At 35.7% G+C, this 72,089-nt stretch overlaps 2 protein-coding genes and 1 long non-coding RNA gene across 4 annotated transcripts; 2 read left to right on the top strand and 1 right to left on the bottom strand.

The window, feature by feature from the left end:
* Positions 1-32,488: 32,488 nt before the first annotated feature.
* LOC138895171 (uncharacterized) lies at positions 32,489-33,576 on the top strand. The gene is made up of 2 exons (XR_011409392.1): positions 32,489-33,319; positions 33,435-33,576. It is a non-coding gene; the product is annotated as an uncharacterized lncRNA (long non-coding RNA).
* Positions 33,577-55,891: 22,315 nt separating this feature from the next.
* LOC104101048 (metallothionein-like protein type 2) lies at positions 55,892-57,516 on the top strand. Its single transcript, XM_009608450.4, has 2 exons — positions 55,892-56,051; positions 57,031-57,516. The coding sequence occupies exons 1-2, from the start codon at positions 55,987-55,989 to the stop codon at positions 57,209-57,211; spliced, it is 246 nt and encodes an 81-aa protein (XP_009606745.1). The 5' UTR covers positions 55,892-55,986; the 3' UTR covers positions 57,212-57,516.
* Positions 57,517-58,144: 628 nt separating this feature from the next.
* On the bottom strand, positions 58,145-66,986 carry LOC104101047 (kinesin-like protein KIN-10B). Of its 2 annotated transcripts, none has more exons than XM_009608449.4 (14): positions 66,720-66,986; positions 62,722-62,979; positions 62,425-62,593; positions 61,697-62,087; positions 61,396-61,601; positions 60,998-61,308; positions 60,832-60,895; positions 60,242-60,329; positions 59,164-59,345; positions 59,036-59,082; positions 58,922-58,943; positions 58,772-58,834; positions 58,647-58,685; positions 58,145-58,467 (listed from the first exon to the last, which is right to left on the bottom strand). In XM_009608449.4, the coding sequence occupies exons 2-14, from the start codon at positions 62,955-62,957 to the stop codon at positions 58,423-58,425; spliced, it is 1,863 nt and encodes a 620-aa protein (XP_009606744.1). In that variant the 5' UTR covers positions 62,958-62,979; positions 66,720-66,986; the 3' UTR covers positions 58,145-58,422. The 2 variants fall into 2 exon arrangements, with proteins under 2 accessions (XP_009606744.1, XP_009606743.1); XM_009608448.4 differs by lacking the exon at positions 66,720-66,986 and adding an exon at positions 63,860-65,893.
* Between the last annotated feature and the right edge of the window lie 5,103 nt (positions 66,987-72,089).

Here is a 72,089-nt window from a genome sequence, read left to right as displayed (position 1 = left end):
GGTGTTGGACTATCCATCCAACGTCATATTTTTCAGGTGAAATCAATTTTCATTGCGTATTTTTCATTTGGCCAATCATTTATCTGTCCAAATTTTATGGCAGATTTGAGCTCAAGATCCTCGTCAATATTAATAATATTGAGTGCTACATTATATTAACAATATCGTCGACGATCATTTTATATCGGTTCTACTATTACCCAATAAAGACATAACTTATTGAGATCTCTTTATCTTATTATTTTTAGGTACCTGAGCCTCTCCCATGAGGTCTTATGAAGTGTTATGTCGTGGTGCTCTTCTAGAGCACTTGCCTCCTTATTATGACCATCTTGAACATTTGCTCATGTCCTTCTTCAAGGAGTTTTATCTTTGGAACCGATTAATCTATTATGCTTCATGCATGCCATAGACTCTATTCATTATTAACTTTATTTTATTTGGAGCATTAACAGCTGAATATGACATTTAGCTTTGGGTCAGCAAATATGACTGGCAATATTTTACAAATGAATTATCACTTGAACTTCAAGTTTATATTTTCTCGTACGAGGATCTAGATATACTCATAATAATTCATTACATGCATTACTTTTTCAGCTGCCCATTTTCTTCCCCTATTGTTGGAATCACCAACACATATTCCTAACCTTATTTGGGGACCATCTTTGTGCATTGTGATGGAAAAATTAAATCATATAGCAGATTCATATTTCTAGATAGAAATTATTTGGTTCCTGACCCTGAACCGATTGTGATAGGGAGAACTTATCATAACTTGGCTAGATGCGTACAAGTGTTGTTGTATATTAAATAATATATCACATACCAAATTTTATTTTGGCAGTTTTATTCTCATAACCAATAGTTTAGATATAATTGGAGGCATACAATTTCTGCTAAACCAACTTGGATTTAAACCAGTATTATCAAGATAAATCATCATAATTTATATTCTGGAATTGTGCTCTAATAATTTGAGCAATTAATCTTGCAAAAGCCAAACTGCAAGTTGATAACAAATGCACATGTGACCATAGAATAGATGCATCTATTAAAATCATATAATAATAAACGGTCCACGTGGAAGGTGACTGGGCCCATATATTTATCACCTTTTATTCGTTCCAGAAATCAAGGGATTCAATCCTAACCTTAACTGGTATATTATGAGAATAAGCAGCACAAGAAAATTCTTGAAGAATCTTATATTTCTTCAATATATGCGAATATAATTCTCAATTAATTTTCCGCATAATAATTGAACCGAGATGATCAACCGGTCATGCCAACTAATATTTGTTTCAGTAAACCTCTAGTTTATTTGTTACATATGATTCCATCATCATGCTTATATTTATGTAGTATAAATAGAAAGAAAATTGGGTAATCTTTCATATTTACCCGTTATGATTATAGAAATATGAAGATATTCAATATTCTTTTCATTTATAGTCTCAATATGCAAACCACTTTGACTTATACATTTGAAACTCAAAAAGTTTCTTTTGTGACTTTACAATATCAATGTCGTGAATAATTTTATTCATCTGAGTAGTAACAAATTAATTTTTCCGGAGCTCTTAATAACTTTTGTACTACAAGATCTTTTATCATACCATTCATATGGTAAATGTCTCCTTCACGGAGAAAATTATATTATAACAAATTTTCATGGTCATAATCATCATAAGCAAAATTATTTCTTGCTTTTATTTTGCCTTTAATAACCTTTTATAAGGCACACCAAAATATATTTTGGCGTATCACATGTATGCGACCAATGACATATTCATATAACCACACAATAATATTTATTCTCTTTATTTTACTCAAACCTCCCTTAGAGGTGAGTTGTGTGGTATTCATCTAATCATGCATCGTATGTCTTTATTCATTAGTTTTATCACATATTGCCACATTCACCTTTAGGAATGGGTCTACATTCTCAATACTTATCACAAGTCACATTCTCTTCAAGGAATGGATCATAATCAGCGGCGTGCTTTATTATTTTTCATATCAATTTGATGGTAAACATTGCCTTCACATTTTGAAGGACTATTTTGAGAACCCTTATTGTTCTCCTTTTATAATCATAGTGATGATTATTATTATTTTGATCTTTGGAACGCCCACGTTCATTATTCAACCACTTGTCTTCATTTAGACTTATTATGCGCCGCTACCACGTTCACTTCAAGAATGGAGCAAATAAAGTGGGGCAATATTCATGCCTTTTCATAAAAAATATATTATTTTTCTTTAGTCATCATTATATCATCAATATGGTATAGTGGGACTCCAACCCAATATCTTACCAATATAAAGGCATGTTAGGCCATAATGAATTGGGACTCAAACTCAACTCTTATCATCATGGAGCATCAAGTCCTGATGTCTTACCCTCATGGTGCATTGGGACTTGAACTCATTGAAGTTGATATCATTAATAGCAAAGGACAAAAATAATTTCAAATACGAAAAAATGCTTACCTCTTGAGTTAAACTCTTCATAATGTCATTTAGATATAATTCTCAACAATAGACTTTCGTTTACTCAAATCAGCTAAGTAATTAGTGTCAAAGAGATATATGAAAATAAAAAATAATATTGAAAATTCACATGTGGTCTTTGCTGCAATAAGCGTACTTTAAGATGAAAGTGATATGACCAAAACATTAAAGAAAAATAATGTATCAAATAGAATAATATAGTACTACTAGTTACCATGCACTTTTGTGAAAACTAAGTATTATGCTCTCTAGAAAAACAAAAGAGATATAGCAGAACCTTTAGGTTAATCAGAGAATCAAAAATAAATTAGGGGACAATTCTCTGTCTATGTCTATTATCTACTACTATATGCTTTCCATATAGAAATGATTCAACATGTTAATTTGATAAGAACTATCATCAATGAAAAAATTGGTGTAGTACATACTTCTTGTACTAATATTTTATCTTATTAAAATAAAATAGTTACGAGTATTATTATTATTATATTATTATATTTGACAGTAAGCTAATATATAATCATTATACTAGGCACACTAAAATCGTATTATAAGGTAAAACCATAAGCATACATAATAAAGTATAATTTTAATTTTGTAGATTATTTAGTATACCGCATGCCACCTATTATTTAGTTCATGAAAATTTAACGAGGTGACATCCTTAGCAGCCACATAAATACTAATTTTTTAATAACCGGACCATTACTTATTCCAAATATTGGTATAAACTTATATGGTTTAAAGTTCAAACTTGTTGCTGTAAGCAGAAAGACGTATCTGTAACACAAAAGTGGAATTCAACCTTGAGGTTAGAGAATTCGTGTTGATAACGTGTTATAAATATAACTCAAAGTAACAATATAGAATAAGAAAAAAAACAAGCTAAGAGATATAGAGAGAAAGAGATGAGAGATTTTTATTTCTTCTTCAATTGTGTGTATTTTTCTATCTATTACAAGCCCTTTATATAGGCATGAAAAGTGAAGAAAAATATGTCATTGAATATGTCATTAAGTATAGAAATATGTCGTTGAATATGTCATTAAGCATTTGAGAAGATCACGGAGGAAGAGTAGACATTCACCATAATTTAATTTTTCTTATAACAAATAAGACTAATTAGCAAAAAAACAAAAAAGATCCTGTTGTATGAAGAAGGAAAAATGGAAAAAGAGAAAGTACTACCATATGGTGGGTGTCATAACCGAAATATGGAATTTGTTATAGGTAATTGGCTCCTATATATTATGCCCCTATAATCTAAGACTAGAAATATTGAAATCACAAATACTCCTTTAATATAAATGATATATTAGTGAATATAAGAGTTGAACATGATCTCCCAATGGAGAGCTTCTTTCTTTAATGGCTTTAATCTGCGTGAATCTTGATCAGTCATGTCAATGAATATCGAATACAATGTGAAAATGATCGACATCATTATAAATCATGAAGTGTTGTTTATGCATAGGAGCAGCGTCAGTTTTCTATTCTAATCAGAAATTCCGAGAAGGGTGTTCAAAATTTCCGATAATTTTTGACGTATATATACAACATAAGTTTCTATATACACTGTATAATTTTTCGATGAAAAGTGTTCGATTAACCACCCTTCAATGTATGTGGCTATGCCACCGAATACAAGTACTTTTGATTTGATCATTTTTTTTTAATTACAATAATTTGTATATTCTATTATACTCAAATATTACTTATAGCCTGTTTGGCCAAGCTGCAAAAATCAGCTTATTTTGATAAGTATTTTTTCTCAAAAGTATTTTTTTCAAAAGTACTTTTGGTGAGAAGGAGTTTGTGTTTGGCTAATTTATTTGAAAAATTCGCTTGTGATTTGGTTTGATTTAGTTTGGTATTGGGAAAAAAATCCGATCATAATTGGTTTGGTTTTAACTAAAAAAAGTCAAACCGAAACCAAACCAACCCGATATATATTTATACAATTTTTAAAAATATTTTATACTTATAATATTTATTGTAATGTAATTTATAAATATTTGTTAATTTATTTTATAGTTTTATATTTTAACGTATTATTTCAAATTTGAACTTAACATTCTTGAATGATAAATAAATTTTATAGCTCATAAATGTAGTAACTCAAACAAAGTTCAAATCAATACTAATGCTAACAAAAATAATTCAACTCAACACTAGGAATGACGATAGTATTGGATATCTATTTTTTAGCTTTACATTGGTTTATAATAAAATGCATAACTTAGTTTATCTTTTTCTTTAGTGCTTAGTTATGTAATTAATAGCACTTATTAGCTATACTTATTTTGCATGACCTATATAGTATTTTTAGATTATGTTAATTTTCATTATGGCTTATTAATTAGCAATCTTTATGTAATTTTATTATCTTTGTTATTGAATATTTTAGTATAATGCTTTACTTATAATCTCATATTATTGTGTTATTTTCTTGAAAAATACGTTATATAGTTGTATCTTACTAGGACTAAAGAAATATTTGGAGCACAAATTACATTTTATGTGCTATGAAAACTTCACCCGAAAAAATCCGAAAAAAATCCGAAAACCCAAGAAAAACCGAGATTGAAAAACCTGACTTTGTTGGTTTGATTTGGTTTATAGATTTAAAAATCCGACACCATTGGTTTGGTTTGGTAATTGAAAAATCCGAACCAACCCGACCTATGTACACCCCTAATCTCAAGTCTCAAGTGGAGCTAGAATTTGAAGTTTATGGGTTTTAAACTTATCATCACTAAACTCTTTGCTCGTCTAAGTTACTAGATTAGTAATTAAATATTTATACATATTTAATAAATTTAAAATATAAATAGAATCTAAGTAGAAGCAATTAGATTTTTTCAAATCCGTAACTAGGGGTTGCTAACCGGCAGATATGGGCGGATCAAAAACGGGTAATGCAAAATAAATAAATTATCCGACCCGATACAGATAAAAAATATGTTAATCACTTTTAGGAGAATTCCTAGTCTCCTAAATTTGAAGAACCCCCAATTTGAGGCTTTACAAATGTAAAAGTTAAACTCATTGGTTATCCATTTTCTAAATGAATAATATGATTCTTATTCATATTTGACTCATTTTTAAAAAGTTCATTATCCAACCCACTTTTTAATGAATAATATGGATGGATAACTATTTTGTTTAACTATTTTGCCGCCACTATACGTAACTAATACTCTAACTTCATGCCTGAGAAGTGATAAGCACGACAGCTGAAAATCAATGCAACATGCGTGCCCATAATTTGTTCCAACACAAGAAAGCCAAGTTTTGGGTAGGCAAAAAGTCACTATCAATGGAGTAACTTAGACCCTTCAAAATAAACCCCCACAACTTTCATTTTCAATTATTCACCCCATATTTGGTTATTAGTATTAGTTAAAATCGATACATATTCGTGGTATTATTTATGCCATATAGAATGCGAAATTATAATCTCACTATATCCTTCTTTTCCCCTTTATATCTTAATGATTCATGATTTGGACTAAATTAGTTTTATGTTTGAACGAAACGACCCCTTGAGAGATTTATCAACCAAATTCTTTGTTCATTTAACAGATTTGTTCTTGTCTCATTAATTTGAGTATGACTTTGATTTATGAACATGATCCTACCATCGCTCGATAGAAATTGTATTTCAAGGTGGTTATTATATTCCCTTTATCGATCGCGATGACTAAGCCAACGACATATGTCTTTGGGCCAAAGACCCCTATTACGTGTCGGCAAGCAAAAGAACGAGCATGCGTCGCTTCTAGTCCAAATTCTGACTTAAAACGTTCAATTATAATCAAAGTACATTAACTTTGCACCATTAGTTTTTCAACCAAGCGCGATGACGAACTCCGGACTCGACCCATACTTATCTAGCCTTGTTTTCATCGTAATCTTTGATGTCAATTTTCTTGGCGAGATTTGAGGACACAAGATTGCATTCTGCAGCACCAATAATTGAGGAGAAGATAAAATAATTGAGAACATTTATATCGGAGAATATAAAAGTAGAAAACGGAATCAAGAACTTGTCATCCTCATCTTAATTGTTATCTTCTCAGGTACTGCGCGAAAACCAATTCAAAACAAACATAATTAAACATAAAGAAGAAGAAAAATACTTATAATATCATAAACTATTAAAATACGAGAAAATTTTCCATATGCGTAACTAAACTTTGTGTTTAAAAGTTGTCAACAGGGTTTAGAGGTAAATAATGAGTTACTTTTATTAAGTTTTATATGTAATATATAAGTAACCCCAGCCTAATTGTTATGCATTTACATTTATTTATCATAAACGGGCTAGCTATGACGTGTTGGAATATGAGAGATCGAGTCAACATGTCTAATTCTAAATGTTCACCCGTAAAACGATAGAGTTGAATTTGTAACGTGGTTTATACACATATGAATTAATTTGGTCCAAGAATATAAAATAACTAAGGACAGAAATAAGATTGTTAAAATAACTTATAAGCCCGCTTGTGAACTTAGCTTCTCCGGAAGCAGTAATAAGAGCAATATTAAGAACCAAAGAAAGAATAATTTGATAGAATATGAGCGGATTTTAGCTTTTGCGTACATAATCTTTTATGTCCTAAAATAAATACAAATTCTCTTATTTATAGCTCTACTCATGGGACAAGATCCCCAAACCAAGCTCTTCTTTAATATGAATAAAACACTTCTTGATGGTTGCATAATGGTTGAGCATTAATACAAAAAAAAATTTGTAACGGCCGCTCATTGAATGTTGTCTTTTCCAACCGATGTCTTCCTTTCAAATCTTCGTTCTCGGTTCCAATGCCTTCGGAACTTACTCAGCACTGGTCATATATTTGTGTCCGGTGCCAACTATTTGTTAACTCATACCTTACCTATTTTTTACTTCCATGTATCAACTCGTTGAGTATCCACCTGTTGTTTATCAATTTTACCCAATACAAATAGTCCCCTTACTTTCCGGTGATAAAACTCTATGTTACCGGAAAGTAGATTAACCCCTTTTCTTGGCGGAAAAGTTCCTGAACGGTTTCTGACACTTGAAAGGACGCACGTCTCCTTGCATTTAATGGGTCGAACACGTGTTATCCCTTGACTCGGAAAATATTTTTTTCAGATTTTAAGGTAACCATGACCATGAATTTTTCCGTCTATAAACTTCTACACTACTCATCACTTTTACCTTTCACTTTTACAAACTCTTCTTCTTCTTCGAATTTCCTTAGAACCCTACTGCATAACCCTTCTTTCTCAGTAAAATCTCATTACTCAAATTTCTTATCACCATGCCTTCTACTATCGTTGTTTCCGAAACTCTGGTCTTCTCAACGGTAATGACCCTAAAAAGAATAAAACCAATGAAGTTGATGTCGAAGCCGAACCTCCTGCCATCAATACAATCATACCTTCTCAAATTCATTCTGAGTTGGACCTTCAAGTATAGAAAGAAAAAATTAACCCCAAAAATGATAGAAGTTGGCTTGTCCGCAGATATCCTTCTTTCATTCGCCCTATCAGCATTCCCATTGTAAAAGAAGATTGCAACTGAAATAACATCAAAATCTTTTCCCCCAATGAGGTGGAAAGGGTCATCTTTAGCGAACCAGGGTTCATGTATGTTTATACATACCCTTTTACTTTATAATTGGGCCAAGAAATTGATCCCATAATTTTAGAATTTTGCTACTACTACCAAATCTGCTTGACTCAAGTGAGTCCATTAATATGGCATACTGTGGCTTCTCTTTGAAAATTATGCTCCAAGGCCCGGAAACCCTTACTCTCACACATTTGATCAACCTCTACTCCCGAAGAACTTCCATGGAGGTGTGATTCAACTCAGCAAATGTGGCCACTATGCCATCGTTACCAGCATCAACGATGATAACGATCGTGGATAGATGGAGCAGTTCGTTAAGCAATAGCCCCTTCCATTTCTGAATCTTGGAATTTTGCTCGTAAGTCTTCAGATATCTTTTTCTTATCGCGTTTAAAAAGAATCTCCTCATTTGCTAACTTTTATTTTCTTTATTTTAGTTGCTCATTGGGATCCACCATTGGTTAACAACCTGACCCAATGGGTACAGAAAATTCTAGACGTTTCCATACCGGACTCTCAAAGGTGGAAAGAAATTGCGCCCAGATTTAATTGGAAAGCCAAAACCACGGCAAAAGCTTCCCCTTTTCCCTTTCAACCTTTAACATGATTTAGAACCAATTCACTGATTTCTTTTCGTAATACATAGGCCTTCCGAATGGGTCTTCCATTTGCCCCGTAGTTGATGTCTCTGATGAGCCAGAGGAGGCTCAACGATAATAGCAAGATCTCCTTAACCGAAAGAGGACTCGTGAAGACGTTCTTGCTTTAGGTGAAGGTGCCTCCTCGCGGAGTCCCCATCCCAAGGATAAGAAACCAAAGAGAAGACGTACCTATACAGCTGGGACTCGGGAGAAGACTTCAACAAAAGAAGCTCCAACTAGACCAGCCACAATGGTCTTTAATGAATAAGAAACTGATGATGAAACAGTTTCTCTCCAAAGAAGAAAAAGATCTTCATCAGCTCAACCGGATGTTCAGCCGGGAGAACTTCAAGCGCTCTTCACGGAAATGGATACAATTGAAAACATTGAATCTCGCTTTTGGGCTCTCGTTTCTGCTTTTAGTCAGAGGAATTTTACCCCGGATGCTCTTCCAACTTCAACCTCTACACCAACCATAAATGCAACACCTTCTATACCAACTGCTACCTCTCCACCTGCCCCAACCGAACACACAAAAGATGTTCGTTCCCCACGGTCATCCGATAGTGGAAAGCATAGTTTTATTCTTATGGTTTTGAATGAATGCCACTTACTTTCCAAACCGGCAGAGGTCGCCAACTACTTGAAACCCCTGTATACAAATAAAGATTGGAGAAAGATAGATTCTCTTTCTGTTGAGTGTCTAATTAATAACAGCATACATTGTTCATCTCATGGAATTCAGGCAAAACTTTGTTCTCATTACTTTAATTTTTAACCCTTTTAAGCTAATCTCCTTGCCTCTGAGGGTCTACAAAAGCTAATCTTGGACAAAGAGGAGCTCACTGCTAAACGAAATCAACTTGCTACCGAACGGAACCAGCTTTGCCGAGCGCCTCTCAGCTTTGAAAGCAAAAAATGCTCAAATGGGCGAGCTCGAAGCCCGATTAGAGCAATTCGAGAAAGATAAAATGGCTCACAATCAAGAGGCTGCTCAATTACATAATGAGCTTAAGGATTTAAAGGCCAAGTGGGCTGAGCTGCAGGATGTTATAACTGTCGCGGCCAAATATGAGTCTGCTGCTTCCATGGAACGAATCAACAACCTGGAAGTAAACTTATATTCCAAAATCGAGGAGGCTATTGCTGCCGAAGAGAAGAGAGCCAGAATGGAAGAAAGGTTCAAATAAAGTAAAATCGCGAACATGCAAGAACCAATACTAACCTTGACGGATCCTATGGCATTATGAGGGCTGAAAAATTATCAGCTACGATAAAAAATCGAGAAGCTCCAAGCTATACTCTAGGATCAAGAAGAATATTTCCTCCTTGAGAAACCTTATGCCATTTACCATATGAGGAGGAAGAATTTAGAGGAGGCCAAAGAAGGCATTGCAAGCATAAATGATTGCATTTTCAAAGCTCGTGAATTGGAGATAACTATCCTCGACAACATTCCTACTAGGCCCATCGCTTCAAGTTCTTCGAACACTAGCTTTGAGTATTCGCGAATCAAAGAAGAAATTGAAGAAGAAAAAAAAAAGGATAAGGATGAAGGCCTCTGACAGGATGCGGAACAACCTTCACCTGCAAAAGAAGCAGAAGACACTTCTCTTCCTTCAGACTCCGCAGGCAAAAATAATTGATGTATTTGTTTTACTTTTCCTCTGTAACTATGCCAAAACTTCTTTATTGAGTTTGGAATTTTAAGTAATAAAAGAATTTACTTAATTATTATGCAAAAAATATTCTTTTTATTTAACTAATAAAGCTCGGGAATTTTTTGTGCAAAAAATATTCTTTTTATTTAACTAATAAAGCTCGGAAATTTGTTTTGCATCTGATAACGTTAATTCAGGGCATTCATACTTCCGGTATCTACCCTTTGACTATGAGAGTTTCATAACAGAGGTTCCTTATGTTTACAGTGTTATTGAAGAGGACGTCTCATATTCATTCCAGCACAAGTATTTGAAGTTTATAACTTTCAAACGAAAAATAATTTAACTTACCATTTGGGCAAGAAATATGATAAAAAGGACTTTGATTTATTCTTTTCATCTTTAAAAGTACAATATATATATATATATATATATATATATATATATATATATATATATATATATATATATATATATATATATATTCGTTTGCTTAAGTAAATAAAGCTGCCAATACATGTGGCTAACTTGTACAATTTATTTCTACGAGGTTGATCATGCAGTTCCCGGTCCTGATAAGATATAGACCCCGATTCTAGCAGTCCCTAGTCTTCGTGACACTTTTAGCGCTCTAATATGCAATATTTCTCCTCCCAGTGTTCAGATTCTAAGTATGAGAATTCGAACACTGAAATTCTTGTATCTTTGATGATCCTTCCTCGTAGTATGCTTTATTTTGCTACCTCATTAAAAACCTTGCCAGAAAAATCCAATTGGGAGAAAAACTAGACGAATGGAAAAAGAGTGCAGCACATACTTTCAGTATCAATAAGGATATTCAGCAATATTACCTTTTGAGGAGAGACATATTCCAATTATTTGGTAATTTTACTCCATCTTGATTTTTCAATTGATATGAACCTTTGCCGATTATAGCTGAAACCCCGTAAGATCCTTCCCACATTGGTCCTAGCTTCCAAGCATTAACCGCTTAGGTATTTTTAGTTACTTTTCTCAAAACCAAATCTCCAACTTTGAAATACCAAAGATTTGCTCTGCGGTTATAATATCTTTCTGTCCTTTGCTTTTGTGCCACTATCCTCACATAAGTTAGATTTCAATATTCTTCAAGCAAATCCAAATTAATTAACATTACTTCATTATTCGCCTCCTCATTTGCTCGGGATACCTTATGGTCAGCTCCCCAATATCCACCGGGATCAAAGCTTCCGCACCATACATAAGTAAAAATGGTGTTTCTCCCATGCTTGACTTCACTGTTGTTCTATGTGCTCATAACACTCACGGTAACTCTTTTGGCCAATTACCTTTTTCATCCTCTAATTTCTTTTTGAGGTTTTGGATTATAACTTTGTTAGTTGACTACACTTGTCCGTTAGCACTTGGATGATATGAAAAAGATGTAATCCCTTTGATCTTCAATCCTTCTAAAAACTTTGTGACTTTGAAACCTATAAATTTTGGCCCATTGTCATAAGCAATTTCCTTTGGTAATCTAAACTGACAAATGATGTGATTCCATATGAATCAATCACTTCTCGCTCTCCAATCTTTTTTGAGCACCTGCTTTAACCCATTTAGTGAAATAATCAGTTAAAAATAAAAGAAATTTTACCTGCCCGGGCCCTTGTGGTAGGGGACCAACTATGTCCATTCCCCATTTCATGAATAGCCACGGTGACACCACCGAATGAAAAAGCGCTGCCGGTTGATGCACTAACTGCGTATGACGCTAACACTTATCATATTTTTGTACAAATACCTTAGCGTCTAGTTCCATTCACGGACAATTATAGCCAACTCTTATCAATTTGAGAACCAACGAGTTTGCTTTCCATTCGGGGCTAATTATAGCCAGCCCTTATCAATTTGAGAACCAACAAGTCTGCACCAGAGTGATTTCCACATATTCCTTCATGAACTTCCTTCATCATATAGTCAACCTTTGATTTCCTTAAACATCGAACCAATAGTCCTTGAATAGACCTTCTCTATAATTGACCATCAGCAAGGCAATAACGAACAACTTTCGTTCGTAAAGCCCTGGAAGATTTAGGATCTTCAGGCAATTTTTCATGCCTTAAATACTCTATAAACTCATTTCTCCAACCCAAAGTAGGTTAGTTGAGTTAACTTCACAATATTCGTCCACATCCAATACCGAGTGCAACAGTTGAATGACCGCATCAGAATCAGTTCCTTTTATTTTCGTGGATGACCCCAAATTAGCCAATGCGTCTTGCCTCCACATTTTCTTCCGTTGGAATGTGGATGATTGACCATTCCCTGAACCGTAAAAGTAAAACTTGAACCTTATTCAATAACAGTTGCATGCGCTCCTCCTTCGTATCGAAAATTCCATATACTTAATTCACTACCAGCTGGGAGTCACACTTTATTTAGAATTCCTCGGAGCCTAGTCCCCGAACTAACTCAAGTTCTACAACCAAAACCTTGTACTCGACTTCATTGTTAGTTAAATGTACAATTCTAATGGCCTGTCTCAGGGTTTATCCCGAGGGAGCGATTAATATTATCCCAAGGCTAGACCCTTTTACGTTGGAAGCCCAATCCGTAAAAAAGGTCCAAACACCGGAGACAGTTTCTGACACCAGAACTGCTTCTTTAGCAACTAAAGGCATTATTCCCGGACTAAGTCAGCCACGAAGTCGGCCAAAATTTGTGACTTGATTGCTGTAACGACCCGGCTGGTCGTTTCAAGTATTACAACCCTGTTTCCCCATTTACTTCTCAAATTATACTTTACAATTATTGTTTGAATTGCCAGGGCAATTGGTTCGTGTCCAGTGAGATTTTGGAATGAATTGGAACATCTAGTTCCAAGGTTTAAAGCTTAAGTTAAAATAGTGACCGGATGTCGACTTATGTGTAAACAACCCCGGAATGGAGTTTCGATGATTCCAATAGCTCCGTATGGTAATTTTGGACTTAGGAGCGTGTCCGGAAAAATTATTTGGAGGTCCGTAGTGGAATTAAGCTTGAAATGCCGAAAGTTGAATTTTTGGGAAGGTTGACCGGGGTTTCACTTTTTGATATCGAGGTCAGAATCATATTTTTGAAATTGGAACAGCTTTGTTATTCCATTTATGACTTGTACGCAAAATTTGAGTTCATTCCGGATTGACTTGCTATGTTTCGGCATCGAACCTAGAATGCTCGATGTCGATTCTTCAAGAATATGTGGTATCACATTAAGCAAATGAGATCCAAATTCAGTTTTGATTGAAGTATTAAATCCGTATTGAAATTATGGAGCCATAACAAAAAGAATCGTTGAATTCGGACATCGTATGAGAGAGTTATGCCTATTTTTGTGTCTAGAACGATTTTTCGTCACCGCGAGTGCCCAGGGTAGCGTGGGGTGCTAGCCCTAGCGCTGGAAATTTTGGGATGCTGGAAACTGTGCCACAGGCAGCGCCCCACACTACCTGTGACGCTCAAAACAGCTGAGGGTCTATAAAACGGGGTTCTTGCTATTTTTACTCATTTTTGAGTTTATGGAGCTCGGTTTAGGCGATTTTCACAGAAAAATATTGGGGTAAGTGTTCCTTATCCTATATTGATTATATTTTATGATTCCATATTCATTTACATCATGAATCCGTGAATTTATGAAAAAAAATCAGATTTTTATAAAATCTTCCAAAAAATATATAATGAAGATTTGAAGGTCAATCCGATGTCGAAATTTGATCATTTTTGTATGGTTGAACTCGTATTGGAACGGGTATTCGGATTTTATAATTTTTTTTCGGGTTCCGATACGTGAGCCCCACAGGCAATTTTTGAGCTAAATTTTTGATTTTTATAGAAAAATAGTATTTTCATATGGAATTGATTCCTATACCTCGTGTTGATTGTATCGAATTATTTTGACTAAGATTTGAGGCGTTCAAAGGCCGAATCACGAGGAAAAGGTTTATTGGAATAAAGAATTTGCTTGGATTGAGGTAAGTAACTCTTCTAATCTTGGAGTTGAGGGTATGAATCCTTAATATATATATTTTGTGAATTGTTGGGAGGTGACGCACATGCTAGGTGACGGGCGTGTGGGCGTGCACTATAGAAATTGTGACATAATTGTTTATGTGGAATTTTATAGTTAAATAACCTTGGTATTTTCCATGCGGTTTTATGTGTTAAAGAAATTGAGCTGAAAAGCATATTACAAATCATGTTGAGGCTATGTGCCAGTATTATTGGGACCCACAGAGGTCATATTGCTGTGAATTATTGTGTTAAATTAAAAAGTCATACTTAGTCATATTCATTTCATTGCATATCATAACTCAGTTTTATGACTCTATTTTGATGCATAAAAATGTTTTGGACCGAATGCCCTGTTTTACTGAGATACCCGAGTGGCTTGAGAGGTTTATGACTGAGTGAGGCCGAGGGCCTGATTTATGTTTCATATTCATGGGATCGGTCTGCACGCCGCAGCATGTTGCATATTTATGGGATCGGGCTGCACGCCGTAGCATGTTGCATATTTATGGGATCGGGTTGCACGCCGTAGCATGTTTGATATCGGCCGAGGGCCTAATTATGAGGATGAGTGTGGATCGGGGCTGCCCGCCTGCAGCATACTTTATTATTATCGCACGTGAATTGTCCGTACAGATTATAGCACTTGGGATGAAGGATCCTCTCCGGAGTCTGTACACACCCCCAGTGAGCGCTGGTACCTACTGAGAGCGAGTGCCGAGTGTTGAGTGACTGGGAGGCATGAGTGATTGTGAGGTATGCCCGAGTGGCAAGAGTGATTGTGAGGTATGCCCGAGTGGCAAGAGTGATTATGAGGTATGCCCGAGTGGCACAAGTGACTGTGAGGTTTGCCCGAGGGGCTGTATATGAGTGATGTTCTGCCCGAGGGGCTGTTTATGATTTTATCATTGAGTTGCATCGCATTAGCACGCACACATGACATACATGCATAGAGATGTATTTTTCCTCATGCTGTACAACATCACATCATTCATGATTTCTCACATATTTTTGACAGATGGGCATAGTGATGCATTTGTTTTACACGGGTTATCCGGAAGGAAAATGAAACATCTTATTTATTATTGACAAGATTTTGGGAGATATTTATTGTTTTCAAACTATTTATATAATTGGAAACTTCGGCAAACGATTTGGGTTTTTACTGAGATATTTGAAAGGAAGAACTATAATTTTTGAAATCATTATTTGGCTGAGTATTTTATCCCTGAGTTATTTCTGGTATTATTTGCTTTATGTTGTTATGGATTGTTGTGTACTATTAGTTATGGACCCGACCTTGGTAGAAGCTCGTCACTACTTTCAACCTACGGCTAGGTTTGTTACTTACTCAGTACATGGGGTCGGTTGTACTGATACTACACTTCTGCACATTACGTGTAGATGTTGGCTGTTGTTGTTGCTGTGCTCGCTGGTTGCGGGACTTGAAGATGTACCTGCGTTCCTGTTGTAGCAGCCTCTTGTTCAGGGTAGCCTTAGATTTATAAAAGCTCTGTTTATGTATTATTCAAACAGACTATGTATTTATTTCATTTCCGCTTTGTATACTTTATTCTTAGAAGCTCATGATTTGTACTATCAGTTCTTGGGGAGATGTATCGGTTTTAGATATTTTCTTTTAGTTAATTTTATTGGAATTGGATAGTTGGAAATTGGCTTACCTAACAGATTGGGTTAGGTGCCATCACGACTAGTGAGATTTTTGGGTCGTGACAAGGTGGTATTAGAGCTCTAGGTTCATAGGTTTACAAGTCATGAGCAAGTATCTAGTAGAGTCTCGCGGATCGGTATGATGACGTCCATACTTATCTTCGAGAGGCTACAAGGCATTTAGGATAATTTCCCATCTTTCTTTCCTTATCGTGCGGAATTGATTCAGCTTGAAATATAACTCTTTGAATTCCTTCCACGTATTCGTATGCGCACATGAGCGCTCGGTATCAGCTGCGCATCGCCGGTTTGTGATTCTCTGAATAAGGTTCAAGATGTGTATTCTATGTTTTGGTGATGGGCCAGTCTACAGGACTTGAAGCCAGGTTTAGACCGCAGTTTAAGCTCGGTAGCTTCAGTTATAACTTATACAATTGGGCTCATATGTATGATAAGAACCCTGCAGTGGAATTTGTTGCTCGATGAGCGGTGAAATGGCGGTATGATGGGTATGTTGTGACCGCGGGATGTGTTAAAACGATTTTTAACGAGAAGTGTTTCCTTCATATGTAAAGGAAAGGTCATTGGGTGATTGATTTTTTTTTCTATGTGGCGTACAGTCCCGAGTATGAATGTTTTGAAGGATCTTTCACATTGTTAAATTTTGGGGTAAAACTAAATTCTCACGTCTGGTTAAATGAGTTTGGACTCAGATAGACTAAGTGATTGCATAGTTATTCGAAAGGGTATAACAAGATACCAGATTGAGGCTAAGCAGGTGGATTATCCCCTGCGGAGTAATCTACGTAGGAGCATTCCTTATGATGTGAGTAGAGAGTTTCTTTTCTACCGACGGGGTGTATGGGTAGAGATTTGAATCTGAAACTGGTTGAGAAAGTTGACTTGTGTGTTAAGAGGATGAATTCGAGCTTAGCGGATGATTGAGGTAGTTTTATGGTTGGCGTTGTATGAACTTGGGAAGAAGTTTCATTGGACTGACTGTGGCATTATGGTAGTAAGAGAGTGTTGGTATTGTGATTTATGGAATTTTTTAATCTATGGCTTTGAGCCAAGTGGGGGAGTCTACTATTGAAAATTTAATTTCATAGTTAAGTGTTAAATTTTAATTTTGGTCTGAGGCATACTTGTGGGTTAGCTATGATTTGCAGAAGTTGAGATCGAGGATGACTCAAACAAAGAAATTTCTGGTTAAGGATTATTTTGCACGTATGAGTATATGAAATTCATGGGATGAGTGAGTTGTTATTGGTGAATGACGTAGTGCGCATGGAGTATGAATTTGATATGTGGTGTTAAAGTAGAGTTACTTCTTTGAGTGTTATGGTGCTAATGGGGCACGTGTCTTTTGGCCCATTTGGGCGGTGCAATTAGATTTGAGCAAAGTGGGTGACTACCGAGAAAATTCCAATGGGTTTGAGAATTATATATAGCAACTGAGAATATTTCCGGACTTGTGTATGGATAAAATCTGAGATTTGCGTTTGATAGTGCCTGGACTTGCGAAAATTCTATATGACTAAGGATTCTACATTTTTGTATAAGGAAGGTAAGAAGAACAATTTCAAATTCACATAAGGTATTCTCAAAGTGAGTGTTATAGTTGTGGTATTTTTGAAGGTACTTAAGAAGAATACAGTTGCTTAAGGGCCGTAGGGCATTGTGGTTCTTTGGTAAGATTTATAGGGTGAGTTGTAGTTAAAGATCATGGTATTTTAGCAAGAAGAAGTATCAATCTGAAGACAAATTCGGAAGGGACTCGGAGAAAATAGGACAACTGGGTAGTAGGTTGGATCTGTATGGTAATGGATATGATCGGTTCTTTGGGTGCTTATGATGTGGGGGTTTTCTACAGGTACTTTGTGGCAATACACCTGGACTTGGCGACCTGCGTGGCTTGGATGAGTTGGAGAGATTCGGTCCTGGTGGCTTGGTTGTGCAAATGTTTTCCAAAGAATTCTTGATGGTTTCTACCGGTGTGGAGAACGTGTTATGTATTGTGATTTCCTCCTGGAAAGAAGCAAGAGAAAGGTTTATAACTAAAAGGGTATGTAAATTATTGGCGACTCAAAGTTAATAATAAGATTCTTGTGCTTTTCACATGATGGCAATATAGATGTTATGTGTTGTACGAAAGCTAGATTTTCATGTACAAGTTGGCAGTACAGTCTTGAAGAGAAGGTAACGAATGTTGGACAACATAGACGATTTCAAATAACTAGATGAATACTATTACTACTTGGTGTTGTATGAGAAAGGGGCAGACTTCAGAAGGCGCATTGTATTTTTACTTACGGATGTATAAATTAGTATTGCGGTACTCACATGGTTGATAGACTGCTGATATTCAAATTTTGTCAATTGGCACGGAAGAACTTTTAAAGTATTTCTCATGGGATGATCATGTATGAGAGAAGTGTTAGGCATTCGGGCGGTGAAGATGGAATCAAATATGGTGATTCGCGTGTTCTATGGATTTGGAGATTGGGAGTTCTCAAGAGCGAATTGTTTCATGGTTATGGATTGTGAAGTGGTGGCCGGAGCTAGCCAGATGATAGAATGTATTATAATTCAGTCATTATGGAGTTTCGGAAGTACTTTTATCTATTTGTGGGTAACCCGAGTTGATTTGGCGATCCATTGGTATGCCCAATTAAGATGTGTATTCTACACCGAGCCGGAATGGTTGGCTCCATACTGCTATTGTTAAGGGATGTGTCATTCGGTTGATGTTGAGCTTATTTGTGTTCTGAGATGATTTGTAAGTTGCTCCTTTATGCTACGAGGAGTTGTGATTCATTGGTTATGTGCACAGATGGTGCGGTCCTATTTGAGTTTTATAGTAGAATTTGAGCGTGATGAGTATTTGGGTATTGCATGATCGATTGCGTAATGGTTATGTTCTTTCAGGTTTTGTGTGGCATTTTTGTCATTTGCCTCTCCGTAGTTATTGATTTTGAGTAGGGTGGCTCGGGGTATATTATATGGACCAACGTTTGGATGGGTACATACATTGTAGCAGAGCTATATTAAGGTATGAACCTTGTGTTAGAATCGGGTGATTGTTCTACGGTGTATGATGAATTTTCAGCGTTTCGTTGTGGAGGTACTTGTTTGATTTTGGTATATTCGGGAGTATAATATTGAAAGTCGACTCAAAAAGCGATTATGGTTCTGGTTGGGGCGAGAGAGCTCCGTGACTTGTTTATTTCGCGTGTTGCTTTTATTATCAACAGTGTACGAAGGTTTTGGGATGTGTTTTGGTTCGATATGGGTTTAATACTAGTATGCGGTTAGTTTTGGAGTAGTCACTGCGATCGGGAATGGTGCTACGAGCAAGCGAGTTGTGTAATATGTTGGTTGATTATATCCGTGGTGATAGTTATAGCTCGATGCAACTTGTTCGGATTTATACAGTGTGTAAATGTAAGATTTGTGTCTTGAAAGAAATTCTAAAGGTTGGAAATTAAATTCCAAGGTTTATGGGCTAGAGTTAAATTAATGAATTCAGTTGGATTGTGTTGTCAAGCCTATATGGAATAGGGTGACGTGGGTTCACCCGGGTACGTGTGTGGTAAGATGGAACAGTGATTTGATGGTTTGGAAACAACTCTTGGCACATTCGAGGACGAACGTATGTTTAAGTGGGGGAGAATGTAATTACCCGGCTGGTCGTTTCAAGTATTACAACCCCGTTTCCCCATTTACTTCTCAAATTATACTTTACAGTTGTTGTTTGAATTGCCAGGGCAATTGGTTCGGGTCCAGTGAGATTTTGAAATGAATTGGAATATCTAGTTTTAAGGTTTAAAGCTTAAGTTAAAATAGTGACCGGATGTCGACTTATATGTAAACGACCCCGGAATAGAGTTTCGATGATTCCAATAGCTCCGTATGGTGATTTTGGACTTAGGAGCGTGTCCGGAAAAATTATTTAGAGGTCCGTAGTGGAATTAAGCTTGAAATGCCGAAAGTTGAATTTTTGGGAAGGTTGACCGGGGTTTCACTTTTTGATATCGAGTTCGGAATCATATTTTTGAAATTGGAACAGCTTTGTTATTCCATTTATCACTTGTACGCAAAATTTGAGTTCATTCCGGATTGACTTGCTTTGTTTCGGCATCGAACCTAGAATGCTCGATGTCGATTCTTCAAGAATATGTGGTATCACATTAAGCAAATGAGATCCAAATTCAGTTTTGATTGAAGTATTAGATCCGTATTGAAATTACGGAGCCATAGCAAAAAGAATCATTGAATTCGGACATCGTATGAGAGAGTTATGCCTATTTCTGTGTCTGGAACGATTTTTCGTCACCGCGAGTGCCCAGGGTAGAGTGGGGCGCTAGCCCTAGTGCTGGGAATTTTGGGATGCTGGAAACTGCGCCACAGGCAGCGCCCCACGCTACCTGTGACGCCCGAAACAGTTGAGGGTCTATAAAACGGGGTTCTTCCTATTTTTACTCATTTTTGAGTTTATGGAGCTCGGTTTAGGCGATCTTTGGGCGATTTTTACGGAAAAATATTGGGGTAAGTGTTCCTTATCCTATATTGATTATATTTCATGATTCCATATTCATTTACATCATGAATCCGTGTATTTATGGAAGAAAAATCATATTTTTATAAAATCTTCCAAAAAATATAAAATGAAGATTTGAAGGTCAATCCGATGTCGGAATTTGATAATTTTTATATGTTTGGACTCGTATCGGAACGGGTATTCGGATTTTGTAATTTTATCGGGTTCCAATACGTGGGCCCCACAGGTGATTTTTAAGCTAAATTTCGGATTTTTATGGAAAAATAGCATTTTCATATGGAATTGATTCCTATACCTCGTGTTGATTATATCAAATTATTTTGACTAAGATTTGAGGCGTTCGGAGGCCGAATCACGAGGAAAAGGTTTATTGGAATAAAGAATTTGCTTGGATTGAGGTAAGTAACTCTTCTAATCTTGGAGTTGAGGGTATGAACCCTGAATATATGTATTTTGTGAATTGTTGGGAGGTGACGCACATGCTAGGTAACGGGCGTATGGGCGTGCACTATTGAAATTGTGACATAATTGTTTATGCGAAATTTTATAGTTAAATAACCTTGGTATTTTCCATGCGGTTTTATGTGTTAAAGAAATTGAGCTGAAAAGCATATTACAAATCATGTTGAGGCTATGTGCCAGTATTATTTGGACCCACAGAGGTCATATTGCTGTGAATTATTGTGTTAAATTGAAAAGTCATACTCAGTCATATTCATTTCATTGCATATCATAACTCAGTTTTATGACTCTTTTTGATGCATAAAAATGTTTTGGGTCGAATGCTTTGTTTTACTGAGATGCCCGAGTGGCTTGAGAGGTTTATGACTGAGTGAGGCCGAGGGCCTGATTTATGTTTCATATTCATGGGATCGGGCTGCACGCCATAGCATGTTGTATATTTATGGGATCGGGCTGCATGCCGCAACATGTTGCATATTTACGGGATCGGGCTGCACGCCGCAGCATGTTGCATATTTATGGGATCGTGTTGCACGCCGCAACATGTTTGATATCGGCCGAGGGCCTGATTGTGAGGACGAGTGTGGATCGGGGCTGCCCGCCTGCAGCATACTTTATTATTATCGCACGTGAGTTGTCCGTGCAGATTATAGCATTTGGGATGAAGGATCCCTTTCGGAGCCTGTACATACCCCAGTGAGCGCAGGTACCTACTGAGTGCGAGTGCCGAGTGCCGAGTGTTGAGTGACTGGGAGGCATGAGTGATTGTGAGGTATGCCCCGAGTGGAAAGAGTGATTGTGAGGTATGCCCGAGTGGCAAGAGTGATTGTGAGGTATGCCTGAGTGGCACGAGTGACTGTGAGGTTTGCCCGAGGGGCTGTATATGAGTGATGTTCTGCCCGAGGAGATGTTTATGATTTTATCATTGAGTTGCATCGTATTGGCACGCACACATAACATATATGCATAGAGATGTATTTTTTCTCATGTTGTACAACATCACATCATTCATGATTTCTCACACATTTTTGACAGATGGGCATAGTGATGCATTTGTTTTATACGGGTTATCCGGAATGAAAATGAAACATCTTATTTATTATTGACAAGATTTTGGGAGAAATTTATTGTTTTCAAACTATTTATATAATTGGAAACTTCGGCAAACGATTTGGGTTTTCACTGAGATATTTGAAAGGAAGAACTATAATTTTTGAAATCATTATTTGGCTGAGTATTTTATCCCTGAGTTATTTCTGGTATTTTGCTTTATGTTGTTATGGATTATTGTGTACTATTGGTTGTGGACCTGACCTTGGTAGAAACTCGTCACTACTTTCAACCTACGACTAAGTTTGTTACTTACTCAGTACATGGGGTCGGTTGTACTGATACTACACTTCTGCACATTGCGTGCAGATGTTGGCTGCTATTGTTGTTGTGCTCGCTGGTTGCGGGACTTGAAGATATACCTGCGTTCCTGTTGTAGCTGCCTCTTGTTCAGAGTAGCCTTAGATTTATAAAAGCTCTGTTTATGTATTATTCAAACAGACTATGTATTTATTTCATTTCCGCTTTGTATACTTTATTCTTAGAAGCTCATGATTTATACTACCAGTTCTTGGGGATATGTATCGGTTTTAGATATTTTCTTTTAATTAATTTCATTGGAATTGGATAGTTAAAAATTGGCTTACCTAACGGGTTGGGTTAGGTGCCATCACGACTAGTGGGATTTTTGGATCGTGACAATTGCAGTCGTGGGTTTATATTCAATGTCGAATTCACTAACTTTGACTGCCCATTTAGCCAATCTACCCGATAATTCAGGCTAATGAAGGACATTCCTCAAGGAAAAAGTCGTCAAAACTGCTATGGGATGATATTGAAAATGATGCCTAAGATTTTGACTGGAGACTACGAAAGCTAGGGCCAACTTCTCAAGATATGGATAACATGTATCCGCTTCCGATAAAAATTTACTAACATAATAAACAAAAAATTGTGTACCTTCCTCTTCTCGGATTAGAACTGCACTCACCGCAACCTCCGAATTCGCTAAATAAAATAACAATTGCTCACCTTCCTTCGGTTTTGACAATAGCGGAGGGCTAGACATATATTAGGTCTTTAAATGCTTGATGATATTCAGGAGTCCATGAAAAATTATTCTTTTTTTTCAGGAGTGAAAAGAAATGATGGCACTTCTCCGAAGATCTTGAAATAAATCTACTAAGTGCCGCCAACCGGCCAGTCAACCTCTGAACTTTCTTTATACTTGTCAATTGATCGGGGATGTCTTCTATGGATTTAATCTTGTCGGAATTCACTTCAATTCCTCGCTGTGAAACCAAGAAACTTTCCGGAACTAACTCCAAAAGTGCATTTTTTTTCAGGATTAAGCTTCATGTTGTATTTTCTTTGAATATCAAATGTCTCTTGTAGATGAGCCAAATAGTCTCCTACATTAAGAGACTTAACTAACATATCATCAATATAAATCTCCATAGTTTTAACAATTTATTGTTCAAATATTTTATTAACGAGTCTTTGATTAGGGGCGGATCCACAGTAAAAAAATATGATTCATGTGAACCCGTGGTCCGTTGACTAAAGTCAGTATATGATGTACATAATTTACAAAAATACTTATAATTAACTGATGGCACCCATAGTTAAAAAAGGTGAGGTGGTACACTCATTTTGGATGCTTATTCCTAGGAACCAAAGGTCATGGGATCGAATCCCACTTAAATTTTTTATTTTAATCTCTTTTTTAAAATCTTTCTTTTCTTTCATTTTCTACGAAGACGCAGCAGCAACATTAGTTCGCAGCTTTCCCACACTTGGAACCTTTCAGTTTTTCCCATTCCCAAATATCATCTATTAACCATTCATCAATCACTATTATAATATTATTTCCTAATACCAATTTATCCCAAAGGCTAGAAAATGCAATACCCTAATCCCTATATTGAATATTGTTCTCTTCTCTTGCTTTAAAATCTACGGCATTCAAAGAATCAAAGTACACCTTTGTCTCCATTGACTGCTTGTGGCCTTGTGAAATAGCTATTTTCCTTCAAAGTAAGGTCCAATCTTTTTTAAACTAATCAAAAAGTTTTTTTTAGGTTTATTCTGATTGTGAGATTTGTTTTTCTCTATAAATATTGAATAAAGGGGATTTTCTTTTGGTTTCAGATTTTGGCCTTGTAATTTTGGTCATTTAGTTTTGTTTATCATGATATATTTTTCTCTCTTTTTTCTGATTTAAAAACAGGAAGTTGCAATGTTCTGGGTCGCATTGAAGCTCATAAAAACCTATCTACATAATAGCATTAGTGAAGAATTTTTGAATGGATGTTTAGTTTGCAATATATAGCGTAATGTATTTGCAACTGTAAGTAATGATGCTATCATAAATCGTTTCAAAGTATGAAAACTCATCGAGTACAATTATAAATTAATGATGATTTTTGGTGACAATAAATTTAATTTTGCTCGCTACGTTGTTGTGAATTAAAATTTATGTCATCAAACTAAATCTTTATCTTAAAATCAATGGTGCACCCATCCTCCTGAAATCCTAGATCCACCTCTGCCTTTGATAAGTGGCTCCGGCATTCTTAAGCCCGAAAGGCAATACATTATAGCAGTATGTGCCTAAATTTATGATAAACGAGCTTTTTTCGTGATCTTCTAGGTGCATCCTAATATGATTATACCCAGAATACGTATCAAGAGAGCTCATTAACTCATGTTCGGCCGTAGCATTAATCATTAGATCAATGTTTGGCAACGGAAAAGAATCTTTAAGGCACGACTTGTTCAAATCTTTATAATTTACACACATTCTAAATTTATTATTATTTTTAGGAACAACTACTACGTTAGCTAACCAATCGGGATAATTCTCCTCTCGAATTGAACCTATATTCAGTAACCGGGTTACCTCTTCTTTGACAAACCTGTTTCTCACCTTCGCTATTGGTCGTTTCTTCTGTCTTACTGGAGGGAAGTTAGGGTCCAAACTTAGCTGTGGACAGCCACTTCCAACGGAATAACTGTCATATCTGAATGAGACCATGCAAAATAATCAATGTTAGCTTTAATAAAATCAATAATTTTATGACTTAATTCAAGGCTCAACCCCGTTCCCAAGTGGAACTTCCTTTCTAAGAACTCCGTGAATAAGGAAACTTGTTCGAGCTCCTCTGCGGTTGATTTGGTTGGATCTATTTCTTCCGGTACCTTAAAAGAATTCGGTACCTGATAGAAATCCGATGACTCTTCTTCTCCATTATCTTCAATCGGGATGGAAGAGGGCACCGACTCTCGTAGTTGTTATTTGCTTATTCCTTTTGTCTTGCTACTGGACAAGGTAATTGCATTAAGTTCTCTTTCAGGAGGTTGATCACCTCTAATTTATTTGACCCCTTCCGGTGTGGGAAACTTTAGCAATTGATGGTAATTCGATGCCACATCCTTAATTTCATGAATTTATGGCCTTCCAAGGATCACGTTGTATCCTATGTCACCATCTACTACTTCGAACAAAGTGGTATACATTACGCCTTCGGCATGCATGGGCAGCAAAATCTCTACTCGGGTCGCGGCACTTGTTAGGTTGAACTCGGCTAGAAGCTTTGTTGTCGTAACTATATTTCCAGTTAACTTTGCCTTCTCCAAAACTCTCCATTGAATGATATTGTCTGAACTACCAGGATCAACCAACACACGTTTAAATTTAAAATTTAAGACTTTAAGCGATACTGCCAGAGCAACGTTATGTGGAAAAATAAAGCCATCAACATCCTCTTCCGTGAAGGTGATTTCATCGTCTTCCGATGCTTCTCAGATCCTCTTGCCATGAGTAACTGATATCTTTGTCTTCTTTGCCGCAGAAAATGTCACCCCATTTGCTTCGTCACCACCAAATATCATATTTATCATTAAGCGAGGTGACCCTGCTACCGGTTTGGCTGGCGCCTCAACGTCTCGATTTTTTCCATAATTTGTAATAACCTGGCCTGTTGTTTTGAGTACTAATTTTTATTTCTATGTTCCAAGACTTTTCATAACTCTATTTGATGATTTATGACTTGTGTGTGTGGTCCGTGTCGATTTTTGAAAAAAAATCTAAACGTGAATTTTTAAAGAAAATGTAATTTTTGACTTAAAAAATGACTATAGTTAATCACGGTCAACATTTTTGGTAAAAAAAACCTCGGATCGGTGCTTTGACAATTCTGATAAGTTCGTATGATGATTTTGGAATTGTATGTATATTTGGTGAGGGTCCCGGGTGACCTAAGATCATTTTGGCGCATTACGTGAAAAGTTAAAAAAAATGAGTTTTAAACTTGAAAATCCTTGAGTTTTGATGATCAATTCTTGTTTTCTGATGTTATTTTAGTGAGCAACAAGTTTATATGATGTTATTACACTTGTATGCATATTTGAATTGAATCCCGAGAGGCTCGGGTGTATTTTGAATGTGTTTTGGAAGGAAATGAAATGGTGAAGAAAACTCAGGTGCAGCTGGGTTGTAGGTCTCGCAAATGCAAAGTCCTGCTTGCAAATGTGAGCTTCACTTTTGTGAAGTCCGGCTCGCATTTGTGGAGATGGGCTGGGGGCTGAGGATTTCATATCGCATTTGTGACTGGTGGGCGTATCACATTTGCGCAAGATAGGTCGCATTTGCGACCCTGAGGAATCTGGGCTCATTCGATTTTACGACGCCTCTATCCGCAATTGCGAGCTAGTGGACTTCGCAAATGCAAAGGTAATGTCGCATTTGCGATGCCTCTTTCCGCAATTGCGAGCTGGTGGACTTCGCAAATGCGAAGGTAATATCGCATTTGCGACTACTGCACTGCTGGGACACTGATCACATTTGCGATCAATGGTTCGCTTTTGTGATCGTCGCAATTGCGAACAAGAGTTCGCAATTTGCGACATCTGCAGCTGGGTAAAAGAGGAGAATTTCGGGACTTCGCTCATTTTACATCAGTTTTCAACCTCAAAACTTCATTGAGGCATTTTTGAAGAGGAGTTTCTTCCCAAATTCATTGGCAAGCATCTTTAACTAGTTTTCAATTAATTTTAACTACTTTTTCATAAATTTTAATATCAAATCTATGATTTTAAAGTAGAAATTGGGGGTTTATAGTGGAATTTAGGGATTTTATAAAATTGAGATTTAGGTCTCAAATTGAGGTCGAATTTCGAAACAAATCACATATGCGGGCTCGGGGTGAATGGATAATCGGGATTTGATACGAATCTCGAATTTCAACCACGTGGGCCTAGGTTATTGTTTTGTTGACTTTTTCAATTTAGTTAAAGATTGAACCTTTTTCACTTGTGGGTAGTTTTTAAACCTTGTTTTGAATTGTTTGAATGCTATTTGTCTAGATTCAGTTGGTTTGGAGGCCTGTTCTTAAAAAAAGTCGTGTTTGATTGTTGATTAAATTCCAAAATAAGTTTAAGTGTCTTGCCTAGCTTTGTTGGGAAAATCTTTCCTACTAATTGAAAATTTATAAGTTTGACTCGAGGCGCGATTCATGATTTTGATATTGCTTGATGTGGTTTAAGGTTTCGACTAAGTTCGTATTGTATTTTGGGATGTGTTGGTACGTTTGGACGGGGTCCCGGGGGCCTCAGGTGCGAATCGGATTGAAAACGGATCGAGTTTGGGCTGGGGGAAATGTTGAAGCAGCTGGTATCTGATGTACCCACACCTGTGAGGTTTTGCCTGCAGGTACGAAGCCGCAGAAGCGGCCAAGAGGGTGTCCGAAGCGGCTTTGGGCGAGCTGGGCAGTGGCGCAGGCGCGAGACCATTTCTACATCTGCGATGGCGCATATGCGGCGTCCTTGAGCGCAGAAGCAAAATGGCTAGGGAAGGCTGGGTTGCAGATGTTGTCGAGTTCCGCAGAAGCGGGACCGCACCTGCGCATGAGGAGCCGCAGAAGCGAAGGCACAGAAGCACTAAAGGGGTTGTAGATGCGGAGGTTGAGGGGTCTGAAGGGAGCCGCAGAAGAGGACCCTGTGCCGCAGAAGCGACTCATGTTCCGCACTTGCGAAAATGTCGCTTGGCAGTGAGGTTTTTATAAAAATAGGATTTGGCCTATTTTCTTTCATTTTCACTTGGTTGGGGCGATTTTGGAGAGCTTCAAGGGGAGATTTTTATTAAGAAACATAAGGTAAGTGACTCCCACCTATTACAAGTTAAATACATGGTTTGTATATGGATTTAAACATGAAAATTAGTAGAAACTTAGGATTTTTGGTAGAAAACCTAGAATTTGGTATTTTTAGAATTTGACCACGAAATTGGACATAGAATAAGGAATAAATTATATATTTGAGTTTATGGTATTATGGGTAAAATTTATCTTCGAACATTTTCGAAATCCGGACGTGTGGGCCCGAGGGTTGACTTTGTTGGACGTTGAGCGAAGCTGGGAATCATTATAAATTGTTAAATTATACGCGTTGGGGTATATTTTGATTGGTTTGCACGTTGTTTGTCTAGTTTTGAAGAGATGGGCATCGATTTGAGGTGTTAGAGAGGCTTTGAAGCCGGTTATGGAACTTTGGAGCAAGGTAAATCTCTTGTCTAACCTTGTGAGGGGAAAACTACCCCTAGGTGATATTTGTTATTATGTGCAACTAGTTGTGGTCGCTACGTACGCACAAGGTGAAGAGCTATATCATGTTTATGTCTAACCTTGTGAGGGAAAAACTATCCCTAGGTGATATTTGAACTCATTCTGCTAGCTTAATTGATTGAAGTTATAATTAAAATTTATTTAGAAATAAATATATGTACACAAGGCCAAGCCTTAACACTTTGAGTTGTGGGTGCGTTATTTGAGGAACGGTAAAGATTATATTCATTTTATGCTCATATGCTATATTGTAAACACGTGTCTCGTGATTCGGTAACCTCTTTCCTTTTCTTGTGGAGCGATTCGAACGCCTCGACAGTATATAGATGCATCAATGGTTCGTGCCGCTTGACCCTCGGCAGTTTACATATTATTGTGGATCGGGCCGAACGACCTCAACAGAATCGTGTGTTATATCGCTAGTAGTCCGAATATTCACGAGCTAATCTCTCCCCTGATGCCCGACATTTATATGGTATTACTTATTTATTTGATAATGATACTTAACATTTTCTGAGCTTTTAATGTAGAATACAAGATTTAGAAATTCTTGCTTTAAAAGAAGAAATTGGAAGATTATGTAACTTACAGATTTACCCCATCATTGTCGTATGCCTCATATCTGCTTATATTTTATACAATATTTTATTGGACCTTTAGTAAGTGTCGATGTCGACCCCTCGTCACTACTTCTCCGGGTTAGGCTAGATACTTACTGGGTATGTGTTGATTTACGTACTCATGTTGCACTTCTGCACTAAATGTGCATGATCTGACAGGTTCATTTGATGATCACCTTGGCGCTTGGGCGCACCTCATTTTATTATGTCTTACTATATTGGGGACAGATATTGTATTATTATTGTACTCCTTAGAAAATGCCCATGTACTTATGACACCAGGTTTTGGGGGTTCCTACTGGTTGTTTGTTATTGTAGTTCATGTAGTTATTGTCTTTTTACCCTATAAATTCTATTTTATACTATTTATCGTTTGCACACTTAACTTGATTGTAGTATAAGGAACCTATACCGATACTTGTTATTGTCATGTTACTTGAGCTTTTTTATTCATAATAAGAGTGGAGCCTTAGGGCTATGTTTGGCATGATAGGCATTTTCATGCAATTGATATGATGTTGGCACGATGAGTATCTTCGTGCGGCTTGAAATGATATTGGTTTGTTGGTTATTACCGTGCGAAAGGAAAGAAAGTTGGATTTCTGTTATGATTTCTTATTCGTTAAACACTTACATGCCCTTTACTTTGGTTTCTATTAATGCTTGTTGTTTTGTTTGATACCTTCCGTTGAGTGCCTTATGTAGTACCTCTGTGATTTCCTTTTGGCCTGTTACTGTTATAGCTATGTTTTTACCTTGTCTGTTACTGTTACACCTACGTTCTTAATTGATTTATTTTTGCAACATGTCTTCTTCGAATTCATGCCTTTACTTGTTATTAGCACATACATGTTACATGCCTCTAATTGTCACATGTTTTACTTGCTAAATGCCTTAACCTGCTACATGCCTTCACTCACTACATGTTTTCACTTACTACATGTCTTCACTTACTATATGATTTTACTTACCATATGCCTTCACTTATTAAATGCCTTTATTAGTTACATGCTTCTACTTTCTATATGATTTCATATATTGAATGCCTTCATTTGATCCATGTTCTTACTTGACAAACATCTTTACTCGTTTCATGTTCTACTCTCCTTTGCTTAACCGGATTGGGTAACTTTTAGATTGGTTGTGTGTTATGCTTTGTGGAAGCCTTACCATTACATACGGTAGACTAGCTTTTGATATTGGACTGCACATCTTACTCTGTTTGAATTGTATTACCTAGTTGAATATCGCATGTCCGTTTTCTTAGTATAAAAGGACATAAAGGACTACTGTGGTTAGCCCTCCAAGGCCACTACAAATCGTATAAAATGTGAGATTCATCCGAAGCCTATGTGCCAGCAGTAGACAAGTGGTTTCGGTCTCATCCGCAATATCTAGCTATAACAGATGGTGCCCAAATTTTATTTTTACAACAAAAGTCCATTGCAGCTTCACAACTAACCGGTTCTAGCAGCAGGCTTGATTTTATTCAGCAAATGAAGAAAATTCTTGATTCCCTCAAGACACAAATTCCAGGTCAACAAAATCAAGCATATTCGTCTGAAAAATCATCATCATCATTATCAGAAGAAGAAGAAGAAGAAGAAGACCATGATTTAATGTTCTAAGAAATTAATCAGAAATTATATCAGCGTGACAGCACAATGACATCACAGCTGGCGTCATCCATGACATCAGCTAACACTTACTCCTAATGACATTAGAAAATACTATGTAATTTTTAGATTTTGTCTATAAATAGCCCTCTATCACTTGTAAAACAAACACATTACACTACCACTTGAGAAAGAATTCTTTCACTCTATCTAGAATTGGTTAGAGCTCTCTCTCTCTAGTATATTATTATAAGGTTTTAACTTGTAATATCAATTTTTCAGTTTCAATAACAATCAAGTTTATATTTATTTTACTCTTGCTTAAATTTATATTTATATTACACTGCATTATAGTTGGCTAAACTACCTAATTTACTTTATCGTATTTTATTTATATTGTCGGCCCTGCCCCATAAATTTATTTATTTGCACTCTAACTATATATTCTACAAGTTTTATTATTCTTATTGTTACTTGCTTCCTGTCCTTACATTTATTTATTTATTCCCTAATCTTTTAGAGGTTTCACTTTTGGTCCCCTTGGTATCAGTACCAATATTTTTTATACAATTGGTACTGATCTCTTAATTATTTTCTAAATAGGTCAGGCATGGTCATTTGATCTTTAATTCTCATGAGTTGGCGCCATTGCATGAATTTTTCTTCTGTCCAAGGAGAAAACATGGTCTGTGCTAGTTGAGTTTGAACTTATTGAGATTCTCCTTCCTCAACTAGGTCTGCCCATTTTTTTGGACTGGAAATTGGAATGGGTCCTGAACTTTGTATCATATGAACATAGGAGACTCCGTTCATGGCGAAGTCTGATGGCTTTCTGTATTTGGGTCGGCTTGGTCCAGCTACGTCTTTTGAGAGTTGCTTGGAGGCAACTGAAATAGTTTGTTATTTGGAAACAACATCTCTAGTAGACTATTTGGGTACTGCTTCAGTAATATTTTCCTCCGTGATCTGAAATTTTTGCTTTCTTTTTTCTTGGCATTTTATCTCCCCTGCAAGAATTCTTGGGTAAGAAAATCTGGAATACAATTTGAGCTCCCTTTGATATATTCTATATGAAAATCAAAAATAGATAAAATAGCTTGCAATCTAGCAAATATATGTTTAGAAGCAAGATTTTTTACATCCTTTTGTAAAACAGATTTTGCAGCTTTACAATCAATTCTTAACAAAAAATTTTGATTTAGTAAATCAGATTGAAATTTAGAAATCCACAACACAATTGCTAAAAAAAAATTATTATAGGATAATGTTGTTGAGAATTATTCTATTATTTTTATGCAAATGCAACAATGTGTTCCTTGCCATATATTTTCTCCTTTAAAATGCCACCATAACCAATGTCTGATGCATCAGTTACAACTATTTTGAATACAGAAGGATCAGGGAGAGATAAGCAATGAAGGTCTTTGACTTTCAATTTTATTTCTTTGATAACATTGGTATGGACTGAAGTCCACTGAGGTGGAGGTTTTTTCAACCTATCATGGAGAGGTTTTAGCAAATTGCTAAGGCTTGGAATGAAATCTCATACACAATTAACACATCCTAAAAACTTTTGAAGCTGGGTTTTATCTAAAAAACGGTCAGAAAATTTGTCAGCAAATTGTATGGATCTTTGAATAGGGACAATGGTTCCCTGCTATATATTGTGCCCAAGAAATCGGATGTTGATTTAAAAAAGACTATGTTTAGTTTTTGATAAAACTAATCCATTTTCTTTGATAACATTAAAGAAGATCTTTAGATGTTTAAAATGTTGATCTATACTAATAGGAAATACTAAAACATCATCAATATAAATAATAATAAATTTTGAAGAAGGATTAAAAATATCATTCATTATCCTTTGAAATTCGGAATGAGCATTTTTTTAAAACCAAATGACATTACATTTCATTCATATTGTCCAAATGGTACCGTAAAAGCAGTTTTATACCTTTCCTTTGGATCTATCTGAATTTGCCAAAATCCTGATTTTAAATCAAATTTTGAAAAGATAGTTGCAGCATAAAGCCTTTGAAGTAAATCCTTTTTGCTTGGAATAGGGTATCTAATCCAGCGAAGTGCTTTTTTCAAAGGTTTATAATTTATGACTAATCAAGGGACACCTCGTTCAATTTTAGAGTTTTTATTGACGTAAAAAGCAGCACAAATCCAAGTGGATTTTCTTGGAGAGATGATGCATTTTTTAAGAAGATCATCGATTTCTTTTTGACAATGAATGGTTAACTCGTGATTCATCTGGATAGGACGAGCTTTTGTGGGGATGGATTTTTCATCAAAGTCACGTTCGTAAGGGAGCCTAACAATGTGTTTCTGGCAATTCCAAAAGGTTGTAGGTAAATCAGCACAAAGTTCTTCTTGGATTTTGGTTTCTAAAGTTTTTATCTTGGATTGGAGAGAAGAATCTCAAAGTTGCTGTTGTAACCTTTGGAACGCTATTTCTTCTTTGAGAAAATTGATCTGTGTTTCTTTACTTTTTATGGTAGACTAGAACTTTTGCCATCGGAGATCTATCAAAAGGAAGAAAGGTTCTACCTCCTATACGTTCGATTAGAATTCCTTGTTTTGTTACCATAAAAGGTATGAGCTCCTCGATGAAGGGAGTAGCTAATATAACTGGATTAGTAAGGTCTTTTACTAATAGGAAGAAACTTGAGGCTGACAAAGGTGAATTTTCGATTCTGACTTCAATATTGGAGAGTTTGAAGCTAATTCCTAGTTTCCCGCCGTTAGCAGCTCTAAGACCTTCTTTGGTTTTTTCAAATAATTTGGTTGGAATGAGCCTTTCTTGTATGCAGTTAAGATCTGCACCTATATCAAATAAGGTAATGATATCCATGGTAAAGGACTTATTGACAATTAGGATGACTCTCACACGCCATTTTCTTATGGAAATTCTAGAGAGGTTTGGTAGAGAGTTGTTGGAGAACAAGACGATCTAAGTCTTGTCTAGCCTTAATTTCTCGAAATTCTTCCATAAGGAATGTTATCTCAGTTTGGAGATCTTGGATAGTTACTACTTTAGGTTTTTGGGAAGGGGATTTATTGAGGATATCAGTAATATTATAGGTATTTGCAACTTGAGGATGATTGGAAAAGACACTAGCGAAAGATGTAGAAGGCTTATTTATTGTTCGTTTGAATTGCTCGAGATAATACTTCTTTTGCTCAGAGTCTTGGAGATTGCTTATTATTTCAAGAAGAAGATCTTGTTCTTTGGAGAGAACATTAATCGCAGGTTCCTCTTGACTAGACTAGGATGAAAATGATTTTATGTCATCATCTTCGAGTTAGTTAAATTATTGTTCAAGTTCATCATCAGCAACATCAGAAGTGTCACTATCTTCTAATAAAAGTTATTCGATCTGGTTAAGAACAGACTCAACTAAATCAAGATTTCTAACTTTGTTAGACAACTTGCAGTATTTGGCTATATGACCTGGTTTGTTGCACTTGAAACATTTGCCAGAATTGGGAGTTTGGAAGTTTGTTGGTTTATGTTTACTAGGAAAGGTTTTGGATTTAGAAGGAAACGGTTTGGTCTTCCTAAACTTGGGTGCAGAAGACATATGCTTCGTAATCTCTATATCTTTGGGTGTTCGCCTCTTATGAGGCTTTTTACTACAAGGTGGTAAACTAAATTATTTACAGAAACTACCTAGATCTCAGCGAGTCTGTGTTCTATCTTTGGCTAATTGTCTCAATATCTTATCATGTCGACAGATTTTGAGAGCAACATGTTGAACGAGACTGGTAAGTTGGCCATAGGTGATTTGTTCGTAAGGAATAACATCACCAGAATGCTGATTTTGGAGTTCTTCTTTAACTAAATCCCTAAGAGACTTAGATAGGCCATCTAGGAATTTTTCTTTCCGATATGGGAGATTTCCATCTAGTTTTTCGTAGATTCGGGTAAGAAAGAAATCTTTATACCATATGAAATCAGAAACGGCTTTACACTTAAGGTTATTAAGTATCTTAGAAGATCTTTCCCTAAAGATACCTGGACTAATTTTATATATATATATATATATATATATATATATATATATATATATATAAAAAAATATCACGACCCAAAATCCCACCACATAAGTCGTGATGGCACCTAGTCTCTAAGACTAGGTAAGCCAATTTTTATTACATTTTTGAAGCCATTTTTTTTTAAAACTAACAACGGAAATAATTACAATATACAACCTCCCAAGACTGGTAGTACTGAGTTACGAACTCTAACTGAATATATAGAATGATCACGAGGACCGAATATACAATACGGTTTGATTACAAGTTAACAGTACAATGAAATGAAAAGACTCCAAGGGACTGCGACGACCAAGCAGTTCTACCTTGAATCCTTACGATCCCGCTTTAACACTGCTCAAGTCCGTTATCTTCAATACCTGGCTCTGCACAAAAATATGCAGAAGTATAGTATGAGTACGCCACAGTCGGTACCCAGTAAGTATCAACACTAACCTCAATGGAGTAGAGACGAGGTACAGTCAAGACACTCACTAGTCTAATAACCTATGCAATATAATATACAAAATAATAGGAAACAAATAACAATAGGGCAACATGAAACAACCAGTGATATGCACAGCAGACAACAAGAATACCATTAATATCGCTCAATAATTAATAAGTACAATTACACCCAATTAAATCAAGTCCTTCAAATAAATGTCTTTCACATATAATTCTTCCAAATAATTCTCTTTCAAACATAATTTTCTCAAATAATTATTTTTTAAATATAATTTTTTCAATAAATCTTTTCAAATATAATTTCCTCAAATAAATATCTTTCCAATACAATTCTTTCCTATAATACTTTCTAAGTAAAAATCCTTCCAAATAAATATTTTGAATATAATTTTTTCAAATAAAAAGTCACCATGTGACACCTCATTTCATAATCATAAAAATACAGGTCTCAGCCCATTTTCATATTTTTCGTAAATACGGGTCTCAGCCCATTTTCATATTTTCATGGCACCCCGTGCCCATAATTAAATCATCATATTTCTCCGGCACCTCGTGCCCTCATTTCATATCACAACTGCATGAACAATTCACGTGCCAATTATCATTATCATTTCATCACAGCACCTCGTGCCCACATTTCATATCACAATTGGACGGACAATTTACGTTCCAAATATTCTCATTATTTACTCACGGCACCTCGTGCCCACATTTCATTTTATAATCCGCCTGGCAATAGCCACATGCTCTCAATTTCAACATAAATCAGATTGTTATCAATTTACCAACAACAAGACAAGTTGCACAAGGTATAAAAATAAACACAAGAAATTCACAACATCACATGAAAATTATCAACACCACAACCCCACATCATCACATATGGTCCCTAACAATAGCCACTCTTATCGCTCCTATTGCCACCCTTATCACTCCTATAGCCACCCTTATCGCTCCGCCCAGATAATATCAATAGCCACCCTTATCGCTCCTATTGCCACCCTTATCACTCCTATAGACACACTTATCGCTCCGCCCAGACAATATTCCAACAAACATAACAACAGTGAAATGCCACTCTTATACCCACATAATATCAACGGTGAAATGCCACCCTTATCTCCCCAAAATAATAACTTACACAACACAACAATTTACACATAAAATTAACACGATAAAATAATAAAATCAACTTATATCACAATTTGCCCAATGGCCACAACCAAATTCCAAAGATATAACAAAATCAATTAATTTCACAATAAATAGCCCAAGGCTCCACACAATGTATATAACACCCAAAAATAATCAATAGAGATAGAAAAATAATCAACATAGGGCACACCTTCATTAATTCAAATTTAGATAATTATATTAACACCTCTTCTTAAGTTCATTTAATTAATTATTTGCAGAGGAAAAATCCATAATGAAATTAAATCCCACGAATATCAAACTCACGGAATTCACATAAATATATAGGTAACATGCACATCAAATCATCATATAAAAATAAATTCAATAAATGCGAATTGAAGCATGGCAAACAGATGACTAAATAAATACCAACAATTATCCAATTTACTACACAATATGCCCAAGACTCTAACTCAATAAAATTTGTACATATAAGCTCGAATACGTACTCGTCACCTCGCGTACACGACTTTTCATATTTCACAAATGGCACATATGACTCGATGCCTAAAGGGTAATTCCCCCACTCGAGGTTAGGCAAGACACTTACCTTTTTGAAGTTATACCGATATTTTAAAATTGCCTTCTTGCTTGAATTGACCTCCGGACAGCTCAAATCTATCCAAATTAATTGTACATATTCATTAAAATTCATCAGAAATAATTCCAGATAATAATACGTCGACTTAAAATTTTATTCCCAAAAGTCAACAAAAGTCAACGTGGGACCCGCCTCTCGGAACCCGACATAATTTTCATGAAATCCAAACACAACAATAATTTAAATCAACCTTCAAATCTTAAATTTAAACCAAGAGGGTTTTCTAAATTTTTCAACCCAATTCACTAATTTAGTGATAAAAACAACAATATATTCATGTAATTTAACCAAAATCAAGTTAGGAATTCTTACCCCAATATTTTCCTTGAAATACTCTCGAAACATCGCCTCGCCCGAGCTTTCTTGGTCCAAAAAAGGAAGAATGACACAAATTTGGACTTTATTATGCTGCCCAGGGGTTTGTTCTTCGCGTTCGCGATGAACAAATTCTTCAAAAGTCATTTTCAAACTCTTCTCAGATAACCTCTAGTATAATGGTCATAACTTTTTGTACAAATCTCCAAATGATGCATGGTTTGACTTTCTGAATACTAGACTCCAAGGTCTATAACTTTCATTTGTTTCACATCTCTCAATTCCTTATAGATTACAAGATATAAGCTTCCAAAATCAGTCCTGTGTAATAGAGATTTCCAAACTCTTCCCGGACAGCCTATAGTCTATCCACCATAACTTTTTGTACATAACTCCAAATACAAATGGTTTACCTTTCTAAAAACTAAACACAAATAGCTACAACTTTTATTTTTGGATCATCTCTAAATTACTTATAGATTACGAGATATGAGCCTCTAAAATTAGACGATGAATAACAAAATTTCCTTCTTCGCGAACGCGAGAACCTCTTCGCGAACGCGAAGAACAAAGTCCCAACAGCAAAATCCTTCTTCGCGAACACGAAGAACAACACCAGAACCAACAACCAGCAGCATCAAAACACCCAAACTTGGTCCGGAACCACCCCCAAATCAAACCCGAGGCCCCAGAGACCCCGTCCAATAGTACCAACCAATCCCAATACATAACACGAACCTGCTCGAGGCCTCAAATCACATCAAACAACATCAAAGCCACGAATCATATCCCAATTCAAGCCTAATGAACTTTGAAATTTTAAATTCTATATCTTGTGCCGAAACACATCAAATCAATCTGGAATGACTTTAAATTTTGCATACAAGTCATAATTGACATAACGAAACTATTCCAATTTTCAGAATCAGATTCTAGCCCCGATATCAAAAAGTCAACCCCCCGGTCAAACTTCCCCAAAATTCATCTTTCGCCATTTCAAGTCAAATTCCTCTACAGATCTCCAAATAATTTTTCAGACACGCTCCTAAGTCCATATTCACCATACGGAGCTATTGACATCATCAAAATTCTATTCCGGAATCATCTTCACACAGTTTTGACTACGGTACAAATCCTAAGACTTAAGCTTCCGTTTTGGGAGCCAAGTGTCCCAAATCACTCCAAATCATCCGGTAACTGAATTCAACCACGCACGCAAGTCAATACACATATTAAAAATGACAAGTCAGGTCGTTACATTCTCCACCTCTTAAACAAACGTTCGTCCTCGAACGTGCTAATAATTATTCTGAGGTTACCGAATTGATGATTTTTACTTTTACACATATACTCACGGTTGATTCCATGCTACCACATTTGAGATAAGCCCGACAACATCATCTCATTTGAGTTTATTTCTTTTATCCATATTTATAAACTTTAAGATCAATTTCTTACACTCCAAACATTTCAAAAAGGTTTGATTTTCACAACAACACACGGTATTAATCTCAACTGGCTATAGCAACTCGTGCCTACGCGCACATCAATTTTATTCATAGTGTTGAAGTATTTCAAAACTTTTTCTGGGGTGTTACATTCTTCCCCGCTTAGGATCATTCGCCATCAAACACATAACATATTTATCTCTTCCTTTGCAAATCCCAATCCTCCAAATTTTTACTAACTCTCAAATTTTTCAGAAATTTCGGCAGAATCTCCCCTATAATTGGGCCTATCCACCTGCTAGAGTAACACCAAAACAATTCCTAACAACACATCCACAACCCAATAAAATACCACAAGGTATATATCAATAACACCAATCTCGACATCACAAGCACTGCATTATCATAATGATATCAAAACATGAAGCACATCATATGTATGCTCATCACCAAATCTCTGGTCTTAAAAGTTGTTCATAATTAATTCCAGCATCATCAATTAATCCCATATTAACCACCACCTCATTTCGAATTTTCACAACACTGATAATAGAATGTGAGGCATGAAGATCTCATGATTGCTTACTCGGATTAATGAGTCATATTTAACGCCACCCGGGCACTCATCTCATAGGTTAAAACTCAATGTTTACAGCACAGAAATATAACGACCCAGCCGGTCGTTTTGAGAATTTAAGTCCCGCCCGGCGGCATAAGGCCCTGAGTAGCTTCATATTATGTGTATTGACTTGCGTGCATGGTTGAATTCAATTACCGGATGATTCAGAGTGATTTGGGATACTTAGTACCTAAAACGGAAGCTTAAGTCTTAGGATTTTGACCGTAGTCAGAACTATGTGAAGACGACTCCAGAATGGAGTTCCGACGATTCCATTAGCCCCGTTGGGTGATTTTGGACTTAGGAGAGGGTCAGGACTGTAAATCTAAGGTCTGTAGCTGATATAGGCTTGAAATGGCGAAAGTTAAATTTTTGGAGATTTGGACCGGAAGTGGACTTTTTGATGTCGGGGTCGGAATATGATTTCGAGAGTTGGAACAACTCCGTTATGTTATTTGGGACTTACCTGCAAAATTTGACGTCATTCCGGATTGATTTGATAGGTTTTGGCACGAATTTTAGAAGTTGAAAGATTTGAAATTTATAAGTTCGATTCATGGTGTGATTCGTGGTTTCGACGTTGTTTGATCTGATTTTAAGAATCGACTAAGTTTTTATGGTGTATTAGGATTGGTTGGTATATTTGGTTAAGGTCTCGGGGGCCTCGGGTGAGTTTCGGGTGCTTAACGGATTAAAAGTTTGATTTGTGTTACTGCTAAGTCTTTAGGCTTCTGGTATTTTCGCACCTGTGAAGAAGAGACCGCAGGTGTGAGGGCGCACGTGCGGAGAGGCAAGCGCAGAAGCGGAAATATGGAGGAGTGTTAGGGGTCGCAGGTGCGAGGAAAATTCCGCATCTGCGATGACTGCAGATGCGAAGATTGAGGCGCAGGTGCGAGAAGAGATGGACTTGACAATCTCCGCAGGTGCGGAGAAATTGTGCGCATCAGCGGCTTCGCAGAAGCGGATTTTTGGTGCGCAGAAGCGAGAGGAAGCGCAGGTGCGGTTGGACATGCGCACCTGCGGTCGCGCAGATACGGCTAATTATGCGCAGGTGCGGTCACGCCTGGGTAGAAAAGAGAAATCTGAGGGTTTGGTTTCATTCTTCGTTTTTGGACTTGAGAGCTCGGAATTTGGCGATTTTTCGAGGGATTTTCAGAGGACACTTTGGGATAATGATTCCTAACTCTTTTTTGGTTGTATTCCATTAATCTATAGTTGTTTTCTCCATTTAGTTTCGGAATTTTGGGGTTGAAATTGGGAAAAATTGTAAGAACTTCTTCTATGAAGATTTCGAGTTTTGAAAGGGGATTTGTAGTAGGATTTGAGTAATTATTATATGGTTGGACTCGTGAGTGAATGGGTGTTCATATTTTGTGATTTTTACCCGATTCCGAGAAGTGGGCCCCACGGGCGATGTTGAATTAATTTCGGAATTTTCCTTAAAATGTTGATTTCGTTAATTAGATGAGTCTATTATTGTTGTAATTATGATATGTAATTTCTTTTGGCTAGATTTGGGCCATCCAGAGCCGGATATTCGTGGAAGGGGCATTCTTACGGATTTATTGAGCTTGACTCGAGGTAAGTATCTTGCCTAACCTTGTGTGGGGGAACTACCCCTTAGGATTTGAGTTATCTATATTGATTGTAGTCTGTGTACGCGAGGTGACGAGTGCGTGCTCGGACCTATTTGTGAAAAGTTGGCCTTTTAGGGTTCTTATGTCCTTATATTCATTGTGTATGATGTTGTTTTTGATACGTTTGAATTCCTATTTGCTAGTTTCACCTCTACATGCTTTGACTAGAGATAATTGCTTTAGGATTCACTCTTACTGTCTATTTGACCCTTATTCGACTTAACCAAAGATTTTTACCTCTTCTATCGTCGTGTTATTTTTTTTTTTTATAACTGCTTATCTTTAATTGAAATCATTATTTTCTCACCCTATAATTGTTTAGTCTTAATTGGAGTTGTGATTATCTTCCGCTGCTTATCCTTATTTGAATTATTGAATTTTCCTCGTAATTGCTCAATCTCAAAAGGAGTTTAGATAACCTATATCTTAGTTGACTTGCCATTATTGGAACTATTTGACTCGTGTTGGCTTCTTATTGTTGACTTGAATATTGTGCAATCGTTGCTACATTTTTGTTTTGTTTTTCCTTGTTAAGTTATTCTCCTTGTGCCTAACGTTCTTTACTGTGGTTATTTCTTGTGAATGAGTTATACCGTTCTTGTGACTTAAATTCTTGAGTTGATTTGCTCGTCGTACTTTGCATTTCTGTCATTGTTGCTTTTGTACTCGTTGTGGTGATTTACGAGGGTTTCTATCGTGTTATAGTTGTTATCTCTGTTGTTTGCGCTGCATATTTAAATTAGGACTACGGACGTATTCCGGGAGATCCCCCTATCTTGCATATTTAAATTGGGACTACGGACGTATTCCGAGAGATCCCCCTGTCTTGCATATTTACTTTGGGACTACGGACGTATTCCGGGAGATCCCCCAGCACTGCATATTTACTTTGGGACTACGGACGTATTTCGGGAGATCCCCCTTGTCTTGCATATTTACTTTGGGACTACGGACGTATTTCGAGAGATCCCCCAGCATCCTCCCCAGCACTGCATATTTATTTTGGGATTACGGGACAGTATTCTGGTAGATTTTCCACTGTGGTTATATCTGTTTTCGGGGCTGCAAATCTTCCATGCTCAGGTGTCACAGGGTGACTTATACTCGAAGGATATGATTTGAAAAGTTTATATTTGAAAAGTATTTATCTTGAAAGAACTGTGTTTGAAGGCTAATTATTTAAAAAGTATATATTTAAAAAGTATTTATCTCGAAGGAACTATATTTGAAGATATTTATTTGAAAGGGTTATACGTGAAAAGTATTTATCTTGAAAGAACTATGTTTGAAGGCTAATTATTTGAAAAGTTTATATTTGAAAGGTTTTATCTTGAAAGAACTATGTTTGAAGGAAGTATATTTCAAAAATAATTTCTTATTGGAAAGGATTATAATCTAAAGACCTCAATTTAAAAAAAAAAAGAAACTTACTGGTGAAAGTTTACACTTGAAGAATTTTGACTAATTTATTGGGGTTGTTGGCTGAGACCTGATGTGAAAACTATTGCAGCTGCTGAGTTACTACTTGCCTTTACTGTATTGTGAATTTCTGGATTTGGGTTGTGTTTTCGTTCATTCTTCTGTGTCTTATTCTGGTGTTCCGCTGTTACTTGCTGTTTTTCCTTGCTTATTGCAGGTTCTATGTCGTTAGCCATATCTCGGGGTCCTTAGATAGATGTCATGTTCTGTCATCCCTATACTTATACTTGTTCAGTTTATTAGACCAGTGAGTGTCTTGACAAGTCCTCGTCACTACTTCACCGAGGTTAGTCTTGATACTTACTGGGCACCGCTGTGGTGTGCTCATGCTAGTCTTTTGTACATTTTTTTGTTGTGCAGATCCAGGTACTTGTTCGTTAGTTATCTGTGTGGACTGTTACTATGGAGACTCAAGGTAAACCTGTTGCTGCGTTCGCAGGCTTCAGAGTCACCTTCAACTTTTCGTTTTGCGCTGTTTATTCTTATTTCTAGACAATTGTATTTAAAAGTTTTCTAGCAAACACTTTGTAGAGCTTATGACTTGTACTGCCGGTTTTGGGAGTTTTAAGAGATTCTATTTAAACAATGTTGTTTTAATTATTGTTAGACTTACCTAGTCCCTAAGACTAGGTGTCATCACGATACCCAGACGGCGAGAAAATTGGGTCGTGACAAGAAATGGCTGAATATGCACAGAAAAATATATAAGAATTATCAAATAAACCTAACAGGCATGACTCCCTATTAATACTAGTGTACAATTAAATTTCACAAAGGGAAAATTTTTAAACTCATAAATATTTCACCACAAGGACCTCGTCCTTACATAACTTCCATCGCGGCTTGCAGCCCCGTTTAAATATTTCACATCATGTAAAAATACGAGGATCTCATCCTCAACTCTGAATCACAAGTATGTTGCACATTGTGCCAACTGAAATTTTCAATTTCCTTTCTTTCTTCTTTTCAATATATTTCATAAACAATTCTCACAACATATAATGAACCCTCATACCGGTAGGGCATATAATTCATAAAAATTGGAATCAATTATTCCGAAATACATTAAACCAGCTGGTACTAAAATGTAGAATTATTAAGGACGCGAAAATACCGCAAGCCCCAGCATCATCCCATACAAATCTCACCTCTTAATCATATACAAGTTTCGGAGAACCTTTCAATACCACATAAATACATCTCAGGCCCAAACTGAAATAGCACATGACCCCGCAATCTGATCGTTGATAGTGGACTCCCCTTACTTGGCGCGAAGCCATAGGACACATTCCGATGATCCACAATACTAACCTTATCGCTCGTAGGACACCGGTCATAAGATACCTCAAGTCATTTATTCGGCGCATGTCATCCTCGTGACAGTTAAATTCGCTTTCTCCAGTGCCTTGGCTGCTAGTATGTACCCTTCGCTAAATAGAAATTCCATACGAACTACATAATCTCTAACACCACCAACTATCTTCATATCTACATCCACCTCGTGACCCTACCACGATTGTGACGATTAGGCAATTAGTTAAACCTTCTTAAGATCATACTTATTAACCAGATGTCAGAACCTGCTGCACCCCCATGTGCACAATTGAATGATCTCTAAATACTTCCGCACCCTCGATCTGGATGACACGTTGTAACAATGGTTGAACAACCCTGGCACCCTTATAACCCCTCTGTAGTATCACAAACCGTTGGCACATAGTTGATACCGAGTGCGCAATTTCATACACGAGTGGATTCAAAAGAACATAAGATATATGCTTCAAGCTAAATAAATGTCGCACGATGAGGAATGAAAGAAGTGAATTTTTCCTACTAGCTCTATAACCTCTCGAAGATAAGTATAGACGTCTCTGTACTGATCCGCAAGACTCTACTAAACTCGTTTGTGACTCGTAGAACCTATGAACCTAGAGCTCTGATACCAACTTGTCACGACCCAAAATCCCACCACAGGAGTTGTGATGGCACCTAGTCTCTAAGACTAGGTAAGCCAATTTCCATTACATTTTTGAAGCCATTTTTTTTTAAAACTAACAACGAAAATAATTACAATATACAACCTCCCAAGACTGGTAGTACTGAGTCACGAACTCTAACTGAATATATAGAATGATCACGAGGACCGAATATACAATACTATTTGATTACAAGTTAACAGTACAATGAAATGAAAAGACTCCAAGGGACTGCGACGACCAAGCAGCTCTACCTTGAATCCTTACGATCTCGCTTTAACACTACTCAAGTCTGTTATCTTCAATACTTGGCTCTGCACAAAAATGTGCAGAAGTATAGTATGAGTACGCCACGATTGGTACCCAGTAAGTATCAAGACTAACCTCAATGGAGTAGAGACGAGGTACAGTCAAGACACTCACTAGTCTAATAACCTGTGCAATATAATATACAAAATAATAGGAAACAAATAACAATAGGGCAACATGAAACAACAAGTGATATGCACAGCAGACAACAGCAATACCATTAATATCGCTCAACAATTAATAAGTACAATTATACCCAATTAAATCAAGTCCTTCAAATAAATGTCTTTCACATATAATTCTTCCAAATAATTCTCTTTCAAACATAATTTTCTCAAATAATTATTTTTCAAATATAATTCTTTCAATAAATCTTTTCAAATATAATTTCCTCAAATAAATATCTTTCCAATACAATTCTTTCCTATAATTCTTTCTAAATAAAAATCCTTCCAAATAAATATTTTGAATATAATTCTTTCAAATAAAAAGTCACCATGTGACATCTCATTTCATAATCATAAAAATACGGGTCTTAGCCCATTTTTATATTTTTCGTAAACACGGGTCTCAGCCCATTTTTACATTTCCACGGCACCTCGTGCCCATAATTAAATCATCATATTTTTCTGGCACCTCGTGCCCTCATTTCATATCACAACTGCACGGACAATTCACGTGCCAATTATCATTATCATTTTATCACAGCACTTCGTGCCCATATTTCATATCACAACTGCACGGACAATTCACATGCCAAATATTCTCATTATTTACTCTGGGCACCTCGTGCCCACATTTCATTTTATAATCCGCCTGACAATAGCCACAGGCTCTCAATTTCAACATAAATCAGATTGTTATCAATTTACCAACAACAAGATAAGTTGCACAAGGTATAAAAATAAACACAAGAAAATCACAACATCACATGAAAATTATCAACACCACAACCACACATCACCACATATCGTCCCTGACAATAGCCACCTTTATCGCTCCTATTGCCACCCTTATCACTCCTATAGCCACCCTTATCGCTTCGCCCAGACAATATCAATAGCCACCCTTATCGCTTCTATAGCCACCCTTATCGCTCCGCCCAGACAATATTCCAGCAAACACAACAACAGTGAAATGTTACCCTTATACCCACATAATATCAACGATGAAATGCCACCCTTATCTCCCCAAAATAATAACTCACACAACACAATAATTTACACGGAAAATTAACACGACAATATAATAAAATCAATTCATATCACAATTTGCCCAATGGCCACAACCAAATTCCAAAGATATAACAAAATCAATTAATTTTACAACAAATAGCCTAAGGCTCCGCACAATGTGTATAACACCCAAAAATAATCAATAGAGATAGAAAAATAACCAACATAGGGCACACCTTCTTTAATCCAAATTTAGATATTTATATTAACACCTCTTCTTAAGTTCATTTAATTAACTATTTGCAGAGAAAAAAAAATCCATAATGAAATTAAATCCCACGAATATCAAACTCACAGAATTTACATAAATATATAGGTAACATGCACATCAAATCGTCATATAAAAACAAATTCAATAAATGCGAATTGAAGCATGGCAAACAGATGACTAAATAAATGCCAACAATTATTCAATTTACTACACAATATGCTCAAGACTCTAACTCAATAAAATTTGTACAAATAAGCCCGAGTACGTACTCGTCACCTCGCGTACACGGCTTTTCACATTTCACAAATGGCACATAAGACTCGATGCCTAAGGGGTAATTTCCCAACTCGAGGTTAGGCAAGACACTTAGCTTTTTAAAGTTATGCCGATATTCCAAAATTGCCTTCTTGCTTGAATTGACCTCCGGACAGCTCAAATCTATCCAAATTAATTGTACAACTTCATTAAAATTCATCGGAAATAATTTCGGATAATAATACGTCGACTTAAAATTTTATTCCAAAAGGTCAACAAAAGTCAACACGGGACCCGCCTCTCGGAACCCGACATAATTTTTATGAAATCCGAACACCCATTCCGATACGAGTTCAACCATACCAATTTTATCGAATTCCAATAACAAATCGACCTTCAAATCTTAACTTTAAACCAAGAGGATTTTCTAAATTTTTCAACCCAATTCACTAATTTAGTGATAAAAACAACAATTGATTCATGTAATTTAACCAAAATCAAGTTAAGAATTCTTACCCCAATGTTTTCCTTGAAAAACTCTCGAAAAATCGCCTCACCCGAGCTTCCTTGGTCCAAAAATGGAAAAATGACATGAATTTGGACTTTATTATGCTGCCCAGGGGTTTGTTCTTCGCGTTCGCGAGACTCTCCTCGCGTTCGCGATGAACAAATTCTTCAAAAGTCATTTTCAAACTCTTCTCAAACAGCTTCTAGTATAATAGTCAACACTCTTTGTATAAAACTCCAAATGATGAATGGTTTGACTTTCTGAAAACTAGACTCCAAGGTCTATAGCTTTCATTTGTTGCTCATCTCCCAATTCCTTATAGATTACGAGATATAAGCTTCCAAAGTCAGCCTTGTGCAACAGAGATTTCCAAACTTTTCCCGGATAGCCTATAGTTTATACACCATAACTTTTTATACACAACTCTAAATGACAAATATTTTACCTTTCTGAAAACTAGACACAAAGATCTATAACTTTCATTTTTAGATCATCTCTAAATTCTGTACAGATTGTGAGATATGAGCCTCTAAAATCAGACGATGAATAATAAAATTTCCTTCTTCGCGAACGCGAGAACCTCTTCGCGAACGCGAAGAACAAAGTCCCAACAGAAAAATCCTTCTTAGCGAATGCGAGAGGCTCCTCGTGAACGCGAAGAACAACACCAGAACCAGCAACCAGCAGCATCAAAACACCCAAACTTGGTCCGGAACTATCCCGAATCAAACCCGAGGCCCCCGGGACCCCGTTCAATTGTACCAACCAGTCCCAATACATAACACGAACCTGCTCGAGGCCTCAAATCACATCAAACAATATCAAAGCCACGAATCATACCCCAATTCAAGCCTAATGAACTTTGAAATTTCAAATTCTATATCTTGTGCAGAAACACATCAAATCAATCTGGAATGACTTTAAATTTTGCATACAAGTCATAATTGACATAACGAAGCTATTCCAATTTCCAGAATCGGATTCCGGCCCCGATATCAAAAAGTCAACCCCCCAATCAAACTTTCCAAAAATTCATCTTTCGCCATTTCAAGCCAAATTTCTCTACAGACCTCCAAATAATTTTTTGGACACGATCCTAAGTCCATAATCACCATACGGAGCTATTGACATCATCAAAATTCCATTCTGGAGTCGTCTTCATACTGTTCCGACTAGGGTAAAAATCCTAAGACTTAAGCTTCCGTTTTGGGGGCCAAGTGTCCCAAATCACTCCAAATCATCTGGTAACTGAATTCAACCATGCACACAAGTCAATACATATATTAAGAAGCTGCTCAGAGCCTTATGTCGCCAGACGGAGCTTAAATTCTTAAAACGACAAGTCGGGTCGTTACAATTTGATTTCTCAGCGTAGTGTTAACTTATATTGCTTGGCTTACCTAGCGGGTTAGGCTAGGTGCCATCACGACTGGTTGGATTTTGGGTCGTGATATAATTACTTTTTGCCCGACCACTTAGAAACTCTCTAAGGTGACCATTTTTCAATAACGTTGCAACCTCTTCACGAAGGTGCCAACAGTCCCCAGTCATGTGGCCATACGTCCCATAGAATTCACACCATAGATTAGGTTTCCTTTGACTAGGATCCGATCGAATTGGTTTCGGGAATCTGGATTCCTTAATATTTCTCATAGCTGACACCAATTCCACTAAGATGATGTTAAAGTGGTGGTCGAATAACCGTGGGTATGCAGAATCTCGGGACCCCGATGGTTCCTTCTTTTGTAAAGCTCTGCTATTCCGAACACGATCCACTCTTCTATCGGCAACAAACCTGTACGATGACTGAAATCCTTTATTTTTGCGCTCATCAACCCTTTCCTAAGGTTGAAAGCGACTCCTGAAAGACTTCCGATCTGCATCAAAATCAGTTTTGAACTTTACCTAATTTTGATCATGATTACGTCCTTTGAAAGACACCGAAGAGCTTAGTTGATCATCTTCTATTCTAATTTTTGATTCATAACGATTGTGGACATATGCCCATGTGATTGCCTGAAATTCTAACAGACTTTCCTTCAGTTTCTTAGAGGAATCTGAACTCAGTTGTAACCTTTGGTGAATGCTTCAGCTGCCCACTTATCTGGTACTGCCGACAAAAGCATCCTCTCTTTTTGAAACCAGATCACGAACTTTCGCAATAGTTCGGATTCTCCTTGAGCGATTCTGAATATATCCGCCTTTCTAGCTTGGACTTTTCTTGCCCCAGCATGATCTTTAATGAAAGAATCTACAAGCATTTCAAAAGAATCAATGGAATGCTCAGGTAAAATAGAATACCAAGTTAAAGCACCCTTCGTTAAGGTTTCGCCAAATTTCTTCAACAAAACTGATTCGATCGCGTGCGGGGCCAAGTCATTTTCTTTTACAGCCATAGTGTAAGTTGTAATATGTTCTTGTGGATCCGATGTCCCATCATACTTCAAAATGTCATGCATCTTGAATCTTTTCGAAATTAGCTCACTTGGTTTGAATGGCAACTGTGTATACTTCCCTGAATCCGGACCCTTCAACACCGGTGGTGCGCCCGAGATTTGATCCATCCTAGCATGGAATTCCTTAGCCTTTTGGTCCATTCGTTCATTCATTTCTCTCATGAATCTCATGAGCTCAGTTTTGAAAGGATCATTAACGTTGTTGTTGTTCTCGGATCCACTACCTACACCACCTGCCTCATTTTCATTAACACTACTATTACCTCGAAGCGATATTACCAGTTCTTTGCACCGTTTGATTTGCAGGAACGCTGGGAGGGACTCGAATTCCTCTATTTGAGTTATTGGAAGCAACCGAAAGCGTCTTCTTTAACTCCGTCATTGCCCGATCTTGTCTTGAGAGATGCTTCATAATTTCCCTTTGTTGCTCCCTCAAAATTTTGACCGTTTCAACAACTTTCCCATTGTCCATATCACCAGGAGTTGTAACATACCGAAAATTTTGTTCTTCACGAACCGGAGTTATTTCATTTCCTTCATTGCGAGATTCACTAGTTGATTCATCATGCTAGAACACATCCTCACGCTCGTTGTATGCTCTAACCTTATAGGAATTGTTCACATCATTAGTTGTCATATCTGATTTTTCTTTTGCTAAAGAAAATAATCAAATTGCATTAGTTACAGATGAATGGATCAAAGTAATTACACAATTGTCTATGCCCCACGGTGGGCGCCAAACAGTTTATCCGTAAAATGGTACAGTTGAATTTGTAACGTGATTTATAGATATATGAATTAATTTGATCCAAGAATATAAAATAAGTATGGATAAGAATAAGATTGTTAAAATAACTTAAAGAAAATACAAATTTGGTTGTGAACTTAGCTTCTCCGGAAGCAGCAATAAGAGCAATATAAAGAACCAAAGAAAGAATAATTTGATAGAATAAGAGCTGATTTAAGATTTTGCATATAGAATCTTTCATGTCCTAAAATGAATACAAGTTCTCCTATTTATAGCTCTACTCAGGGAGACAAGATTCACAAATCAAGCTTTTCTTTAATGTGAATAAACCCCTTCATGGCTGCATAACGGTTGAGCATTAATACAGAGATTTTTTGTAACGGCTTCTCATTGAATACTATCTTTTCCAAGTGATGTCTTCCTTTCAAATCTTTGTTCTTGGTTTCAATTCCTTCAGAACTTATTCAGCACCGGTCACATGTTTGTGTTCGGTGCCAACTATTTGCTAACTCATACCTTACCTGTAGGGGTGTCAATGGTTTTGTTCGATTGATTTTTTACAAAATTTGTACCATTCCAAATTTTTGATTATTCTATTATGTATAACCAAAATTAGACTTTTCGAAACCGTCCCAATCATGTTGGTTTCTCTTCGGTATCGGTACTGTTCGGTTAATTTTTGGTATTTTTTAAAATATTTTGTAAAATTTACTAGTAGAAGTAGAATGCAATAACATATGTACTTTTATAGGGGTTAGATAAACTCTCTAGATATTTTTACTATTTAAAGAGTGATTAATTAAGAAAATATGAAAGATGACCAGAGTATAGATCCCTCAACTACTCTACAAAAGCGTAAAAGAAACCAAGCAAATACAAAAAAATATAAATCACACGAGTGAAAAGATATTAACCAACATGGGACTCAAGAATAAAGTCTATAGAAGATTAAATATTCAAAAAGATAAATCTAAATCATACGAAAGGAAACATATTTAATGCATTGTCATTTGCTACTCATAATCGCTAGAATACCTTGTGTCTTGCTAGTGAATATGCCGGAAATAATTTAGTTTCAATAGGAGTAGCATAATAGGTTTGGGAATTAGGATTTGAGTTTAATTACTTCTTGGCTTGTAAGTGTTTTCATAATTCAAAGGCCCAAGGAAAATTTTAATGCTTTATTATTTAAAAATATAATATATAAATATATTTTTCGCATGTAAATTTATTCGGGACAATTCTGTATTTTTCGATTTATTTTCATAAAATAAAAAACCTACCCTAATTTTCGGTATGGTTATAGATTTATATAAAAACCTATGATTTTATTAAAAAAAACTAAAAGTCGATTCAGTACGGTACAGTTCGATGTGTTTAGTTGGTTTTTAAATATCCATTGACACCCCTGCTTACATGTCTTTACTTTTACGTGTCAACTCGTCGAGCATCCATCTGTCGTTTATCAATTTTACCTCATACACTAATTTGTAAACTTTTTTGAAATGAAATATATTTAGAAAATAAATAAAAATACTATAATTTATACTTAATGTTTAAGTTAAAAATATCTTTAGAAAATTATATAATTCTCTGAATAAAACTAATAAAGGCATTCCTTTTAAAGGAGCAATACCTTGTAAGCATTTGAAATTGAATTTTCACAATTTATGACCAGACTGGTGGGTCATACTTTCCAAAAGCTTATCTTATCTTGTCTAATTTATCAAATAAAAATAATAATTAATAGATTGCGGCCCCTGGTACCTTGTATTTTTGCCTATAGAAGAACCTAACTATTTGGCTTTTGATTTTGATTTGACAAGACATCGCTTGTGATTTATCATGGGACTTGGAAGTTGTTAGATTAACCAGTCTCATATAACAGCTATAACACTGTTGTAAAACACACTACTATTAAACTTGTATTAAAGAAAAAAACTATGCATAACTATGTTTTAGAAATGTATTTACTATTTACCATACTATTGCATATTTTTTTCACATGAGGTTAGGGAGAAACAAAATTAGCTAAAATGATAGTGTTTGACATTGCTTTGTATACTTAATCCATTTTCGACATTCAAGAAAAACAACAATAATAACTGCAAGTACAGGTCAATCAAGGGTTTAACATATATATACATTTTTATCATTCACTTAGAGAAGGCTTACGATAAAGTACCGAAGGAGGTACTGTGGAGAAGCTTGAAGGCCAGAGGTGTTCTTGTTTCATATATTAGGGCTACTAGGGATATGCATGATGAAGCTAAGACTCGAATGAGGACAATGGGAGAGGACTCAGAATACTTTCCAGTTATGGTGGGGCTACACCAGGGGTCAGCCCTCAGCCCATTTTTATTTGCCCTGGCGATCGACACACTGACACTCCACATTCAAGGGGAGGTGTCGTGGTTATTTGCAGATATAATTGTATTGGTCGACGAGACGCGAGGCGGTGTTAACGCAAGGTTAGATCTTTGGAGGCATACCCTGGAGTATAAGGGTGTAATTTCAAGTTGAGCAAGACCAAGACAGAATACTTGGAGTGCAAGTTCAGTGGTGCGATTCAGGAAGTGAACGAAGACGTGAGGGTTGAATCACAAGTCATCCCTAAGAGAGAAAGTTTCAAGTACCTTGAGTCAGTTATACAAGGGAATGGGGAGATTGACAAAGATGTCACACATCGTATTGAGGCGGGGTGGATGAAATGGAGGCTCGCTTCCGGTGTTTTCTGTGATAAGAATGTACTACCAAAATTTAAAGGTAAGTTCTATAGAGCGATAATTAGACCGGCTATGTTGTATGGGTCTGAGTGTTGGCCAGTCAAGAACTCCCATATCCAGAAGATGAAGGTTGCAGAAATTAGGATGTTAAGATGGATGTACGGCCATACCAGATTAGATAGAATTAGGAAAGAAGTAATCCGGGACAAGGTGGGTTGGCTCATGTGGAGGACAAGATGCTGGATGCGAGACTTAGATGGTTCGGGCATGTGAAGAGGATGGCATATGCTCTAGCGAGGAGGTGTGAGAGGTTGGGCTTGGAGGGTCTTAGGAGAGGCAGGCAGAAGGAATAGTTGGGAGAGGTGATTAGGCAAGACATGGCGATGCTCCAACTCACCAAGGATATGACCTTGGATAGGAAAGTGTGGAGGTTGAGGATTAAGGTAGAGAGTTAGGTAACCAAGCGTTATCCTTGCTAATGCCAGTAGTGTAGTGCATTACCTAGTGTTAGTCTTGTATTTTCTTACTCTTAGATTTTGTTATTACTTGTCGCTTCTTTCGCTTCGATTTTTTCATTGCAGTACTTAATGTTAGTCTTGTATGTTCACTTTGGTTTTTTGAGTGGTTTGTATGTTGTTGCTCCTTCCTTTTATTTTTTCTGAGTGGTCTTCTGAAAACAGTCTTTCTGCCTTATTAAAGGTAGGGGTAAGGTCTGCATATATACTATCCTCCCAGATCTCACTTGTGGGATTACATTGGATCTGTTCTGCATATACACTATTCTCTCCAGACCCCACTTGTAGGATTACACTGGGTATGTTGTTGATGTTGTTGAACTTTGTTAAATATTTGGACGTCGCATTCCAATATTAGTAATTTGAGATTGATTCTGTTGATTTATCATAAAATTAGCTAATTTTTTGTTGGTCGTCAGCATATTACAACTCTTTCTCTTTTAGTTGGATTAAATTAAGAAAAGAAACACTTAAGATGAATGATTAAAAAGAAGAAAAAAGTTTATTAAGAATAAAAAGAAGAAAAGAGTTTATTCTTTGTTCCCTTACCTATTTTATTTTATAAATATGAGGTCGACAGAGGACTTATTTTGTTTTATTATTTTCTCCAGATTTAATTAGTTTGCATTTCAAACAAGTGAGAACAAAACTGAAATATTCTTTTCATCCCTTTTCCTAATTTTTAAGGGTAGTCCGGCATCTATTATGTTACCAAGTTTTATTAATTTGATTCTAGAAAACATTAGTCTCAAACTGAAAGAAGTTAAAGTTTATATTTTTTTTATTATTTATGATCCTGAGTACTTGCTACGAAATGTTTTATTACAAATGAAATTTATTATTTCTCGGGTTCAAGAAGTAACGTGACGTCACTAATATGAAAAACCAAAAGTGAACCGACATTTTTAGATTTTTATTTAACAAAAACATACGAAAGAATCACGTAATCTTTCTTAAATAAAAGTATTTAAGATAAAATAACACATGTTAAGGTGCAGGAAAAGTTTGGGTTTGTTGTAGGTGCAGATATTATGATATTGTCCCTTTCACTTTGACTTTTAAGCCATAGACAAATCACTAACAATTAGTATATCTTCTCCTCTCGGTTACAATCTTATCCTTTTTTTCTGCATTATCAACCAAAAAAATTAGGGGTCAGTTTGGTAGGATTTATAAGAATAATATTGAATAGAATGTCTTATTAATATTGGAATTAGTAATACTGAAATTAATTATGTTGAGAATAGTTATGATAAGATTATTTCTTATCATCTATTTAGTTTGGTATATTAAAAATAATATGCATTGTACACTATTTTTTTTAAAAAATATTTTGTTTACAAAAATACGTATACATTATTTGGAAGGATTTGGAAAAGATTTTGCAAGGGTAATTTTATCGTTATAGATGCCTATCTATATATTAAAAATTATGATATTGATAATGTCATGGTTTGCTATGTATAAAAATATTATTAAATATATGCATAATTAATATAAATATAGTTATATATAGGTTGAAAACACTACCAAACAAAGAATTAATAATATCAAAACTAATACACGTATTATTTTTCCTAATACATTATACCAAACGACCCTTTAAAGATCGTTTGATTAGAGCAAACTTACCCCTACTCTTAAAAGGGCATAGAGGTAAGATCGTTTGATTAGAGCGATTAAGAAAAACTGATTCAAGTGATTTATCTGTACTTGATTGGAATTACAACAATTAATATCCCAACCTCAAACAAGTTGAAAGCGTCTAAATAATATTACTTTATTTAAATTCTTCTAATACCGAAATTATTATATTTAATCTTCCTTGGCATAATTAATTTAGAACGAAATGACACCTCAGAGGAGGACGTACATTTCTAGAAAATACCAGCTTCTCCTGATTGAGAATAGGGAACAGATTTAGGAGGATAGAAAACGACAGATACGTGGAAGTAATTAAGATCATGAATGGACCGCCTTACAAGGATTAGATATTCCTTCACGATCTTGCCACGTGTACGGTTGATGTCACCTCTTCCCTCTCCTCCGTTGTTCTATAAATGGACACTCCTCAATACTCGTTCTACATCATTAAAAAAAAACACTTGTTTTCTTGAATTTGCATATTTCTTATCAAACACTTTCAATTCACAACAAAGAAAATGTCTTGCTGTGGAGGAAACTGTGGTTGTGGATCTGGCTGCAAGTGCGGCAACGGCTGTGGCGGGTATGCCTTCTTTTTCCCTCTATCAATTGATACAGAATTAATTTGTTGCTATTTTATGTATTATTTTTATCAACATGAAATTTTGCTGTATTAAATAATTTCAGTCCCGTCTTTTTACTGTTTTGGTTGATGCATGCATGAATATCTTTTTTGGGAAATAATAAATTTTATATTGAATTTTGTGAATGACAGTGGTGTTTGGGCATGCACCTTCACTAATTTAATTTCATGGGGTACTTTTGAACTTCCACCCGCATAAGTTTCGGGTAACTTTGTCCACCAAGTTTAAACTTGGACAGATTGAAATTTTCATGCAAGATTGTATTTGGTGGGAAATGATACGATCTCAATTGGAAAATTGTGGGGTTACTAGTAAGTTCTTTTGTAATTAGAGGCGGATCTAGTATGGATACTATGGCTTCAATTGAACCCGTTGTTTTTTGCTTGAACTCTTTCACACATGCCCACAAAAAAAAAAAAAAAATTGTGCATATAACAAGTTCTAAACTTACTGACTTTAGGTTTTGGATTTGTCTATATGTTTGTGTTGGGTATTATTATTGCAAAATGATTGTGTTGTGTGGTAGAAAAGCCTGAGTTTTTACCCGAAATAGCCTCTCTTTGTCCCACAAAGGTAGGACAAAGAGGTGGATCGTACTGGTTTTTTTTGTTGTTGTTGTACTCTGTGCCAAAAAAAAGGTCGTTCTGAGTGGGATTTGAATCTTGAAGAGGTGCACGTAATAATTATTGCACCATAAGAGTCTAAGCATGGTGCACACATATATTTTAATATTTTTAAAGAAATATAATATTATTATATATATTTTAGGGAGAGGACCATGAGTTTAGATGAACCCAGCCCCTTACCCTAGATACGTCCCTGCCCACCTTTTCCCCGACTCCACTTATCACATTGGTTTGTTGTTTTATGGTAGAAAAATTTCTTAACTTTTTGTGTTTGTTGAATTTTGGTTGGCAGATGCAAGATGTACCCAGATTTGAGCTACAACGAGAGCACCACAACCGAGACTTTGGTGCTTGGGGTGGGACCTGAGAAGACAAGCTTCGGCACTATGGAAATGGGTGAATCTCCTGCTGCTGAAAATGGTTGCAAATGTGGATCTGACTGCAAGTGTAACCCCTGCACTTGTTCTAAATGAACAAATTAAATCTTATTTAAGCAGAGATGGATGTTTGCCTTTATTGGCTAAGACAAAAAATAACTATAGTTTTAAAAATGTCTAGTTTATAGTTCTTGTGTCTGTTGAAAACAGGGGAAATTATGTGTTTTTTCCTCTCTAATAAGAAATAGTATGGAGTCTGAACAATGTTTGGGTTCTTGTTATTGTATACAAGTCGTTGTGTGGTTTGTAACATGAGCATCTCTGCTTCTGGTATTTTAACCTATGTTTTGGAAGTGGTGGTTGTTTGGTTTCAAGTAATTGAAGAACTTACTTCCTTGTTACTGTGTATTATTTCCTTTTTTCCTGTCTTTGCGTGGTTCATCCTAAAAATATTTATTTGATAAAGAAGACAACTACTATTAAGAACAAATACGCTAAACTGGTATTTGAGGTGGGAAAATTAGTATTTATTTTGTTCGTCCAAAGTTGTTTCAGATTATATTTGACTAACAGCATGCTTGGATTCGCTTTAAAAAAGTTACTTTTTTAAACCAAAAAGCAGTTAGTTGGGGTTGTTCAGTCGTACTGTTTTTGACTTGTTTTAAGCATTTTGTAATTTTCTCAAACACTGAAGAAAATTAAAAAGCATTTTGTAATTTTATCAAACACTGAACTAAATTAAAAAGAGCTTAAAAACTGATTTAACCGGCTTAAAAGTCAATCCAAACATTTACCCGTGATACCCACCGGCCACCACTATAACCAAGTCGCAGTTAACTTTTATCAAGAAGAACAACATACCCAATGTATCTATTAATACATTAAAATGATTCATTAATTTAGGAAATTTCGTGGGAGGAAAAATTCGTTCTAACAACCATACCTGAACATTTCTAGATTTCTCTTTTAAACCTTATAAGTTCGACAAATCTAGAGGTAGTAGCAACAACTCAAGAAAACAAGCAGATATAACTGAAAATGCTGTAATTCCCAAATATCTATGGATAGATTTGGTACAATATATTACTTATAAAGAGTCATTTGAAGGGGCATGAAAAGAATACTTTCGTTTCTCATAAATACAACACATTTGATATCAGCAGTTCACATTTTCCTTCTTTCTTAGCTCTCAAATCCAAGTACTCAATTATACAAATACTTATAAGTTAGTAACATAAGTTCTAGCTAAAACCAGTTTTTCTCCTGCACATTCTCGTAACAACAAGGTGTTGCAAAGCAAATCAATTTCATCCCAGCACTCCTCTTGCAGCCCACCTGAATAAGTTGTGTACCTATAGTGGATGTAGGCACACTCTTCATTATCACTCCATAATTCACAATTGCTTAAAGAATACTTACATAAGCCTCAATCAGAAGCAAGTATGAGTCCTATACATGAATCCTCACTATTCATATCGCTCCATTTAAGCTCCTCTCAGTTCAATATTGAAAATATAATGCATGTCATTACCTGTTTTGATGAAAGTCCAATCTTCTCCAAATCATCAAGCTGCATAAACCAGTTAAGTAGGCTTAGTGTTATGCAGTCACAAACCAAGAAACTTAGCATCATAAACCTTCAAAAGAGTTTCTTACTGATTTCATTGGGCTTGTTTCCCTTAGTTCGATAATGTATTCAGCCATCTTTTGTCCAATTCCCTAGATTACATGTGAAAATGCAGTCAAATTCACAACTAGTAGAAGTGGTGACAATGTTAGAATCATGTGAAGAGATCAATCGCATACCTTTATCTCCATTAGTTGCTCCCTAACACAGTGTAGCACAAAATAAAGTTAATCTCCATGTAGAAATAATAAACAGAAAAATGAAAAGAAATAAAGACAGAAAGCAACACTCACTTGCTGGCTGTGTTCAACAACTCAATGTACTCCTGGACTAGAGAGTTCTGTAGACTCAACAGGTGTAATAATTATAACCAGAAATGCTAAGCAATCAGAAGATAACGACAACAAGAATTCCTGCTCACCTTCAAGTTAGAACTTTGTGTACTGAACTTATCAAGTGGCGTCCCTAACGCTGGAATATTCTCATTGTTTATGTTGGAGTTGATGGGAGAAAGGACCTTTCTAGGGGTAACAACCTCACATGCTTTAGAGGAGCTGAAACAATCAACGGTTCTCACTTTCTCCTCCGCATTGGTTTTTTCATCTACACAAGATCAAATAGACAAAAGTCTTCAACATTTATTTCACTATATGTAGAAAAGATATATGATATTTCCTTATTGGAACAGTTTGTTATTCCCCAATTTTTGTCACAGCTATCTGTAAATAGGATCAATAGAGACAAATAAACTCCAATTCAGTTACATATACTAATTAGAGGATTAGACACTAATTCTAAATGGGATATGGGGGTTCGAAATGCTTCAAATAGAGATGAAATAGTAGTACGGATGCCTCTCTAGAGTATGTGGAAGAACAAGAAGATGAGTGCATTTTTCAGGATTAATTTTATATGGTGGAGGGAAATCTGATTCTGCAATGACCGTTAAAATGCTTAAAGGGGGAAGAAAGCACATTGATAGCTCAGTGGGTTCGACTTGGTAAAATCTTAGCGAAATGGACCACCTAAGATTGTGCCATCTATGAACAGAAACTAAGTAACGAAGGAGGAGCAAGTTTTAAAAAATGAGAATTTGATGATTATAAGTCATACAGAGGGATGTGCACATACAGAGGGATGGAACCATGATAGAAGAGATCAAATATTATAGACATAATTGGCAAAAGTTTGCAAACAAATCTATGCAAAATAGTTATACTACCATTTTGTGTGGGAACATTTATAGCTAGAGCAGTGCAGAACTAGCTTTGGCACATAGATAACTGAAAAATGATCTCGTGGTTGTATCTCAATATGAGTTGATGCAAAATAGGTATGCTACTGCTCTCTGTGGGAAGAGTAGGCGAAGGAGAACACTAGAACTAGCTTTGGCACATAGTCAATTCTTGTAGCTTAATATGAGTCACCTATATAAAGTTGGATTAAGAATACATGAGGCAGACTACAAGAACTGAGATATGGTTATAGTGACCAAGTACCATGCACCAGTGTGTTAGACTCAGGCGCAACGCTTTCAGCAAAAACCTCGAACATCTTTTCTTCTCTATTATCAGCAAGGTCTTGAGCCTGCATTTGCACATTAATGGAGAAATCCAACTTAAAATGATTTATCTATTTACTCCAATTCTTACATAATAAAAATTGTGATTAAATCATTCTGTTGTTCATTCAAAAAGATTCCACAGAAAGTTTCTAGTTGTTAATTATCACATATCAAAATCAATCAACTGAGTAGTTCTCTTTGTGAAAAAATTGAGTAAATTAAAAACTGTTTTTTTAAAGCTAATCAAGCTATCAGCCATGCATTAACTTAAAGTGGGGTAATCCAAGAATCTATGGAAATGGCAATAGTTATAGTTTCACGTTAATCAGTTCATCGTAATTCAAAGAAATTAAGTTATATTCACAGTAGTTATCTAGTAGTAGTAAATAATAGAGGGCATCCAATGGACCAAGTTTGTCAATGGATTTTATTCAATTTAACACGAAGAATTCTGCAAGGAGCAAAATGTTGCATCATTAACTCACAATGAACTTGGTCAAAATTATAGTTCTCTCTGTCTTTTACCTCCGCTGTGATGTTTGATCGATGTCTATTATTAAATAGATTTCTACAGGCCCCATCTGGATCTCTGTACAACAAAATTAAGCAGTCATCAAAATCAAATGCAAAGTTAAGCAATCATCAAATCTAACACAGGTAAGTACAGCAAGATCATAGAGTAATCTCTTACCTCTTTTTTATGCTTGAAGCACCTTGTTTACTAATAAATTTATGCTTTGAAGAGCTCTCAAACAAACCAAGCTTTTTGGTAGAGCATATGGAATTTGGAGTTTTGCTAGTAAATGGAGAATCAAATGCCCCAATTCTTTGAGCACTTTTTGTCTTGCCTTTAGATTCTAGCCAGGTGCGAAGCTTTGCCTCCATATCAACTTTGACCTTTGGAGTACCTCCTTTTTGGGCTGAGGCAACAAAATTGGATATGCGTCTTGATCTGGCTGCCAAACTAACTGTATGAAGAGATTCTTGGTACTCTCCAGGGTTCTATGAACAAATAAAAGAAAATAGTGTTCAGAAAAGTGTTGCATTCGCGGCACTGAAAGGCAAGAGATAATATATACAACATCCTACCAAGCAAGCAATCATCAAAGCACGGCTTGTTCCTCCAAGAGAGTCTTGCAATACCCTTGTCAATTTGCTTTCTCTATAGGGTATTCGCGGTTGATTGTTGTTCAATGCATAAATCACATTTGACAATGCAAATAAGGACTGGTTGATCTTAGCACTCTCTTGTAGACGAATTCCAGTGTTGCAAGTTCTTCTATTATCTTCGTTTCCTAATTCAATGACATTAGAGTTACAACATGTGAGTTACCTTTCAGTTAAATGGTCTTACACAATAATTCATGGTTAAATTTAGTAGTGTTAAAACCTGCCAAGTCAATAAGGTTCAACTTCCCAGTAACAACATTTCCAGTATCATCACAGCAAGGAGTAGAAACATAAATAGTGAGCACGGCATGACTACGGCTAGAGACATCATTAACACCCGTATGTGCAACTTTTCTTCTCTGAACCACACAAGAAAACGCCTCCTGAAACTCTGACATTGAACTGATGGTAACTTGTGCAAGTCCTTTGAGATGAATCTGTCCACTTTTGTCGTCCAATATGAAAATTTCCTTCTCCTTAAGTTCAAGTAGATCATAGCACCTATCCATGTATATTTCATAGTATGATATTGCTATGTTACTTCTTCCCTGACTCCTCGAGAGAATAGAGGACATTGCAAGTGGCATTAGACCAGGGAGGTTTTCAGTTCCCTGCATCAGTAACAAGGTATTTGCAAAACAATCCACGTGTACATTCCAGGGAACTATATGCTTCACATACATATCTCTTTAGAGGTCAAATGTAAAATTTATAGATTAGGACAAAATGGATAAGCTTATGCATGGTGCCAATCCGAAAAATCTGATATCTCCTTTGGTCACTCATGGATCTACGTTATAGTAGTAGAGCAGCAAAAAACTTGAAAAGAAACATCGTGTACATCTGTTGTAACTCAATATTTATCTCCTAATCTACGCGCACTAGTCCAATTGCAGGAGCCAGGAGTAACGAAGCAAGTTGTGCATTATGAGACACATAAAAATATACCTGCATGGTGTAAGTTTTGCCACTCCCTGTAGCTCCATAAGCAAATACTGTGACATTGCGACCATGTAATAACCCAGGGATCAAAGGATTAACTTCTTTGTCAAATATTTCGCTTATATTGTTGTCTTCTTGACCAAAAAAAGCATCCAACTTGTAGCATTCATTACGACTACAATCAAAAACAAAAGTATCCCAGGATAAGGTTGTGCAACAAATAGTAGTCCAACTAATATAATATGCTATAGTACTAAGACAGATTAAATCTTAGAGCATGCCAACAATTGAGAAAATGCTTACCAAGTTTCATAATCTTTGAGATGAACTGTGACATCCTCTGAAGGCTCAGATTCTGAGTTGAGAACAGAGACACAAGAGATTGGTTTTCCATCTCTCGAGTTAATTTCTTGAGGAAGAAAGGGGCGAACTCTAACAATAACTCTAACTTTTGTTACCACAGCAGATTCTAACTGCCCTATTTTTCCAGGAGTAGAAAAGTTTTCTGTTTGACATGTTTTAAGACAATCCATTTGCATATTAGTCCAGGGACAATAAAACCTGTCAATTTAACAGCAATAATAAACAACATTAGCATTTAAAAATACAGTCTTATTCAACAAAGTACTTATTTTTTCAACACAACACAGATTAATCTCGTGATGAAAAGTTTCTTCTTTTTATAGAACAAACCATTTACCACTCGAAGAAACATCAAGATGTTTCAAACTTAGCCAACTCTTTGCAATTGAGCTGAATGAATAGTAAATATTACTACAGATTACATTGTTCTACGAATAATTTGCTATAGTATTTTTCCTTTTCAAATAAGAAATACCTTTTTTTTATCTATCTTGTTTACCTGAAACCAATAATTCTTAAAATGAAGTATAGACTCATGGTGAAATATACCTACCCAAAATGTGAATTTATTAAAAAGAACAAAAACCTTTTTAAAAGAAATATCAGCTTAATGACCTACTAGAAAGTGAGGATTTCAAGGTTTTAACAATTCTACAAAGAATTGTGCTTTATTAAAATCAATTACTCCTTTTTGTCAATGTTATTCCAGTTTCCTAGTTTAGCCTTCCATTTAGCTAGCGTTTTAAGTTATATTCATTGACGGTGTAAATACTTCATATCTAGTTACCTGCAACTGTGTATAGAAAGTGTAGATATAATAAGGTAAATAATTTACTACCACGGACTAAACTACACTGATAAAGTAGGTAACACACAACTTAAATCCTTTGGAAAAAATAACTCGCTATCTGATGACTGATCAAATTCTAACTCAGTTCTTTTCTGGTATCAATAATCAAATTTAGTAAAAGCATGACTAAAATAATTCAAGAGAGTTTCTAAAGATAATATTTTTCCACAAAATTAAAACTGAAAATGGACTAACAAATAACAAAACAGCAAAGAATTGTGTACTTACCTTTGAAGAAACTGGAACAAAGAATAAAATTAACCAACCTCAGCTTGTGGATCACACTCCAAAATTCGAACCTGTTTTCCCTTTGAGACAGTGTGTGTGTGTGTGTGTGTGTGTGTGTGTGTGTGTGTGTGTGTGAGAGAGAGAGAGAGAGAGAGAGAGAGAGAGAGAGAGAGAGAGAGGACCGTTGGAAGAGAGGTTGTGTGTGAGAGATCAGTAGTTCAAATTTTCAGATGGCGGTTTTGATTTTTGAAAGTTTTTGAATTGAAGTGCTTGGGCCTTTGCCTTGGTTCGCGTGGCCCGCCTCGTAAAGCTACTGAAGTGCAGGTATAGTTGTTTTCACGTATGTTATTAGAGGACTGGTATAAGAACCCGTCCGATGCTCTTATAATTTGACAGAATATTAATCATATAAAATTATGATCTAATATATCATATTAACTTAATAAATATTAGTTATATTTTATTATTTAATATAGTGTACAGAAATACAACACAATTTATATAAAATTAAAGGATACACATCATATAGTAATCAAGTAAATTGTTTGATTCTTTTTATTTTTATTATTGAATTAGCAAGTACTTAGTACTAATGATAATTTTTTTGAGTGTTATTTATTTATCTTTTATTTTTTAACTAATTTAAAATATAAATATCATAAAATTATCTCTATCCCCCTCTTTTCGTACATTCCTTTCTACTGTAATACTTATTTGATTGGTTTTTAAATTTTGTAGTTTATTAAAAATTTAAATAATGTAATATTTTTTTACTAAATTATAATTTGATTACATCAAAAGTATAAAGAGATGTATTTATATATATATAATATATGCTTATCTTATATATAACACCCTAATAGAATTTTTTTTTTACTATTTATCATATGAATTGAAAGTTACTTTATTTTTTTTTATTTTAAAATAATTCTATAACTCTAACTTGAAACTACTCCACAATTTGAATGGATAATTTTTATTATATATTTTCATTTTTTTATTATAGCTAATTTTATATATATATTTTTTAAAATATTTGTAAAACTTCAACTTGAAACTACTCCCCGACTTGATGGGTTATTGTTTTCCTTTTTTATTATATATATTTTCATTTTTTTAATTATAGCCTATTTTTTTATTTTAAAATATTTGTAAAACTCCAACTTTAAACTACACCCCAATTTGAATAGGTAGTTTTTTTTTCCTTATTTTATTATAGCTAATTATAAGATATCTTTATTTATTAATTTAAACAGAGTAACCAATTAATTCAAAATTTAAAATTCAAAGATTTTTAGTTAGAAAGGGAGTAACCAAAACTATTCCCCAACTTGAATAGGTAATTCTTTTTAGTTTTTTTTATATAATATTTTCGTTTTTATTGTAGCTAATTTAATTTTTTCTTATTTTTTTTTAATTTTAAAATAATTTTAAAACTCCAACTTGAAACTACTCCCCAGTTTGAATGCCGCTTGAAAAATATTTTGTCTTAACAATGCCACTTGACTTTTTGTATTTTTTATTTGAATTGAAAGTGTTTTTATTTTAAAATAATTTTAAAACTCTATCTTGAAACTACTCCCCAATTTGAATGGGTATTTCTTTTATTTATATATTTTCGTTTTTATTATAGCTAATTTTATATTTTTATTTTAATATTTTTTTAAAACTCCAACTTGAAACTACTTCCCAATTTGAATGGGTATTTATTTTATTTATATATTTCCATTTTTATTATAGCTAATTTTACTTTTTTATTTGTTTTTTTTATTTTAATATTTTTTTTAAACTCCAACTTGTAACTACTCCCCAATTTGAATGGGTAATTATTTTCGATTTTTATTATAGCTAATTATAATATATCTATATTTATTAATTCAAATAGAGTAATCAATTAATTCAAAATTTAAAATTCAAAAGATTCTTTTGTTAGAAAGGTAGTTTATTTTGTCTTAAAACTCTAACTTGAAACTACTCCCAAATTTGAATTTGCAATTGTTTTAATTTTTTCAACTTCGTTTTTTATTTAAAATAATTTTAAAATACCAACTTTGTTTGAGCTTTATCCTAAAAATCTATTTCTTTATTTTTATTTCTTTATTTTCGTTTTTTATTTTAAAATAATTTAAAACTCCAACTTGAAACTGGAGCTTTATCCTAAAAAGTTATTTCTTTATTTTTATTTTCGTTTTTTATTTTAAATAATTTAAAACTCCAACTTGAAACTGGAGCTTTATAATAAAAAGCTATTTTTTTATTTTTATTTTCGTTTTTTATTTTAAAATAATTTAAAACTCCAACTTGAAACTGGAGCTTTATAATAAAAAGCTATTTCTTTATTTTTATTTTCATTTTTTATTTTAAAATAACTTAAAACTCCGACTTAAAACTATTCCCCAACTTGAATAGGTAGTTTTTTTTTATCAAAAATTTTCATGGCCTTGCTGCAAAATTTCATCACTAATTGCCAAGCTCGTTTCTCACTTCTTCCCCAGAATGCCACCACCTAAACACTTGGAAAAAAAAAATCCAGATCTGAATTGAAATTCAAGAACAAAATTGCCCATAGAAACTCCAATAATCACATCAATCATATATTGGTCAAAATTAACCAACCCACATCTATGAAATTCAAGTACAAAATCAAGTGGGAATGAAAACAGAATAAGATAACCTCTAAAATTAAAATTCGAAATTCTAAATTTAAAGCGCTTTGAATTCGAGTGGGTATTCATGGAGCTTTTAGGTTTCAGCTTTAATCTTTAACTGATATTATCAACAATAATATGAAATTTCTAATTTTTCTTAAAGCTTCAAATTTTTGAAGAATCGGGTAATAAGAATTTCAAACTGATGTTACCTGAATTCATCATCGAACAAAGCAACAGAAAAGGGGCCAACAATTTTCTCTTTCTATGCATTTTATTTTGTTAAAACCTTCAACGCATAGATTATGTCATTATCAAGCCAGCAAAATTCCTACAAAATTTAAAAAGTTTTCGGCCTATTTTGCTTCAAGACACTGGAGGAGGAAGGGGAAGAGTGGTGGAGGAGAGAGAGGGATGAGAATGGTGACAAATGAGTTGTAGCAACAGGCCAGGGACGGTGGTGATGAACTTTTGGGGGAAAAGGAATATAAAAGAAAAGAAAAATATTATATCAGATCCAGTCACGCGCCTAAGAGCCGTGAACTACAATCTTTTTGCCACGATAGTATTTTGTGTTTAAATGGCACAGTTGAAATATAGTTGAAGTATTTAAATGAAACATGACTAAGTTGAAATGTCCAAATGAATTTTGGTACCACGTTTAAGGGGCCCAATATGTATTTGGCCTAATATTTTTGTTTTTTTATTGTAGATAATTTATTTTTTTCTTATTTTTCGTTTTTAAATTTTAAAATAACTTTAAAACTCTAACTTTAAACTACTCCCCAAATATATTTTTTATTGTAGCTAATTTAATTTTTATTATTTTTCGTTTTTGAATTGAAAATAACTTTAAAACTCCAACTTGAAACTAATCTCCAATTTGAATGAGTAGTTATTATTTATTTTTTTATATTTTCATTTTTTTAATATAGCTAATTATAAGATATTTATATTTATTAATTCAAATAGAGTAACTAATTAATTTAAAATTTAAAAAAAAATTCTAATTAAAAAGGAAGTTTAGTTTGTCTTAATAATGTCACTTGGCTTTTTGTGGTTATGTCACTTATCTTAATAATATGCTTTTGCCTCTCCTTTTAATTTTAATATAATGCATTAACATTGCCACTTGGCTTTTCGTTTTTTTTTTTTCTGTTTATTGCACAAATTTGCAAATCTAACTATTTAGGTATATATTAATAACTTAAAAAGGGGCCTAATGCCAACGTGAAGATTAAAAAAGGCTTAATCCCTACGTGAGAGGAATTAATTAAGTTTTTTTAATTACCCATATTTAATAAATAAATTCAAAAATACTAAACAAACGTACATGGGAGGAACTATGATTATTTTTTTAAAACTGGCGGATTTCTAAAATATTTAAACTCCAACAAAGTTGGAGAAGTGTCCTAAATATAGACACGTGTCATCACAACCTTTCTTTGCCTGTCCTATTATATATAAATAAATTTTGCGTGACATGAAAATTTTTGTTAACTAAATTATGCCTCTCCTTCTATATATAATAAAAGGAGAGGCAAAAACACATTATTAAGATAAGTGGCATAACCACAAAAAGCCAAGTGACAATGTTAAGACAAAATAAACTATCATTTTAACTAATCTTTTTTTTTTTGAATTTTAAGTTTTGACTTAATTGGTCACACTACTTGAATTAATAAATATAGATATCTTATAAGTGGGAAGGTTTCAAAGATGTTAAGTTAATTTATATTTTAAATTATTTTGAATCTCCAAATTTATTGGAGGATTGTCCTAAAATTTAACACTTGTTGAATTTTGATTGTGCCACTTGGCATTCTAATATTGTTTTGCCTTTCCTATTATATATAGATAGATTAGTCATTATTTATTTTGTCCTGAAATTTTAAATTAGAAATCCAAACTTTAGGACAATTCACGACACATTTATCCCAAAAAATTAAAATTCAAGATGCACTGGCTAATTCTTAAATAGCATCTCTTTAAAGTGGTTGGTGTCATTTCTACCTTGGTGTTTTGAGTATTGGGCGTTGGGTTTTGTTTTGATTAAAATATTGGCTTATCTGTTGGAATGTTGGATCAGATACCGAAGAAATTGCGATGACTCAAAAGGTCATCTTATATTTTAGAACTCGAATATGCGCTCTTAAGCCTTAAAATCTCATTTTTACCCTCCTCGATTTGCGTGCGCAGTCCGGGCATATTTTCAAAAAGTTTTTATGTTGAAAATTAATGAAAATAAGAATTTATACCTTAAAAGTTAATTTTAGTTGACTTCGGTCAATATTTTTGGTAAACGGTCCCGGTGGATCCGTATTGAATTATGGGACCTGGGCGTATGCCCGGAATCGAATTCGGAGGTCCCTAACTTGAGTTATGAATTTTTGAAAAAAATTAAAAGTTTAAAAATTATTTGTTTTTAAGAATTGATTGATGTTTGACATTGTTAGTACCGGATCCGTATTTTTGTTTCGGAGCCCGGTACAGGTTCATTATGATATTTAAGACTTGTCTCTGAAATTTGGTGAGAAACTGAGTTGATTTGACGTGATTCGGACGTCCAGTTGAGAAAATAGATATTTTAAAGTGTTCTTGAGAATTTCATTTGATTTGGTGCTAAATTCGGAGTTCTATGTGTTATTTTAGCGATTTGATCGCGCGAGCAGGTCCGTATGATATTTTTAGACTTGTGTGCATGTTTGGTTTGGAACCCCGAGGGCTCGGGTGAGTTTCGGATAGGCCACGAGATGTTTTAGACTTGGGAAAAATCTGATTTTCTGCAGATTCTGGTATCTGGCATATCCTTCTTCGCGTTCGCGAAGGTCCTCTCGCGAACGCGAAGAGTAAACTGGTGAGGCCGAGACTTCTTCTTCGCGAACGCGAAGGCCTGGTCGCGAACGCGAAGTGATAGGGGATTTACCCTTCGCGAATGCGACTGGCTCATCGCGAACGCGAAGCACTTGGGGACCTCGGGGGGGTTGGTCTTTCCTTCATCGCGAACGCAAAGGCCAGGGGGGAGTAACCATCGCGAACGCGAGCAGCGTCTCGTGAACGCATAGGCTTGGCAGCCAGTACCCTTCGCGAACGCGACAGTGTCCTCACGAACGCGATGCACACTATCACCCAGTGCATAAAACAGAATCAAATACGGGTTTAAGCCAGTTCTTCAATATTTTTCAAGACCTAAACGGGTAGAGGCGACTTTCAAGAGTCATTTTCTTCCCCAAAGTGTTGGTAAGTGATTCTAAACCATTTTCTTCTAATTACCCATTATATTTCTTGAATTATCAACCTAAAATCTAGAGTTTTCATGGTAGAATTAGGGGTTAGGATAGAACGCTAGGGATTTCAAAAAATTGGGAATTTAGACCTCAATTTGAGGTCGGATTCCAAAACTAATTACATATTCGGGCTCGGGGGTGAATGAATAAATGGATTTTGGTCCTAACCTCGGGTTTTGACCAAGCGGGCCCGGGGTCGATTTTTTAACTTTTTGGAGGAAAATTTGAAAAATTTAATTTATGCAATATAATTGACTTCTTTAGCAATATTTGATATTATTGAGTCATTTCTGAATAGATAAGAGTGGTTTGGAGGTGAATTCCAAAGGAAAAGTTATGATTGAGAATTAAGTGACCTTCAGAGCGACGTAAGTGTCGTGTCTAACTTTGGCTTGAGGGAATAGGTATTATGTGCTTATTTGCTACGTGTTTGGTTGTGAAATACGATGTATAGGTGAGGTGACGAGCATCTATGCGTCATTGTCGAGTCATAGCCTTCGAGTGAAATTCTATTCTTGTCTATTTTGTAGCCTTAAATTCTACTATCCATGCTTAGCGGGTTATTTGAAATGTTGGGTGACTTATATCTGGTTTCACTGAGATTTGGTAACTTTCGAATATTGATTCAAGGTTGAGGTTACATTGTGCTATTGATTATGGGTAAAATACTGGTTTCTATGTGATACTCTTATCTATCCATTGTTATTGATTCTGTGATTTGCGAGGAGGAGGGTAAAGCACGAAGGATGATGCCGTACATGTATTATTTATATTGTGAGGAAGAGTGTAAAGCACTAAGGGTGATGTCGTGTATATTATGAGAGGTTTAATGCCTGAAGGGTGATGCCGTACCGTTCTATTAATTTATTTGGTGGGATTGAGAGTAAAAACACGAAGGGTGATGTCATGCAGTTTTCCCTTGCTATTTTATTTGCTCAATTGGTTTAAGGATTTTTTGTTTAATTCTGTCTTTTCATTATTCTCACTCTTCACAGACCTTGAAGTCCCCGTCTATCTTTTTTGTTCTACTATCTCTTTCATTCAGACAGTTGTATTTCTTTCAGACTATTACTTGTAGTAAATTCTAGAATGCTCATAAATTGCTCCATATCCGGGTGGTAGTAATTAATACAGTTTTATGATATTCCACACTTATTATATTTCATCTTAGTTAATTATTGTTAATTACTGAATGAAAATAAGGAATTGGTTTAATGATTCTCTAACGTTGGCTTGCCTAGCAAGTGAAATGTTAGGCGCCATCACGGTCCCGTCGCTGGGAAATTTCGGGTCATGACAGTTGGTATCATAGCACTAGGTTGCCTAGGTCTCACGATTCACGAGCAAGCTTAGTAGAGTCTGGAGGATCGGTACGGAGACGTCTGTGATTATCTTACAGAGGCTATGAACTTTAGGAACAAGTTTCACTTCTATTCTTCTCTGTTGTGCAATTTTGCTTTTCAATACTGATTGAACTCTTCTACTCTTATTCTCTCGTAGATGGCGAGAACACGTACCGCTTCCTCAGCTGAACACCAGCCAGAGCCTCCAGTGGTTGTTCCTACGCTGGGCAGAGTTCGAGGCCGAGGCATGGGCAGGGCTCAGCCTAGAGCCCGAGCAGCAACCCCAGCAGTAGAGCCTCAGATAAAGGTTGATGAGGAGGTTCCAGCCCAGACTGTTCCTGCCGGCCCAACTTAGGTTCCGGAGGGTTCATTGCTACCCAGTACTTCAGGACGCTTTGGTCCGTTTGGTGGGCCTTATGGAGAGTGTGGCCCAGACTGGTGCATTTCCCATGGCACCAGCAGACTCTCAGGCTGGAGGAGGAGCCCAGACTCCCACCACTCCCGCTCCGGAGCAGATAGCTCCCCAGTATCAGGCTCCAGCAGCTCAGCCAATCGGATTAGTTCAGCCGGTTATTGCGGCACAGGTCGGAGATGGGCCAGCTATGTCTTCTGAGGCTTTATGAAGATTGGACAGGTTTATCAAGCTCTTTCCTATTCACCTCAGTGGTTCTCCTTCAGAGGATCCCCAAGAGTATCTTGACAGCTGTCACGAGGTTCTACGGAACATGGGTATAGTGGAGATTAATGGGTGTCGATTTTGCTGCATTTTAGATGACTGGTTCTGCCAAGAAATGGTGGAGAGATTACTTGTTGACCAGACCAGCTGGGTCGCCTGCTCTTACTTGGGACCAGTTCTCTCAGATCTTCATAGAGAAGTTCCTGCCTATCACATTGAGAGAGGAGCGTCGCCGTCAGTTTGAGCGTCTCCAGCAGGGAAGTATGACTGTTACTC

Source organism: Nicotiana tomentosiformis, chromosome 7 (assembly GCF_000390325.3).
Source record: "Nicotiana tomentosiformis chromosome 7, ASM39032v3, whole genome shotgun sequence".
Lineage (NCBI taxonomy): Eukaryota > Viridiplantae > Streptophyta > Magnoliopsida > Solanales > Solanaceae > Nicotiana > Nicotiana tomentosiformis.
Note: the sequence above shows the minus strand (reverse complement) of the source record. Positions and strands in the feature narration are given on the sequence as shown.

Excerpts from the sequence above, each read along its gene's own strand:
- LOC104101048 (XM_009608450.4), top strand. The coding sequence starts at position 55,987 with ATGTCTTGCTGTGGAGGAAACTGTGGTTGTGGATCTGGCTGCAAGTGC. Across the intron at positions 56,052-57,030 it reads TGCGGCAACGGCTGTGGCGG|ATGCAAGATGTACCCAGATT; the intron begins GTATGCCTTCTT and ends TTTGGTTGGCAG.
- LOC104101047 (XM_009608449.4), bottom strand. The coding sequence starts at position 62,957 with ATGCAAATGGATTGTCTTAAAACATGTCAAACAGAAAACTTTTCTACT. Across the intron at positions 62,088-62,424 it reads GCAAAACTTACACCATGCAG|GGAACTGAAAACCTCCCTGG; the intron begins GTATATTTTTAT and ends TTACTGATGCAG. Across the intron at positions 58,686-58,771 it reads AAACAAGCCCAATGAAATCA|CTTGATGATTTGGAGAAGAT; the intron begins GTAAGAAACTCT and ends TGGTTTATGCAG.